General features: G+C 42.0%; 1 protein-coding gene across 1 annotated transcript; it reads right to left on the bottom strand.

The window, feature by feature from the left end:
- Positions 1-27,410: 27,410 nt before the first annotated feature.
- On the bottom strand, positions 27,411-69,377 carry ANAPC4 (anaphase promoting complex subunit 4). Its single transcript, XM_045550467.1, has 29 exons — positions 69,292-69,377; positions 69,073-69,211; positions 66,076-66,181; positions 63,477-63,609; positions 58,561-58,635; positions 58,384-58,410; positions 58,246-58,290; positions 57,529-57,613; positions 56,729-56,833; positions 55,223-55,306; positions 53,828-53,914; positions 53,361-53,425; positions 52,588-52,630; positions 52,397-52,473; positions 50,802-50,902; positions 50,671-50,722; positions 44,585-44,640; positions 41,980-42,026; positions 40,709-40,765; positions 40,261-40,317; positions 37,923-38,016; positions 33,864-33,961; positions 33,245-33,306; positions 33,124-33,162; positions 32,926-33,027; positions 32,055-32,129; positions 30,973-31,146; positions 30,159-30,282; positions 27,411-29,735 (listed from the first exon to the last, which is right to left on the bottom strand). Exons 2-29 carry the CDS (start codon positions 69,199-69,201, stop codon positions 29,508-29,510), a joined length of 2,427 nt encoding a protein of 808 aa, XP_045406423.1. The 5' UTR covers positions 69,202-69,211; positions 69,292-69,377; the 3' UTR covers positions 27,411-29,507.
- Positions 69,378-72,089: the final 2,712 nt, after the last annotated feature.

Raw genomic sequence — 72,089 nt, 5'->3', positions numbered from 1 at the left:
TATTTCTCAATAACATGAGCTGGGAGTGTCTCAACAACTCCTGACTCTGCCTTGCAAATGTTGGAAAGACTAACTCTTGAGTTAAAACCCCTTTGGGTAAGTACAGAGAGCTTGGACCCAGGCTAACCACTGGGCATAACTTGCAGCCCTAGCAAACGAATACATCCTCCCTTGGTCACTGCCTGTCACACAGCCACTTAGGCCAGGGCTGGAGGCCACAATCCATCAGGACTGCAAGCCCCACCTCAGGCCATCTCCTGCCACAGCTGAAAGTTCCGCTGCAACTATGCAGGGCTCAGCTCAGCATTGTTTCTCAAACTGCAGTCCCCTGAATCAGTCACCTCAGGCAATCAGGTAAAATGCACATTCCTGGACCTTGGACCCATCAAGTCAACAGCTGGGGCCCAGGAATCTGGTTTTGGGTTTTGTTTTGTTTTTTATTTATTTATTTTTTTGAGACAGAGTCTCACTTTGTCACCCTGGGTAGAGTACAGTGGGGTCACCCTAGCTCACAGCAACCTCAAACTCCTGAGGCTCAAACGATCTCCCTGCCTCAGCCTCCCCGGTAGCTGGGACTACAGGCGTGAGCCACCACACCACTCTACTTTTGGTAGAGACGGGGTCTCGCTCTTGCTCAGGCTGGTCTCGAACTCCTGAGCTCAAGCGATCCTCCCGCCTCGGCCTCCCAGAGTGCTAGGATTATAGGTGCGAGCCACCGCGCCTGGCCAGGAATCTGGATTTTTAACAGACACCCTGTGGGCCTCTTCTGTGCAGAAAAGTTTGAGAAAGGATGAGCTGAGATACATTTTCTGATGGCACCCGTGTCCCTCCCCAGAACATTCTGAGGCCCCAAGAACACTTCTGTCAGCCAGGCAGGGAGAGGTAGATGTTGTGAAGGAGGAAACGGCCCAGGAACAGACATTTTGGGAGGGGAGGGAGCCAAAGGACAGGGGCAATGTCTGAATGGAAGCTATTTCAGAGGGCGGAAAGAGCTCTCCGGGCACGAGCGCTGTGACGATTATGAAGACAGGGCAGAGAACACTGCTCAGAGACAGGGCATAGGAAGAGCCTGGGTGGGGCAGAGGACCGGCACTGGGGAGGAACAGCCGCTGGGGTTGTGACGAGGGCAGCCCCGGGGAGAGCGGCCGAGTGGAGCAGGGGAGACCTGCCTTCCACTCCAACCAGCCCAACAGCGGGCGGACCAGCTGTGCAGCACTGGGTAAGTCACCGGCCTTCTCTGAGCCTGTGTCTCCCCATTTTATAAAGGAGTTGATAACGCCTGTGCTTCCTACTTCACAGAGCACCAAGTGAGAAGAAGGGTATGAAATCGCACAGGGCTTTGGCTGCTATAATTCTAGCGACAATAGGGGAGATGGTGGCAGTGCTATTGTCTGTGCCCGCACACAACAGGAGGGCTGGAGAAACCAGAGCCCACGAGGCCACCCAGCATGTGCTCAGGAACACAGACTGCAGCCGGACAACCTCACATCGGGGCTTCTTTACTTACTGGCTGTGTGTTCTTGGGCAAGTTTCTTAACCTCTCTGTGCCTTTGTTTCTTTTTGTGTAAAATGCAGCTAATGGTAGTTCCTATTTGCAGGATTGTGAAAATTACATGGATTAATGTTGATGAAGGACTTGGAGTCTGATGCGTGGTGAGTGGTTGTTAAAATACAGTGTGAAGCAGAGGGGCCTGTTTGTCAGGGAAGCCATGGTGGGAGGAGGTGGGGCTCCCCTAGACACAAGCAAGCCAGCACACAGCTCCTGCTGTACCTGTCTTCTCCACCCAGGACGGAGGGACTTTCCCCACCTCCTAATCCCATTCTCAACAACTGCCCCAGTTCCACGCTGCACCAGGGCTGCCACTAGAGGGGGCCACTTCCTCCTCCCTCCCTCGCCCCAGGCTGCTTAGGAAAGCGTTCATCTTTCTCCTTAGCAAACCCACATGGCTTTGACCTTTCTGAACCAGTGTCTGCCAAGAAACCGAATCATCTATTTGCTCACACACGTTCACACCGAAGCTTACAAGGCTGCGGCCAAAGCTCCACCAGCCACGGCAGGGCTGACAGGTGAGGCCAGCAGGTGCCGCATCCCCCGGGCACCCCACCTCTCTGGGGACCTTGGCCTGGCCCCCACCCTGGGAGGAGAAGATTGATGGGGGAGGGAAGGGACCCTCTCACTCCTCGCCACCTCCTCCTCCACCAAACCTTCTCCAGGGACAGGCTGGATCCAGGGGCCAAGAGGTCACTTCCTCCCAAGAGGGCAAAGATTCCAGGAAGACCTAACAGCCCTGAAGGGTGTTTTTCCCCTAGACTTGGGCCTCCTTGTCCTGACCCTCTGCTCGGCCCCACCGGCAGCTCCTTCTGTGACCGGGAGCCAAACCCTGCAGGGCCTTGGGCTGCTGGGGACTGAGCTCTTGTGGGGGCAGCAAGGTTCACCTTCAACCCCCACCTAGCCCGGGTCCTGCGGCTCAGAGGCTGTTTAGGAGGGAAGAGGAGGGAAGATAGGAGGTAGGAAGGAGGAAGGTGGGGAGGAAGGGGGAAGAGAGGGGTGGGAGCGAGGATGGAGGGAAGGAGAGAGGAGAAGGAAGGAAGGAGGGGAGCGGAAGGGAGAGGGGGAACTGGAGAGCAATATGGAGGAAGGAGCTCGACATAAAAAAGCCAAAGTGATGGTGCTGAGGTCCTGATCTTTGCAATGAAGACCTGTCCCGTGAGTGGCTACAGCACGGGGACCTCAGAGGAGGAAAATCATCTCAGAGCACAGACTCCAAAGGACAGCACCCCGCCCAGAATGGGCCCCCACAGTGAGAACTCTGGATCCTGCTGGCAAGGAGAGGAGGGGACTAACATCGCGAATGAGGACAACAGCTGACATTTACGGCAACTAAGTCAGAACAATAGCTTTCATCGTGTGCCCAAGGCTGGTTCACACGTTGCCGTCATTTTCTCCATTGAATTTTCACAGCAACTCTCTGAGGCAGAGGCTGCTTTCACCCTCCTTGAACATGGCAAGTTCAAGTGACTCGCTGGACCTGCCACAGGGAGTACAGGAAAGCCCAGACCTGAATTCAGGATCCACTGGAGATTCAGCGCTAATGGGTAAGGACATTGAGCGGAGACGTCTGCAGCACCATGGCGTACTGTTTTATACGTTGTGCACTGCACAAGGGTGCCCTCCAGGAAGGGCTGTGCCTGCTGGTCCTGGAGCGGGCCACGAGCACCCGAAGAGAGGGGCATCTTTTCCTAATTCATCCACGGGGCCTGGACCGGCCGGTCCCTGCCACCGACCTACACTATTTCCTCTTAGTCTACAGTAGCCCCCTTAGTGCAGTAGCTTCTTAGAATCCACAGAAGATTTCCCCTCGGCAGGTGTGGTTCCCCGCAGGAACCCCCAAAGCAGGTCTGTGATGTGACACATCGGCCATTTGGCTGAGGCTCAAATCTGAATCCTTGTGGGAAGGTCACTTGGCTGTTGAGTGAAGCTGGTGGCTCACAGGCCTGACTCAGATCTCAGGGTCACCGTGTTGTCCCCCATCATTTCCCTTCTTATGGGGGGAGTACTCACAAATATTGGAAGTATAAAAAATCATGAGAAAGCACATCATCCAGGGAAGGAGCGCAGCGGCACACTCAAAGGGTGTCACTGACCAGCTAAACAAAGGGGTCGTAGCTACTATTTAGAACACGTGGGCGGAGTGGGGGCTGGCATAGCCCTGAGCTGTGACCACTCTCGGCCCGAGGGGCAAGGGGAGAGGAGCTGGAGCCCCCCCCCCCCCCCGACAGGACCTGAGGCTGGAGGAGAAATCCTCTGCCAGGAGGGGGTGTGTAGGAAAAACCACCTTGACCTCGCTCCCTGCCCTCCCACTTATCTCCTGTCTGCCTCTCTGAGGCCAAGCCCAGTGGCAAGGCAAAGAGCAAGGGGCCCCGGGTGATGCAACCCGGGGACAGCAGCTGCCAGGGCACGAAGGTCGGTGGCGAGAGTTGGCGAGGGTACAGGGGCAGGGCGGAGTGTGGCCTCTATCTGCCTTTGAGAACTGACGGCCTCCCCCCCATCTCCTGGGAGTGCTGCTAGGAGACTGTCCCCAGCCATCAGCCCCGGTGGGGATATCGAGGTGCCGGCCACCCTTTCTTCATCCATTTCATGCTGCTATAACGAAATACTCTAGATTGGGCAGCTTATCAACAACAGAAATTTATTTTTCACAGTTCTGGGGGCTGGAAAGTCCCAGATCAGGGCGCTGGCAGAGGCAGTGTCTGGTGAGGGCCCGTTCTTCACAGACGGCACCTCGGGCTGCATCTTCGCCTGGTGGAAGGAGCGGGGCAGCTCCTGGGGCCTCTTTCATAGGGGCGCTAGTCCCATTCAGGAGAGCAGGGCCCTAACGACCTGATCACCGCCCACAACCCATCACTTTGGGGGTTTGGATTCAATGTACACATTTTGGGAGGACCCAAACTTCCAGACCATAGCCACGCTCACCTCCATGGGGATCTCGGCTCCAGCGCTCTCCACGGGGAAGCGGAGACCCTTGTTCAGACAGCAACAGCCTGGTGGTGACTCTCTTCCCTTCCACGGTGCGGACCCAAGTGCACTCTCTGAGAGACCTTTCCCACGCCAGTCTCCACCTGCGAGTCTTTCCCAAGCAGCTGTGTCCGCAGCGGGTGCAGGACGGGGTGGGGAGAAGCCAGGATGCAGGTGCAGAAAGACTGGCACGGGAGGGCCCCTCAGCGTTGCCAAGGGTCTGCTGGATCCTTCTCCCCCTCACAGGATTGTCTGGTTCCGTGAACTGATGTAAAGCGCTGGCATAACCACAGTGCCTGGTCCTGAGAAAGCCCTCAGTAAACCCCGCTTCCCTCTCCGCAGCGAGTTAGAGACTCGGGAGCTGGAAGGAGTTAAACGCAAATCAGATTTGGTAGACACTTGGTGGAATCCCAGAAAGGCTTCCATCTGCAGGTTCACCAGCCCAGGACCTTGGATGGGAGTGGAAACAGGCAGACAGCGCCTCACTCCAGGCCTCATCAGTCTGAGGTAGAGCAGGAAGGAACCCAAAAAGTTCGTGCGTCCAACTCTGGGGGAGCGAGGATTCTTGAGGCAGCAGGCGCCTGGCTCATTGACGGCCCTGGTTTTCGTGGCTCTGAATGGCTGTACTGACCTCTGGCTTCTTTCCCTAGGGTCACTCATTGCTCTCTGTTCTATTTATCAAGGTCTAGAGAGATGGATCTCCTCATCCCAGACGTTTTGCCACACTTGCTTAAAGGATGCTTCAATGAACGTTTCACACCAGTCTTCTGGCATTCTTGCTCGAGTTCCTCCAGGAGTGGAATTGCTGGGCCAGGGATCTGCAAGTATCCGGCCTTACTGAATGTTTCCAGATTGTTCTCCACAGTGATCAATACCAATTTAAACCCCCACTAGCAGCGCGTGATAGTTCCTGTCGCCCTATATCCTCATCAAGGCTTTAGTGTTGCCAGAATGTTTAATTTTTTGCCAATCTGATATGTAGGAAATAGAGACTCATTGTTCAGTACTCTAGGATGCTGAGAACTAGGAAGTGTTTAGGAGGGAAGGTTGCTGACGGTTTGCAAGGACCTACTGTGGGCAAGGCACTTTAGTATCACCTGCTTAAATCGTGTTTGTAAGTATGTAAAACACTGTGTATCCTGTAGCAAAATCATAAACACAAACTTGCAATAGCCTAAGTGCCCTTCAGCAGAAGAATGGATAAATAACTTGTGGTGCATTAACCCAGTGGAGTATTCCATTTGGACCGACTGATCTACAGCTGTCTGTCTCCATGCTGGCAAATCCCCAGCGCATAACATTGAACAACATAAAGAGCAGCTCGCAGAGACGACATTCATAGTGACATAACTTCTAATTTATATATACATTATTATATATTATTATGTACTAAAAATTTTATATTATACATGATACATAAACTTTAAAAACATATAAAATAATATAATGAAATATTATTATTTGTAGTGATAATATAAAAACATGCCTGGGAATAACAACCAGGTTCGGAGGGAGGGAAGAAAGAAGGAATTAGGGAAGGTGCATTGGGGACTTCAATTGTGTCTATAATACTTGTTTCTTTTTAAAAAAAAGATCTGAAGAAAATATGGCAAAACGTTAAAATTTCATAAACCTGGGTAGCAGGTACATGGTACTCAATACATTACTTGCTATGCTTTTCTGCTTGCTGAAATAATACCTAAATTTTCAAGGTCTCTAATATTTTATGAATTTCATTCTGGGACCCTTGGGCTCAACATTTTAAATCACCCTTTAATTAACTAACTTGATTAGCTTGTTTCTAATCACTTCCAACCTACTCCCCCAACCTGCCCTGCCAGTCTGTAAGAACACTCTTGGGGTTCTCACCTCACTTCCCTGAAACCTTGGTGCGTCCACGTGGTCCTCACCCCATGTCCCCGGAATCTGGGAGAGCCCACTCTGGCTGGGGTGAGTGTTTGCTTCGCTTCCGTTTGTTTTAAGCACCGTCTGCCACACGGCCGGTCTCGAGGACATTTGGCATGCTTCTCCTTCTGCTCTGGAGAGGCTTCAAGTACTGTAAACAGACCAGGGAAAACAGTGTTTTCCTCACAAGGTGACTCTTCTCAGTCGCAGGTACCAGGAAGCCTGAGGACACTTGCCCAGAATCAAGGGCTTTCCAGGTAATTTTGCCACCGAGCCACGCTCAGAAGGCCTGAGACACTTTGTCCAGCAGCCTGGGCTCCTCTCAGGGGCCTGCCTGACACCCCAGGAGATTTCTGGGGGTGGCTGCCTGCCTTTGCCAAAAACGAAAAGCAAAAACCAACTCCAAGGGGTTGTGAATTGCACAGTAGGGGCGGAGAGCTGCTGCCCCTCTGAGCTATTGCCCAAAATCCACACTAAAAGGGAATTTAAGGAAATAGCTAATCAGCTCAGGACTCGATGAGGAAAAACGAAATCATCTTTCACGTTTCTATATGAGAACTCCCCACGCCCGTGCACACGCAGTTCCCCTCCGTGTCCTCAGTCCCTTCTGAACATGAAACGAGAACTCGGTAGCTCCAAAGTCTGTCCCGGTCTGGCCACCCCTCAGCACTGGTCTCCACTCACTGTTCCATGAGGGGACCTCTGCAAGGCTGGACCCCCTGCTGTGTCCCCACACTGAGCACCCACAGGGGTGCCCTAAGTGCTGGCCAGACGGCAGCGAGTCAGGCAAAGACCCCCTCCCCACCCCCAACTGCACCGAGCTCACACTCTGGCCGGGGAGACAGACGATTCACAAGTAAACTAATAATCACACCGTATCATTGCAGGGGGCACGTGTGCTAGGCAGAAACGCAAGGCGAGAGAACTGGGGCGGGGAGGCCAATGCCTCATCTGTAGGATCAGGAGTCCTCTCCGGGAAGGCGGTTCTGAGCAGGGAGGCATCCGAGCACACGGTGAGAAACAGGCATGGAGATGTCTGGAAGAGAAGTGGTCCAAGAAGAGGGACCTGAAAGGAGGTGATAGGAGACGCAGGTGGTGAGACAGCCAGGGGTGGCCCTAGTTACAGAGCTGTGAAAGCAATGTCATGGCTGTCATTTTACAGAAGAAGAAACAGAGGGTCTGGGAGGTTATGGAGCTCCACACCACCAGCATATGCTAGCTGAGCCAGGTGATCCAACTCTGAGGGCGGTACCTCAAGTACTCCCCTCTGTGTCCCTGGCCTAGGACACACACAGGTCCACGTCCCTCATGCCCAGCTCTGGACCAGCTGTGGGCTGGGATCCAGAAGGCTCACATTTCAGAAAGCTCGTGCGGTGCAGGCACGGCACGGTCTGCCACCGCCCGGGGACCTGGGCTAGCACACCACCGTCAAACACAGTAATCCACACGCAGCGGAACAGCACGCTTTGCACTCAGTGGGCAAAACAAATAACAGTCTCAGTCCATGGGAGGTTTTGTCACTAAATTCAGGCTACATGTTGCTGCCAAATGAATTACCAAAACAAATAAAAAACAACTTTCGGTTTTCACAGCCTTCTGGATTTCCACTAAAAGCACTTTATATCAGCGTTAGAAATGCTGAAAAGATGGCTCTGTGAAAACAAAGGCAGCAAAGCCGGTGGGAAACAAGGTCACGCACACTTAACATCCTGGCGGGCCTGGCTGCAGGAAGAGCGGCCAGGGGCCGCACGCTCAGGTGCAAACTTCCTCCTTGGCAACAGACGCAACAGCGGCCCGAGCTGCCGGCAACAGGCCTGCAGAGGCGACGCGAAGTCCAAGTCTCCTGCCTGGGCTAGAAGGGCGGGCGCAGCCCAGCTACACAGAAGAAGCCACTCAAACAGAAGTCTCCGCTTCAGCTCTTCTTCTTGCACCCTTGCTAGACCTGGGTTGGGCTTGAAAACGTGGCCAGAGGCCGAGAGGTTATAGGTGGGAAAGACAGAAAAACGTCTTCCTTTTAAATTAAAAAGAAAATCACGTCAGTGCTGAGTCTTGCATCCCTCCTGAGAAATGCAAACTCACTTAGAGGCCCCTTCCTGGGCTCCCTTCCTGGCTCTGCCTCGGCCCCCACCCCGCCCTCCTCTGCCCAGCCCTTGGAAGGGCCAGACCTAAGTCTGTGGGGACAGACGGTGCCGGGCAGATGAGCTGGGCTTGGGGCGACGCAGGTTGCTGGGGCCCACGTCCTGGATCCAATCCAACATGTGTGGGGCGAGCCCCACACTCTGCGTTTCCAGCACGTTCCCGGGTGGTGCCGCTGCTGCTGGTCCAGGGACCCACTGTGAGAGCCACGGACATGGAGGACGAGGCCACAGAATCTACCGCCCTGCCCCAGCCAGTGGCTTGTGGGGATCAGTGCAGTAGGCTCCTCTGGGAGGATCCCCTCCTCCGGCCCCTTCTCCCTGACAGTCGGTCGTTAGCACAGCAGCGAGCGAGTCCTTTACTACAGAAATCAGAGCATGCCCGTCCTCTGCTTAAATTCCTCCAGCGGGGCCCGTCTCCTTCAGGAGAGACCTGCAGGTCTCACCATGTCCTCCAAGGTCCCCTGCTGCCCCCGCCTGCCTAGCCCCTCCTCCCCTCTGCCCTGCACACACCCTAGGGCCTCCGCAGTTGTTTTCACTTCTCAGGAATAAATCAATCCCAGATATTCTCCTGGCCTCCTCTCAGCTCATTCAGATCTCCTCCCGAATGCCCTGCCTAACCTCAAACAGCAACTTCTTCCCTCGCTCCTTCCTCTCTAGCTCCCTAACCTGCTGCACTTTTCTGTAGAAGCTGCACCGTTACTGAGATCAGCTTGCCCATGTGTTTGTTTCCTTGATCTGTCTATCCTCCCCTGGCCATCGGAGTGTGGAACCGTACGGGCGAGGACTGGGTGTCGGTCAGTGCCCACAATGATGACAGCACATAGGAGGCCCCCACTCTGTCTGTTGAAAATAAATGACACTGTAACCTCTTAGTATGGCACATAGTCTCTCTATGACCTCTGCCCACTTCTCCAGCCAGATTTCTTGTCCCTCTCCCCAAGAACTCTCCCACCATACTCAGCCCAACTTGCAAGTCGGGGCAGGTGATCCAATCATTGGCACCTCCAAGCCTTCGCACACAGGGCTGTTTGTCCGAAATGTCCTTCCTGGCCTTGTCTGTCTGGGGATGACTCGCCCATGTTTCCAGACTGAGGTCGAGTGCCATCTCCTGATGGAGAATTCCCAGGCCCCAGAGGCAGAGCTGCCCTCTGGCTCCTCTGTCTGGCCCCTACACCTCTGCCGCCATCTAGGGACCTGTCCATCTGTGTCCCCCTCAAGTTACTCCAGCCCAGGGCCCCTTCATCTTGCATCTGTGGGAGCCAGCGTAGAGCCTGGTACATAGCACATGCCCAGGGATCGTTGTCCGAAAGAGGAAAGATCAGCAAAAACCAGCCAAATCTCCTGAGCTTTGTTTCTTCTTAATATCACCCTTAAAATTATAGAAGTAATCCTTGCGAATTATTTTTAATGCCGATGCCTGAGTATAGATAATGAAAAGTGAAATCTCCTAGATTTTCTAGGACTCTCTTGAGCTGGTCCTGACCTTCAAGCACTTGCTCACAGGCAGCGTGGCGGAGCCCAGGCAGTGAGCCAGGAGGCCCAGGGCGTGCAGCAGGCACTGGGACCCCCGCAGCTTCCCAGCAGGGCCCACGTGGGTGCAGCGAAATGCCTGCATGGAGAGGAGGCTTGAGGCTGACTCAGCTGACTGCAGGGTTGGCCCCTTCCCTCTACGAGAAACCTGTGACACCCTCGGCCTTCCCTCCTCCAGGAACTGAGAAAACATGTGAGGATACTGCTTTCTTATCACTGCAGAGTTTGCTGAAGTCGGATTTTTCCAGAGACGGTAACATTCATATCGGTAACATGAGTTTGTTGAATGTTCAGTCTTGGGTTTTTTTCTTTCTGTTTTTGGCCTTATCAGAAACTCTGCAAAATAAACAGATTCTTTCTCAAGCTGGACCTTCACCGTGGCCTGGCGAAACCAAATGCAGCAACCGAAGCTCTTTTACAGCTGAGCCCACATAGCTCAGCTCCAGGGCAGGTGTGTCCCCGGGAGGATGTGGGTGAAACAGCCAGCTTAGGGTTTGCAAGTTGGCATCTCATGTAACTTCACTACAGAGAAAAGATGTCTTGGTTGGTAGACACTGGCTCTGGATGGTTAGAAAATTATATTTCCAATTGTAAATTGTGATTTTTAAAGGCAATTTTTTCACCCTTAAAAGAGGGCAAAGAGATAACAAGACTAACAGACAGATGGGCAAAAACTAGGATTAAGGTGATGTTGAAGAAGATGATTTTTTTAAAAGCAAAATAAGTAATGTCAGGTTTAGTTGCTTTTTTCAGGCCTACGAATGGGAATTAAAGCTGCAGGCACTATGAGATTAGCTAAATATAATAGGGACCAGTCCGCTACGCAACCAAATATATGCCTCCCTCTAGCGGCCAGAAGAATTTCTGCATTGGCCACTTCACTAACAGACAGGCAGTCTCCTGCTTTTGCTGCAAGTCAGCCAGGAATTGAGACTTGGTTACTGGCTTTCCAGAGTCTACTTTTCTTCACTCTCACCTCCTTCTCTCTTTTCCCCGACCTCTGGCTACGAGCCCAAAACTTTACCAAGATCCCCAGTATAGGTTCCAAACTTCAATATAAATAATAATTTGCATTTGTCTAGTAACCTAAAGTTTACAGTTTGCTTTTGCATCAATTATCTGAACCCTATCCTTGCGTGGCAGACATACCCATTTTATAGGCAAGAAGACTGAGTCTCAAAAAAGGTAAAGTGACTTACTCAAAATTGCACAGCTAGTTAAATATAGCACCGGGAGCTAAACCTGGATAGTCTGAGCCCACATCATGAGCTTTTCCATTTATACCGCAGCAGACTTCCCGCCTTCCTCAGGCTTTTTCTAAGACAATAAGCATACCCTGAAAAGGGGAAATTATCTAGTAGATTTGAAATACAGAGAAGTAGAAGAGAGGTATTACATTTCATTACTTTCATAAACACCACACAGGGGGCTAACGGGGCTTGAATGTGACTCAGCATAAGCAGAGAGGATTACTCTGCCTCTAACCAAATGTGTGACTTAGGCCCTGAGGGGCCGATTCACATAGGTTCAATATAGTGCTATAGTCTACAGCCAATACGGTATTATACAGCCAAGGTGTGCTAAAACTGGTGGTGGGAGCTAGGAATTCAAGTGGCCCAGGGCAAACAACAGCCTTCTGTGAGCCAGGTTAGGACACAGTCCCCAATGCATTCCTTATGTTTTCCAGCATACCCGAGAGACAGCGAGCTCCTGGCAGGCACCAGGTCACACGAAGGAACTTTTCAGCTATTCACATCTCAGAATAACATCCTAGTGATCCCAGAGTCAGTCCTTGCAGGTACCAAAAGTCTTCAGTAAAATGGTGGCCCCCAAAGTTCTCTCTGCTTTACTTTGGTCCATCTCTGGCCTTCATCCCCTTCCTACTTCCTCAGGCAAAACCCTGGATTTACAAATGGTCAATGAACATATGAAAATACGCTCAACTTCATGTGTCCTATGGAAATGCAAGTGAAACCATACTGTGACACCACTGCACACCAAACAGAATGGCTAAAATGAGAGACAGGCCATACTGAGTCTTGGCAAATAAATGGTGCAACTGGAACACTTACACACTGCTGGTAGGAGTGTACTTGGTGCAACCATTTTGAAAACCGGTTGGCATACACCTCATGACCCACTCCTAGGTATATACCTAACAGAAATACTTCTATATATTAACCAAAATAAAGATACAAGAATGTCATAGCAGTTTATTCCTAATAGCCCCCAACTGGAAATACCCCAATGCCTATCGAAAGAATAGATACATAAATTGTGATATATTCAGATAATAGAATATGATAAGGCAATGAGAATAAACACATTGTTGCCACATATAGCCAGATGAACCTCACAAAGACATTGTTAAAAAAGAAACTAAACACACAGACACAAAAATACATGTGTAGTGTATATAGATCTACTTACATGAAGTTCAAAGGCAGGCAAAAGTAAAGTATGGTCAGCATAGCGGTTTTCCTCTGGGAAGGGGCTTCTAGGATACCTAAATTTCTCAACCTGACGGCTGATTACCTGGGTGTTTTCACTTCATGCATAATTTATCAAATTATATGATAATAATTTGCTTACTTTTCTTAATGTATATGATACTTTGATGAAAAGATTTTAAAACTCTATTATTTTAGCCTGTAATCCTAGCACTCTGGGAGCCTGAGGCAGGAGGATCGCTTGAGCCCAGGAGTTTGAGGTTGCTGTGAGCTATGATGATGCCACCGCACTCTAGCCGGGGTGACAGAGTAAGACTCTGTCTCAAAATAAACAAACAAAAAAACCTATTATTTTAATAGGAATACAGGATAAATTTTTTTAAATGGCACTGTGTTGGCATAGTATGGACAATCCGGCATATTTTCAAGTTGACTAAGTAACCTGGTTGATGACCGGAGCTACTGGTAGCTGGAAACAGCTACAGACCGATGAGCCAGGGTACTATACATAGCAACAAATAGGAGTTCAAGTAAGAGCCGACAATAGTGAGGATGGCAAATGGCAGGACCCGTGTGTGGTTGGCTGTTGGTCTGGACCAAGCCTGCACTTGTGGATAGGGATCACGGTCATGAGCCTCCTCATCTGTCATAAAGGAAGACTTTTTAATGGACCCCATGGAAGTGTCTGCCAAGGCAGGTGTCTGCTGCCATATCATATTCACTTATTCATCTTGTATTCATCGATCAACCATCTGATGCACTGTTTCTCAAACTGGGGCCCAAGGATACCCCAAAAGTTCACTCATGGAATATTCTTGGAGGGGGTCTATGAAATTTTTCCTAAAAAGGGGGCCATGAACAACTTCAGTTTGAGAAATCTTGAACAAGAAGCCCAAAACTTCGCTCTAAAAATCAGCAAGAGTTACAAAGGTATCTAATATAGAGTATCTCGAAAATCGTGTCACAACATACTGTTAAGTAAAAGAGCAAGGTACAAAATAATATGTATTGCATAATCTCAATGCTCCTAAAATATTTATATGTGCATGACAAAAACTAGATGGAAACATATCCAAATGTGTTCCCTTTGGATAACAGGATGGGGGGAGGCAGTGTGATTTTATTATTTATTATTGTTTTTCTGTGTACCACATATGTATTACTTTGGTAATTAGGAGAAAATTAAATGTTAATTATTAAAGGAAGAAGACCATTTCTAGCTAGAAGGTATATAAAAATCGCTTAGCTCCTGGCTAGATATACTTATGCCCTCATGTAAATAATAAAAAAGTCTTAGACATGTGCCTTTTTCTATCACAGCTTTTTAATCTTCCATCTGATCTTCAGTCACTGGAATAGAGGGAGGATGAGGCCGCTGATCCCACACTGCACCCGGCAGAGTGCCACCTGAAGGAAGACCCCTTGTGCAAAATAACCACCGTCATGGTCACAGAACCAGCAGCCAACCTAGGTGTGTCTGGCACATGCCAGGCTCTGTTACAAGCACTTTTCATGTTTTAACTCATTTAATATTCACAACAGCCTTTGCAATAGGTAGCATTATAACCCTCAATGCACAGACGAGGAAACTGAGGCATGGAGAAACTAACTCGCTCAAGGTCCCGGGCACTGTGCGGTGGAGGAGAGGGTGAACCCTGGCAGTCCGGGGCTGCAGTTCTCAGCCTGCCCAGGGGTAGAAGCAGTGTCGGTTCACACCTCTGAACACTCCTTCTGTGAGTGCAAGGAGCCCTGCTAAAAGCTTTATTAATATATCCATTATTTTATCTAATTCTCTGAAAACCCTGTGCAATTCTGTTTATTGGTCTTCCCATTTCACAGTTGAAGCAGCAGAGGCTTCACGATTTACCCCAGACCTCACGGGAAGTGGGAAGGGGCCAGGGCTCACCTGGGGGCAGTCTGGGTCTGAAATCACCCTCACACCACAGCCTGGCCTGCCCTTTGCATGCTTTTGAGTGACACTTGTCCAGGTGGTGGGATTCCCAAAGCAAGCCTAAGGCCTACTCTTTTCACCCAACGTTTTTTGGAGGGGAGGGGAAGGGACAATGAAAATCTTGTGACTCTAGCTGGGGGAGGGAGTGGAAGGGAACGGACAGTCTAAGGTCCCTCTTTAACTCAGTCTATAATTATCTCGAAACCAAAGATCCGTGACTTCCCAGCTCTGTGACAAACCCCTGAGGAATTAAAGTGGGTCTGAGAATGCAAAGCATCTGACATTTCCTCTTAGAGCTGGACAGAAAATATTAAGCCTTGTGATTCAAAGCAGTGATGCTGAGCTACTCTGTTGGAGGGAGACCCCGTTTCCATTATGAATGACAATGCGCTGTTAGAGAGGAAAGCCCACCCACACTGGAGGCTGTTCAGGTGACGTCGGGGTCCCGGGGGTCCCTCGGAGCCTCTCACCAGTAATGACTTTGGGCAAGTCAGTTTACCACTTTGAGCCGTGCCCCAGGGCGTTCCCTTCCGGGTTTCCTGTACAGGTCCCTCCCTCGTCCAGAGTCCCCTTCCCGCTCTCTGCCCTCTGTAAGCTGACCTCATCACACTCAGCAGGTTTCCAAATGTATATTCCAGTTTAGATCAGTGTTCTCGGTGCCCCCAGTAATCACCACCACACTTGGGTATAGGAAAGACACCTCCAATTCCATGTGTCCAAATTCAAGCTAAATATTTTTCTGTCCCCATCCTCACTGCTAAACAAAATAAATCTCAGTCCACTACCCTGCCCCACCCACCCCTCCCAACCTGGGAGTCATAGAAATCTCTCTCCCCAATCGCCAGCTCAGTTCCGCCCCTGGAGACCCCTCGAATCCACCCCCTTCTCTCCTTCACCGGAATCCAAGCCACCATCTCGGCTACCCTCCTGCGGCAGCCTTCCAACTGGAGTCTCCAGCCACGCTTGACACCCCACTTCCGTCCCCACAGCAGATCCCGAGCTCTCTAGAGAGTGCGGATCTGATCCTCCCTCTGCTCCTCAAACATTCCTCATTAACACTCTCAGAAGAAAATGCCAAATCCTCAGCACGGCCTGCAGAGTGCCCTGCAGACCTCATCACACGCCCTCTCCCTCCTCCCGCCCCAGCCACAGAGCTCCCCTTCCAATTTCTCAAACCAGCCAGCTCCCCCCTGCTTATTGTGACGAGAAAAAAAAGAGTAATTGCGAGACTTCTGGTTGATAACAGTGGCAGATTAGGCATACATATTTTCCTCTACCCTGTCTAAAATCCCACTAAAATATAGTATGAGGATTTTTTAAAAAATATATAACTCCACAAGGCCAAATGGGACGGAGCCAAGTTGTCCTAGCCAAGGGCCATCCTAGCCCAGCCAGGCCCCAACCAACCCACAGCTCCTGGCAGACACCTGAGTGAGCCCAGCTGAGATCGGCCACACTTGGGCCTGATCCCAAGAGCCACCCAACCAACCCAGAGACTCATGAGAAATAGTAAGTGGTTGTTGTTTTAACCCCTTAAGTTCTGGAGTGGTCTGTTACACAGCAATAGCTAACTGATGAAGGGCTTCCCCAGTAAAATCGGGAAGATCATACCAGTGAGGTCCAGCTCAACAAGCCTCCATGCATGCAAAGAATGTTCCAGTCAGATTTCTTGTACTTCCTTCTTAGAAATGAGCAAATATCAGCAGATATCTGAAGGAAATTTCTTACATGAAAAGCAAAACAAACAAACAATAAAAGCAACTTGGTGGAACCTGACAACGCACAGAAATAAAAACTAAGCACACACGCAAACACAATTCCATGTATTTTTAGGAACATTAGACAAGATATTGTACCCACGAAACAAGAACAAGATCTGTAAGGAGAAGGAGGAGAAAAACAATAATAGTAATCAAGAACATTGAAACTTGAAAATTAATATACTAGAAAAAGTAAAAATCAAAAGGTTAGAAGACAAAGTCAAGGAAATCTTTCAGGAAATAGGACAAAAAGACTAATAGAGTAAAAATAGGAGAGAAAAGGTAAAAAATAAGACAATCAGTTTGCACAAATTTCAGAAAAAAAGAACAGAGAAAATGAAGAGAAGGAAAAAAAAATCAAGAAATATCTTTTTTAAAAATCCGAAACTGAAGGACATAATTCCAGTGAAGAGCTGGAGTTGTCTAGTTCTGGCTCACAAGAGTCACTTTTCCAATTTTCCAGATTTTTTCAAGCTGGTTGTTAAACACGGCCACTATCAAAAATTATATCAACTTATAATTAAATAAATTATATTAAAAACAAATGTAACGAATAGGCAAAATCATAATTTCTGAATTATTTTACAACATTTTACTACATTTAATAGGATGTTAATATTATCCATGTGTATCTCTGAGGGCTGAGATAGGTCACTGTTGTCTCACCTTACTCCTTAACATAAACAAAAATATCAAGTAATATTCATGTCAGAAATCCACTCGTTCATCAATGACATGAACAACTTCTTTGCTGAATCAGATAGTAAACGGTATTTCAAATAAATAGCATAGTCTGTGTCAAATCGTGCTTGAATTGCAAACATAGGTTAGTTACAGTACAGGGCTTCAATGGGAAAAAAAAAGGAAAAGGAATGAAAGCAGTTTGTGAGACTCCATGGGCCAGAGAAAATTGACAGCAAATATACAGGATTGAATATCATTATTATTCGTAAATTGTGGGCGTGACTTTTTAGACTGAGGTTCACTAAGGGCCCAGTAAGTAAATGAAAATAGGCCTGCAGGAAGACACACTATTTTGAAATCTCAGAATACTGGGGAAAAATTATGGTCCTAAGTACATCCAGAGGAGAAAACAAAAACAAAAACAAAGACAAAATGAGGAAGACGAAGGACAGTACGGGGCCACGCTAGGAGCTAGGGTGTAAGGAGCAATGCCTTCAACATTCTGAGGGAAAACCCTTTATAACCGCAAAATGAGGTTAGAAAGTAACCAAACTACCAGTGAACGTAAGAACAGAATAAAGACATTTTCGATGACAAGTTATCTCAGAAAGTTTACGTACCGTGGACCATTTCTCAAGAAGCTTCTGGAACTGTGCTTTCCCAAACAGGGAAGTTGGCTTACAAGGAGGAAGGCCCGGGCCCAGGCATAGGCGGAGGGAACCGGGCGAGGGGGAGGGTGCGGGTGCCAGGCCCGCAGCTCCGGGCACACAGAGGAGTGAGGCCACCCGGAGCAGGCCAGAAGGCTTGTCCTGTTGGGTAATAAATTTTCTATGGTTTTCTCCCCCAGGGATTTTAACAAGACAGTTATGTTTGAAAAACACTTGGGTCAAAAATAGGGTTTGGTTCAATCAAAAAAAGTGTGTTTCCATCTGGTTTTCTGGCTCCTGATGCAGGCATTGCTCCCGGGTCCTGGAGGCTTTGGCGAAGGGTGCCAAGAATTGAAGATAGCGCGGTTGGGATGAGGTCACCAGGAAAGCAGGGCAGTGGGGCACGCGGCCAGGCAAAGGCCTTTAGTGGGCGCTGACTGTGTTTCTCTGGCCACTGTGAACCAAGATGAGCACCGATTGTTTGCAAAAGTAGCACAACTGCATTGTCCTGTGAGTCACCCACGTGGGTTGCTGCCAGGCCCAAGAGTCTTTAAACCCCCGGGCGGAGCAGGGAGGATGGCGGGGGAGTGAGGCACAGCCCACGGCTGCTGGCTGTTGCTCAAGGCCATCTACTGTGCCTGTGGCCATTCCCCAAACACTCTGCTTTGGCCCTGCAACTAGATAGCAGAGGGACTTCATCCCAAAACCCCTTCAGACCTGTGCAAGTAAGCCCTGCGCCTTGCAAACAGCCACCTTGGGAGGCCACGCACACGCTCCAGCCCATACTCCTGGTTTCCCCAAAGTTTGGGAAGGATCCTTGGCAGCTGCCCAGGGCCCCTGTGGCATATGCTCCTGAATACCCTCAGTGGAGAAAGTTCTCGTCCTTTGAGGGTTTGGAAGGGATTCAAAGCCAGAGCAGATGTCTTTGGTGATAATTAAATAGGGAAATTCGCTTTAGTCAGAAAGAGAAATGTAACCAGAGCAATGAGGTGTGGGGAAGCAGACACAGGGCCAACCACGTGAGCGTGTGAGGGCAACACTGGCTGAGTTTCCCGAGTGCGGTCTGGGCCAGCGCGTGTTAATCCCTTTACGTGGATGTTATCTCGTGTTCCCATCTCACAGATGAGGAAAGTGAGGCTCTGAGAGGTTAAGTAGCCCGGTTAAGGTCTCGCAGCTACTAAATGTCAGTGTGGCCTCGGAGCCCTGTCCCCAGGGCTTTTGGTTGAGACTGGGAGGATGGGGGGATGAGGGACAGCTCCAAGGGGGCTGCCACGAGCAGGGAGGTGACATGCATTGGCAGAGGGACTGGTCTGGAGGAGGGAGGGAGGGAGCAAGTGCTGGGGGGGAGACTGAGCACCTATGGTGCAAGGTTTACTCCGGAAGCCTGTGAGCGACAGGGAAAAGAGAAGGATAGGACAGTCTTGTCTTCGCACTGCAGTTCCAGGGCTGAAAAAGCCATGCTGCTTTTTGTAGTGAGCCCAAATTAGCAAATGGTGGTAACAAGATTTGGTTTGCTTGCTTTTGAGCATCTCAGGGTACCTTGACAAAGCAAAGTCTCCAAGTAGACAGCTGGAAGACCACTTTCATGAGCAGCAAAGTGTTAGATTTGTTCCAGGTGGGAACCCAAAAATTATCATAAAGCCTGTGAAACAAGAGCCACAGGAGTCTGGAGAGTCCAAGGTTGTAAATCTAACTGCGACCACAGACAGCTGCAGCCAGCCGGCATTCCTATGCCCCCTGATAAGGAAAAAGCTATCCCTCCCCCTGTCTCTGCAGGTGTTGCTCACTACCCCGCCTCCAAAATCTCTATAAAACCCAAGGCTTTCTCCTCCCTTGGAGTGGACACTTTTTCACCTCCACCCATCTGCACCCAGATGCTCAAAATAAACAGCATTTTGCTACACACGAGGCTTTGTGTCACTTTCTTGGCTCCGGACCTAACACAAAGAATGCACTGAAATTAGATTTTATACTTAAAAGGTGATTGGTTTATATAACATAGTCCCCTTTAGATCCTTGGAAACATTGCTCTTGACAGATTAAATATTGCCCACGTCTCTGCAAACTTTTTGCACAGTACATTTATTTACTTAGCAAGTCTTTTAAAATTTTTTATTTTTCAAAAATAGATCAAAACTTCCCTATTTAAAATTAACAGGATCTGAATGTGTGAGATTTAACTCAAGGTAGACATTCGTTTCAGCCTGCATTCGCTGACTCCCCACACTGCCCAGAGGCCCTGCCACGCTGAGATGGAAAAAACGCAGCTCCCACCTGCCCTGGAGGAGCGGCAGCTGGGAAGGAAACAGGCAGGTTGGCAATGCCCTTAGGTAGGTTCTCCAGGATGTTTGACCCTGGGTGCCACTCAGAGGCCCTGGGTATCTGGTACAAACCATCTCCCATTCTAAGTAAAAGTCTGAAAACTGCAGCCACATCCGGCTGCGGCCCAAAGCTACCCAGCATCAGGGAAGTTTCTTTATTCATCAACCTCAAGGCGAACCCAGGAATGCTATGTCATTTGCAAGGCCAGAGGTAAAAGGAAAATGCGGGGCCCCTTGCTAAGGATCTCCACACAGTGACAGCAGAGTGAGAGACTGAGGATGCAAATGCGCAGTAATCAGACCTTACATAAGAACAGAACTCCTACCAGTAACTTGCCCAGGAAAGCCACCCTTATCTCCTGTAATCAGCCCGGGAAGCCAGCCTGGGTCAGTCATTCTTTAGGAAATCAGGCTGTTATCTCCAGTAACAACCCAGGAAGCTAAACAATAACTTCTATAACAATCGGCCCCAAATGCCCAGGACTCGATTAATAACTGACAGTTTCCCTAATTTTTGCCCCCATTTCCAACTTAAGACCAACCAGAGAAAGCCACATACACACCCCTAACCGATCACATACGTGCCCTGCTCCTGGCTAGCCGCCTCTAGCTTGCCCCCGCCAACAGCCTCCCACCAGGGCACGCCTGAAGCCTTCCCTTCCCCCTTTTCCACTGTGAGACTTTCCCACTCCTCTGCTTGCCTTTGTGTCTCTGCCAAAATACAAGTGATCTTGACTGGCTCCCTTGCTATCACAAGCTCTGAATAAAGAGCATTTGCCTGTCCTCATTCTTGTTGGTCTTTGCTTATTTCCAAAGAGCATCAAACCCAGCATGGGCCCTGGGAGCCGGGCCCTGGGTGACTGCACAGGCCTGCTGCCCAGGAAGCCGGCCCTGCACGAACAGCACAAACAAGCAAGCTGCTGCCCTCTGCAGGGGGTTCCAACTATCCTCCAACCTCGCAAGCCAAGACCTCAGGAATCCCTGACTGTCTTGCTGGGGAGCCTCCCAGATGGCCTCCCTTTTGGGGATGTGCTCCACCCTGCCTCCATGTCCAGACTGGACTGCTGGGCCTGGCAGAGTACCCCAGCATGAGCCAGAAAGCCTGTGTCATGCCTGGGTTCCTGGATTGAGGCATTCTCCACTGCCCCCACTTCTAAAACTGCCACCAGCCTCTCTCACAGGTCACCCTCAGAAATCCACGTGGCTGCAGCTGTGGGGAGCAGCTCCCTCCTACGTTGGGGAGCTCAGCTCTGCTGACCCGGCCCAGGGGCTGGGGAGGCTGTGGCATCGGCCTGCTCAGGGCTAAAGGCAGACCGCTGAGGCACCAGGGGGCAATACAGCTCCCAGAAGGGACTCAGGGGGCACAGACCTGATCAATTTCAGGAGCAGGGTGCCCACAGGGTACAGATATTAGTGAGGATCCCCAACTAGGCACCCAGGGTTACCTGTCCTCAATTCAAGGAGTTCACATGCCAGAAAATAAATGTGCCTTATCCATAAGACAAGGGAGCAGGTGATAGATGTCACCAATGTACAGTGTATGATTGAGAACTTGGGCCCCACCTCTCACTAGCTGTGTGACCCTGGGCAAGTTACCTAACCTCTCTGTGCCCCTGTCCTCTGCACAAAATGATCAGTAATGCTTCCTTCCTCATGGGAGGTGGGGTGGGGGCAGCTGAACAATACCTGTCCTCATTTAGCCTAGGACCTCGCCCGTGGTCGGGGCTCAGTGAACATGGTTACGTGAGAATCTGTTTAGGCACAGATGCCAGCCAGCCTGGGGCGGAGGAGGAGTGCTTGCAGGAGTGAAGGCAGGCTTCAAGAAAGCATTTGAATTGGACTCTAGGGCAGACGGATGGAAGGCAAGGGACAAAAAAATCTTTATTCTGGACACATGTCATACACTTCTTCTCCCAGAGCAGCACCACTCCTGTTTCACTTCCATCCAGAAAACATGACCTTCTTCCTTTTCTAATGATTTGCATAATGTCATCTACTCAACCACCTCATGGCAGCAAACCATCATCCATCCCCTTTGGAAATGGGCTGGAGCAGGTATTATGTGTCATCTTCCTATTGCCCAGCCCGGAGCAAGACTAGTTGTAAATTAGCACTACATTTAATTAAACATAAATGGGCCCTTGCAATAACTTTGAAACTCTGCAGGGATTGAAAAGTACTGGACTAGAAATTTGAAAGATCCAAGCTCATCATTTAGCTGCATTGCTGAGTTGACTTGCAAATGTGCTCCTTCAATTTCCATTTCTCAAATGGAAACTAAATTATTACATTTCCTGCTCCATCCCAAGACTGTCTCACCCCATCAAGTCCCTTTTACATGTTGGATGGATAAATACGGTAGCTGGCTTCTGATGTTCTATTTGGTTAAAAACACAAGATGTAAAACTATTACTTATTTTCCCACTGTGTTATCAGAGTTCCTAGCTCCCAATTAACGGAGCAAACGTGTACTTTGCTGGTCTGTATGTCGGAGTCACACAGTCTCCTTACGGTGTTCAGGGCTTAGCGTTCTCTGATTTTTAATAGTTTCCCTGTCGCAAACTGCAAATTTGTCATCTTCTTGGCCCATGTATTCATTTTGAAGGGAGATTATTGCTTTTCCTCTCTCCAAGCTCAGCATTCTTTCTTGGGAGCTATTTTACCCAATGGAAGTCTGTAGACCAACGAGATGCAAAATAATCCGAAATGCAAAACTGTAGTGGGAAGCCTCCTCTTCGTTTTGCCTGATGAGCTGGTAGTCTCTCTGGCGGGGGAGCACAGCTCTGTCCCTGATCCCTTAAAACACACAAAAGACATCCCAAAGAGACAGAGGGCACACGAGCAACCCTGGCCTTGCGCAGTGCTGTCCTGGAGGAAACCACACTTAACTATGGGCTCAGAAGCCTGGGTCTGGGCCCAGCTCCACCAAATACCATTTCCATGTCTGCAGGGAGAAAAAGCATCACTCTCTCTCACGGCCTGTTTCCTTACGGAGCTGAGGGTGACCAAGAAGAATGAAGCCTTGCCGTCACCGTTGGCCTGTGCCACGCAGACACTCGGGCAGCCGTGCAGCCGCGGGAGGAGGGCACTCGGCGGACGGCCCAGAGCGAGGCAGCTGGGGCGGGCGGAAGAGCGATGGAGCCGGAGGAGCACAGACCCGCAGCGTGGGTCCTGCAACCAGACCGCCCAGCTTCCCAACCCAATCCCACCCTACTGCCCTCGTAATTACCGTGGACAAGTTAGCAAACATCTCTGTGCCCCAGTCGCTTCATCTGTCTAATGATGTTAATAATAATGGCACTTGCCTTATAGGACTGTGGTGAAGTTTCAGTAAGTTATCCATGGGATGTGCTTGGAATGGCGCCTGGCTCTTGCTAAATAGCCAGGGTCAGCGATTACTGACCATCTGTTCTGCATCCTGGCCCCACCACCTACTCGCTGTGTGATGTGGGACCCATCAAAACCAACCTCTCTGAACATTTTTTTTCTTTTCTGCAAAACAAGGTTAGTAATTCCTTCATTGCAGAGTTGTCCAGAGAATTATATGAGATAATGTACATAAAGCATCTTGCCGTCTCTCCCATGCTATTTCTCTTCTGCGACAGAATTCTGCATAGGACAACCTTAAAAAGCCAAATGTAGGCAAAGAGAGAAGGGGAAAGTATTGGGGGGTGGAGCAGAGGCAGGTGAGGGTGGGGGGCAGAGGCAGGTGCAGGCAGAGACTGTTTCGTCACCAAGAGCCATGGTCTGGCCTGGCCCCTCCCTCGCACACAGGATTTTGAAGTGCAGTTTGGCAGATCCAGAGGTTCCCAGGTCCAGCTGGGTCTAGGCCGTCCTGGGCCTACTAAGGAGCAAGCTGAAACCCAGTGCCGTCTCCAAGGGGCCTGGGAACCAAGGCCAAGTGGAGGCCTGTCCTGCCTCATTCCCCAGATGGCCAGAACCACCCGGACTGAGCAGTTCCCCTTGACCAATGCTGCAGACAACCTAAGAGAGGCTCAGCGATTTAGACCACACTGACCTAGAGCTGGGGAGGCCCTGAAATGCACGTTCACACGGGGGTGGGGGAGAACTGTTCAGTTCATCCTGCCCTGGCCAGTGTCCTGACCTAGGCCTTGAGCAAGGGCTCTCCTGTCATCTCGGGCTGTCTCCACCCTGTGCCACACACAATTGTTTCTGTGATCAGCAGCGCACTAAAGACAAGACTAGGCAGGACAGCAACCATAACCACCCCCTGCCCAGAGCCCTCGGGGATCGCCGCTGATTCCAGATTTAAAATCAAGTCAGAATGGATCTCCACCTCCATTCCGGCCTTTAAGCCTATCTCCCAGATCTGTGTGCCAACCTGTGGTGACCCGCGTTAAAAGGCACTGCCCACGCCTGCATATTCTGCTGTCCTTTATAACCACGGGTGTCTGGTAGGAGCTCCTCTCGGGCAGTCGGCAGGGGGCTGGGGAGCAGGGCTCTGCCTCAGCCCACCGGGGCTTAGATCCCGGCCTCGCTACCTACTAAGGGACCTAAGCAAGCGCCCGACCCTCCTCTTGGCTTTTCCAAGTCCCAGGAGTCTTGGAAGCACAAGCAGCTTTCCTTCTCCTCCCACCCTCCTCTCTGCTGGTCACTGTGACCTCAGCCCCCAACTCCCTGTTATCCTCTCGCTACCTTTACTGCTATCACCTTTTTCAGAGACCGTAACAGCCACACAGATGAGCCACCCAAACCCTGGCCACGCAGTTCTTCATCCACCAGCCCCGGTGCCTCTTTCTCCTGCACCCGGCAGCTGCCATAGCTAGTCACACTCGCCATCACCAACTCGGCACCTCTGGAATAACCCCTGCCAGTGTCCTGTTCTCTGGCCATAGCCTCTCCTTGTCTTTCCGTCCCTCTGAGTCTATAACTCCACAGTTCTCCCACCTTCCAATCTGACTGATGTCTATTCACAAGCCTCCCCCACTCCCATGCGAACACCTCTTGCCAGTCTCGCCTTGTGGTAATGGTTTGACAAAACTCTAGCCCAAATTAAACCCAATGTGCCAAACTGGTCCCCCACACCCGAGCAGCTGGAGAGAATGACAGTCATTCTCACTTAATTGGACTCACTTTAAATGTAAACTACAAATCTCCAAGGGGCCCTCAACACCAGCACTTTCTCTGTAAATCCACTTTCCCATTCTGGGGCAACTATTCCACGCTCAAGACCCTGTCACCTCTTTTGCTAGGGGAAAATGTACCCACCACCAGGTGCGGCACCGCCAGCTCCCATGGGGATGGAAGGCAGGCCAGGCGCCACCAAGCCCCTCCAGGGGCCGCTGGGTCTTAGCCTTCTGCCTTCTCAAGGATTTTTCACTCACATATTTTCCCCTTTTCTCTACAATGGCCAATTTCTCCCCCTGCAGTGGGTCACTGTATTGATGAATAAATATGCCTAGTATCATCTTTTTTATAAAATCTCCCTGGCACCAAGTCCCCCCACACCACCTCTGTGCCCCTCTCACAGCAGAATTCTCTGGAAGTTGCCTCCACTACCTCACCTCACGTCTGCCCCACGGCCCCTTCCAAGAGGGCTCCTGCCCCCAAATCTCCTCCAAAAGTGTCTGTTAGGGTCACCACTGACCTGCAGCTTTTTCAAAGAAAACAGCCAGTTCTCCATCACCCCCTTTCTCTGCTTCTATTTGACGCACCTGACAGGCTTCCACTGAACCAGTCACTTGGGTGACCTCCTGCCACCTGGCCATTCACTCTCCTCTGATGGCCCCTCCTCTAGTGGAGAAAATGGGCCCCACACCTTGCAGGGCCTCAGAAGGACGGTCTCAGCTCCTTTGCTATCCATACCCTATTGTTCGATGGGGACTTTACATCCCAAGAAAACAAGGACCACACCATATGTATTTTTTATCCTTCACACCTCTCCCTGCAAACCATTTGGCAGGACAGAGGAAGTGGTGGAAAGGAAGAAGAGAAGTGACATACTTACTAATGTTACAAGGTGTTGCAGTACCATGAAAATGTTGACAATCACCACTATGGTTTATAACAGCTGGCCACTCTTCCAGTTTGGGCTCCTAAATGCTCAGTTTTACTATCTGAACAGTGGACAGAAATATCATTTAAAATAATAATGTTCACTCTGTAACAGGAGTCAGAATGCAGAAATAAGAAAAACAGTCCCTAAAGTTTTCAGTCATAAATTTGATGGCAGGAGGCACGGACAACAAACTTGTCTCATTTTAATGTTTAAAACACAACAAGCTGGTAAACGTAAGTTTCATTTGTAGTCATGCCATGGGACAGATTTATCATCCATACAGCTGTAACTACACATTACACCTTGTGGTTTGGGGCAGCCAGTTCAGTCTGACTGCACACACCAGAGGAAAGGTGACATTTATGAACTGTAATGGCTTATTACCAGCACGGTCCATACGTACCCAACCTGGCATCTACCACTTGGCTGAACATAATCTTGTTAGGGCTGAAATGCAGCCCTAAGGGACTCATTTCTACGTGCTGCGGTGCATAGAGAGAGCGGGGATACAATTATGCTCACCATCGTTTAAACATATTTATGGAAGTGTGGGCATTTTGCATGTACAACTAACTACCCATTAGGGTCATTTTTTAAAGGAAAAAATACATCAATTGTCAATGCATCTCAGAGAACATCTTATGAGCGTACAATTAAAAAATTATAACCATCCAATTTCTAAAAAACAGCTTTCACAGAAGACAGTTCTAAACCTTTATGGGCATAAGAATAATCAGGTGAATTGGTTAAAAACGCAGTCCTGGGCCCCACTCTCAGATTCTGATTGAGTGGACTTAGGGTGGCATCCATGAATTTGCATTTTTAATTACTGGCCCTGGCAATTCTGATGTAGTGATGCATGCTTCATAGGAAATCCTGTTATAGAAGTTCTCATTTGCTCAGAATAAGGCAAAAGTGCAAAGTAAACATGGACTACCTTCCATACTAACAATTCATTTCCTAGAACTATTTATAACAATTGAGAGTTTTTAAACTGAAAATTACTCATAAGAGATCATTTCTGTGCTAATATATTCCTTGCTCTCATAAGGTTTTTGTGACCTTGACTTAATATAATCCTAAGTACTATCTCCCTGTGCTCAGTGAGAACTAAAAATATGTTGGACAGTCAAATGTAAATTCTAGTAAACAGTCTATAGACAATTGTCACAACTTCAGGAGGTGTCAAAAACACTGATTTTCTCCTGGTGAAATCATTTTTTGCAACCCATGATTTCACTGATACATATCTGCATGCTGGACGTCTCTCAAGAATGCAAAAATATTTAAATTAACTCAGATACATATATATAAATTCCCCTAGTTATGGCATCATAAACTCAAGGCTATACCGTAATAGTTTTCTTCACATTCATATTCAAAGTGCTCTGAATTAAAAAAAATAGAATGTTTTAGCATTTTGCTGAGTGTAAATTTTTATTTTGAGAAAAAAAAATCAAGAACACAACAACAAAAAACTACAAAGCCAGAGAATCAGAAAGACTATTTATTGTCACAGTTCTATTAAGTCTGGCAAAAGAAGAGAAACTATTTAAATTCCTAGAACACAATTTACCTTGAAAAACAGAATACTGTAAATAAGAAGTGCTTGTCTTTATCAGGTATCTCATATGTGCCAACCACAACGCTCTACAAGTACCCCTCTCATTTAGTCCTCCAACCCCGAGAGAGGCACTCAATTACCCCACCGTCTCAGGGCCAGGCGCTGTGGGGTCCCCAGGGTCTTCCATATCCCCACATTTCACTAAATTCAAAACTCAAATTCAGCATGTGCAGCTAAACATACTAAAAATAAAGTAACAGTCTGTAATGATCAGACTGACTCTAAATATTAAAAGCAAAGTGTCTAATGATATAAAAATTATAGCATATTTCTAAACATACAATAAACAGAAAATTATTTGCTCTATACACCTTAAAACTTGAGATATTCAGATATCAATTTAAACTGTTTTCAGTTTGATACAATTCTAGTTCCTAAATATTTGCTATATACATTAGAAGCATTAATGAAAAACAGTTCTCCCATAATTAGGAATGAGTCACATTACTTAATTTAACTCGATGTTAAGGGATAGCTAGTATATCCATAGAAGTATTACTGATCCCTGGTTCAAGACAAGGGAAGAGTTTGAGAGTCTCAGTTTCAACTTATGTCTGGGCTGGAACCACAGAAAGCAAACATGTACATATCGAAAAATCTTTACAAATCCAATGCTGAAGTCACGTGGGACAGATTACTAATAAAAACCTGGCTGCTTATTGTAAAACTGTAAATCATTCTAGGAATAAGCTGTAATTATTTGCCCTAAGATCCATTTAAGCTCTTTAAATGTTACATGGTAAATCTGTACAATACATTCATTCAAAAAATGCCATACACACCTATAACCTACAATTTCTCCGTAATGTCATCTGACAGTTTACCTTTCTTGCTCACAAAAGCTAATGCAAGACATCCTGCACTATCCCATGAACAGTGACCAACCATTAGTAAACATTTAAATAACTATTAACTGGGTTTAAGGCCCATCACAGGCAAGGCTGCAGACCAGCACAGCCTCCTGCCGATCAGCACCGAATGCTACGCACACACGGCTGTGGCTTCCATTTAGTCTTCCCTTCAGTAGGCTGGACTACCTAGAGAGACAGGTACCTAAAATCCAAGTGTAACAGCTACCTACCCACTCACCTGGTTATAGTCTATCTTCCTGCCTACAGATACTTAAAGCTTTAAAAAGTGATCTTTTCATTTATCAGTGAACTGATATTGGGATTCATATATAAAATGGAAATTCTTTGCACTATTCTGTTTTAGGAATGAGCACTAGGAAATCAATAGCAGCTTATCTACACTAACGCTAGATTATGTTTAGTTGATCCATATTTCTCATGTTCCCAAGTAGTCAATCAAATAGATAATGACTGTATGTCCTTGACGAAGTCAAAACAAGGAAAAAGACACATCTCAACACTGCTGATTCAAAGAATTCAGAGTTCAAATACAGCAACAAAATAAGAAAAGATAATCATGTAAATATCAAGCAGTGTTTTTGCTATTTAAGACATAAAAGACAGATCCATCTTCGGCTTTGCATTACAGTAAATCAATATAATTTATTTTGAAACATAATTTTGAAAGCATCCTGGAGACCTAATATGAACCTGAAGGGGAAGATGGACAAATAGGAATAAATGTCTACGGTTTAAAAATACTAAATGCATCAAAACATCCAGTGATGAATGACTATTTAAATGTAATTTCTTTCTGATACAGGAATAATTCCTGATACCTACCTTTTGACCGGAAAGACTGAACTTTGTCTTCACATTCAATTTATGTTTTCCTTAAAGACTAGCTCTGCACACAGTATTAAAAAGATATCTCAGCAAAAAGAAAGTCTATTATAGTGACTATATCACTGAGAAGATGAAACAGAATATGAAAAAGTAAAATTTACTGTTTCTTTGTTACACAAAGAAAATTAAAAGTGGTCCAAGACGTCTTAGTCCATCTCCTATGTCCTTTATGCTTTAATAACAGACACAAAAATGGCAAACTAAATTATGAGTCTAGCTCAGGGTCAAGTTTTTCCACTTTAATGACTATCTCTGGAGCTAAAGCAGCAGTGCCGGCTGGTTGGTTCTCTGTCTCCGACTCGGACAACACTTCTTCCTTTATTTTTACAGGCTTATCACTGGCCTCCTCCTCTTCATCGGAAGACTCGTCGAGTTCCCACTCATCATCTATGTCCATTTCAAATACCCGCACATGACGGAGATTGGAGCTTAACTATAAAAAAAAGGCCACATAAAGCATTTAAAAATTAATGTCTTAACTAATAAATCATATACAAGGAATTAGAACTCAGAAGCTTGAATCAAAAAATGGTTTTACAGGAAAGTTACATTCCCATCAATTTGCAATAAAATCACTAAACTCAGTCTTCATTTTGTATAAAAAGGATCTTCACATACAACAGTAGCAATTTCCTGAGATTAAAATCTAGAATTATCATTAACTACTTAGTAAGCTTTGTCAGAACAAGAGAAAAAAACAGCTAAGGACACTCTATGATCATAATCAATAAAAGCTATAAATCATAAGTATTTGCACAAGAGGATCTTATATATCATGTATTTGATGAAGGAGCCACAGAAGCAATGTCACTTCCTGCTATATTTCTTAGTTATTGAACAATCTGTAAATACTCACCACACAGGACACTTTTCGAAAACCATTCCCAGCAACATACTGTGCTTTCATACTTTCCAGTAATCTCCAGTGCTTCTCGAAATGCATGGTACGTGTGGGAATAGCACTACATTGTTCATCTAGCCTAAAGAGGGGACAAAAGCCAAACCAGGAATGAAGAGGGGATGTTCTCCATAGAGGAGGTATCAGGGTCAGCTATGGGGCTGACTTCTACCCACAGTCCTATTTCCAATACAATTTTAGCAGCCACTGTATAAAAACACTGTGATATGATATTCCACAAAAATACTGTAATTCCAAATAGAATATCATCTTAGTAAGGTTTTTTATTCCCTTTCACGGAAAGTAAATAGGTACATTTTCAAATTAGAGATCTGGTTATTTGAATCTCAGTCAACTACAAGCCATCTCTTGGACTTGGGGGTGCACTTTCCACATGGGTACTGAGGTCCTAATTCTGAAAGGAAAATAGTAAGGCAAACCTAAAATAATTCTACTACAAACTAGGGTTAATGCTATCTTTGAAAATATAACTTTAAAAAGTCCCATTCTCCACTCCAAATAATTCCCCACCTTGTTCTAGCAAATACTTCTTGATTTACTAGTAAAGAGACAAAAGGGACAAAAGAGCTATTAAAGCCAGCATTTTTTTAAATTAAAAAAATAGAAGTATTTTGGCTAGCTAACTCTATGGTTATCCCTAGTAACTTAATAACTATTATCTAGCATACCTAAAAAATTGGAATCTATAGCATACATTAAAAAACATTTAACTGTAACATCAAAAAGACAACTTTACTAATGAGTCAGTTACCTTGTAGAGTAAGTTCCAGTGAATTGATACTCTGCAGAATCTTCACTGTTATACACTGAAGACAATGGCAACTGGACCAAGAGTCTATCCCTTCCTTCACGTCCTACAGTGTCTTTAAGAACTACCGTTACAGTTTCATCATCATAAAACTGTGCATCTAAACAACTGTAGATGCTAGAATTGAAATAAAATTTGTTATATCAAAGATGATCATGACTGTGGAGAAAATACTGTCTAGATAACATTATACTGGCACCAAACAGAAAGAAATAACTTAAAAATTAAGTGGCATTCTATGTAACATTTAAAATATACATTAATTTGTAGTAAAATCACAGTTACCTGTTGTACTGATTATTCACAAATATAACTAGGCCTTAAAAATAGGGAATCATTAAAAAAAAATCTGTGAAGTTGGTTCACAATTCTAGAAAACTCTTCACATCAATGGTTAGGCCTTAAGCTTGTGGAAATTCCATGAATGACACTTTATATATACCTTGAGGAAACAGAGTTAACTAGACTGAAGGTAAAAACAAAATTTTATACATAAAAAAAGACAACAACTCCAAAGACTTTATCATAAAAAAAAATTTATGTGAGGAAAAAAGAGTGAGAAAAAGATTAGCCTATGATTAGTGTCAGTTCTTTCCCCTGCAAAACCTCAGGGATGACTTGGGTACTGTTACCCTTTTGGATCCTAAGAAAATCCCAGATCAGTGAGAATGGTATCACCTTACTTTGTTTTTGGTTGTAACAAGAACGTCAGCCCTGTAGGCCACCTGTTCCCCCTGAAACCATATTACTTTCTCAGCACGCAGGGAGTTCAAAAGTATCAATTATAGGAAACCATGTTTTGTAAACTCCTGCAGGGCAGTAAGGTTCTATTCAATTGTAAGTCAAATCATTCTCTATGTATAAAATACAGAAAAAATCCTGCCCCCTTCATTGGAAGTGACAAAGCCCTTTTACCTATATCATCACTATAACTGAGTATGACCACATACCTATAATTCTACTTACTAAACATACACACATATCACATGTATCTACATTTCATCCAAACAGGAATTAAGACTTACCTTCTTCGGACTTTTTCAGTTGTGGCATATGTAAAACTTCCAAATTTAATAGCAATTAGTCCATTACTTACAGATCTTGAAGAAAGAAGGGGAAAAAAAGAGACTTTGTGGAACAACCTGGATAGCTAACAATCTAAATGCTTGAAAGGACATGATTGCCACTGTTAGTACACTGACCTAAATACCAACTCCCAGACCAAAGCACCATAACTCTTCTCTAGAATACTGATAACTTAACACCTAGATAAACCAATTTGGTTTAAAATCTTACAGTCACTAAAGTAACTAGATAGCTTAATTAAGGACATCTGGAATAAAATAACCAAATTATTTCTTTTGCTACATTTTGGTCTTAAAAATTTCCTTCAAATGCAAATTAAAAATCATTTTTAAAATACTAATGGCATTCTAAATATAATTTATCTTTCAGGACTTTTACTCTGATTTCTCAAAACGAGTCTGCTGGGCAAAGTCTCTTATTTAATGAAAGGCATACTTAACTCAAGGTAAAAACCCCTTCTATAAGGTACCCAACTAATATAGTTTTGAACTTCTAAAAGTTCATGAGATATAATATAGACCTGAGCTTTCTGCTGTCATATTTTTCCTAACCCTAAAATAAAATCCTATGTATAATAACCATATACCAATACAAATTAAATAATCTAGAACAAGAAGGCATCATACAGCTTCCTAAATCAGTGCTATCATCCTAATGACATAAAAACCAAGACAGAACAGTTAAATGACAAACCTAAAGACACAGGGTAGCTTAACTAACACCTGAAATATTGGAATGGAAGTTGTAGGTTTCACTATTAAAAATAATAAAATCTTATCTCTTCGATTCAAACTTCAGATTAATACTTACTGGGAAATATCAGTATGTCTCCTTAAAATGCACATTTTATAAAGTGAATCTTCTAAAATAGTAAAAAGGAGATAATGTAGATTTGAAGTTTTATTATTCCACCTAAGGAAAAAAAATTAATGTCATAGTGGTTTTTAACTATCAAAGTATAGAACAAAACTGTATTATTCACACAAGATAGGGAAGAAACACACTTACAGAAAAGGAAATTTGAATAATCTACGTGTAGAGTCCTCACTAAAACAAAAGGGAAAAAAAAGGTGAGAAAAATTTAAAAGGGCTGCTGAATTATACCACCCAATGGGTAAAAAAGAATTACCTTCTAGTATCTCTATATAATGGAATGCAGATTGCTTGATTCATCGATTTTCCAATTACATCCTAGATAAGATTTAAAAATATAATTAGAACATTTATATGCACACAGTCTACAGAAAGTGACCATCACTGTTTAAGCATAATAAAAAATCATCTATATCACCAAAGCTTGCACACAAGAAACTTTAATGACAGTTATAGCAGTAAGGAAGAGAGAAGAGAAAATTCTATGCCGAAAAGGACCTTGGACCTAAGCACATGGTAGACTAAAGACCACCTCCCTCTACTCCCATATCAACCATTCATTTACACTCTTTGGTAGTAAACATGAGACACATCAATTCTATAACTAAGACTGTTTCCAATGAATTTGTTTTGGGAGAAAATAAAATATTCCATATACCAATGCATTCAATAATCTAATATTTAAAAATGTACACAAGAAACTAACAAGATGGAATATTAGGTTGAATCATATGAAACTACTTTTATTAGTCAAAAGCAGGTGAATATCAGCATTTTCATATAGGTCATTCTAATAACTAAGATCATTTACATCAGTGAGCCACATATTGTATACACTGCTCCTACGCAAAGACATGCATTTCTTCCACACTTACTGCTGGCTTTTGCAAACACTGATCAATAATTTTCTCCATCCGCCTTTTCACAAAATGCAATGATTTTCGAGGATAATAAGGAAACAGCAAAGGACTTTCTGGTTTCAAACAAAACAGAAACAAAAACAAAAAAATTTATAGCAAACCAATGATGAGGAGAAAATAATCTCTTAGAGCTAGCCCACAGTTTACCTCACAAGTGGAATTCTCACTGGCCACTTCTTTATATAATACTTTCACACAACCTCATTAAAAATGACCATGGCCTCCTGCCTTTCATCATTCTCCACTGATGGCCCTCTAAAAACCTCTTAGTCCATACTTAGTCCCACCAAAATCCAACTGTATCTTTCTGTTGGCCGTAAGAAGAAAGGAATGATTTGAGAACCATAAGCTATATAATGAAATAAAGTTCATTCTTTTCTATTCTTTGCCACAATGAAATGAAAACAGCATGGACTGTTTTGTAAGAGTCTCAAAAACAAGACACTAGAAACTAGTTCCATGTAAATAAATAAGCTCTTTACTTTTTAAAAGGCTACTTTATCAGGAGAAAGTAATACATAATTTAGCATCTATTGACACCTACAATACTAGGTTATTTTTATGTCTGTTATTTCTATTGCTTACAACAGCCACACAAAGTGTCACATTCTCCAATTTACAGATTGAAAAGAAAAATGAAGCTTAGCAGGTTTAGGCAAATGCCCAGGGTGAAAACGACTAAGTACCTAGATCTATGAATTAGGCCCAAGTCCAGCTCTAAAGCCCATCTTCTTCCACTGTGCTTTGTAGGCCTCCCTTATGTAAAGCTATGCTGAATAAAATGAGTTTTAACCATGTTAACATTTTAAGCTCCCAGCAGGTGACAGATGCCACGGTATCACAAAAAGACACCTGGTCTTTGTCCCCAGTTCCTAGAACAGAGCTCCTAAAACTCTTGGAATTTCTGAGTGATAAGGGTGATAGGAGTGTCTTTTGTTTTAATGAGGAGACACCTGGCTGACTCCTAAATAGCTTCTGGACAGGGGCTGGTCACCAGAAAGAGCAAGCCTTGATTAAAAGCTTGGAACTTTCAGCTCTACCCCCAACCTCCAGGGAGGGGAGAAGAGCTGGAGGTTGAGCCCAACAATCAATGGCCAATGATTTAATCAACCACGTCTACTTAACAGGGCCTCCATAAATATCCCAGAACAGGGTGTGGACGGCTTCCCAGCTGGTGAACACACTGAGGTGCTGGGAGGGGGTGGGAGCTCTGCACCTCTCCTTCCATAGCTTGCCCGACACATTGCTTCTATTTGGCTGCTTCTGAGTTGTATTTTTTACAACAAACCAGTAAACATATGTGTTCCCCTGAGTTTTGGGAGCCATTCTAGCAAATCATCAAGTGGGGAGGGTTGTGGGAACGACTGACCTTGCAGCCAAGTCAGACAGAAAGAAGTGTGAGTGACTTGGGGACCTGACACTGGAGACTGAAGTGTGATGTGAGGGTGGTCTTTTATGCCTGAACCCCTACCCCTGTGTAGTCTGCCCCAACTCTGGGGATTTAGTGTCAGAACTGCATTATAGGATACCCAGTTGGTGTCAGAATTGGCTGGTGTGAGGAGGGGAAAAATATCTCTCATTTTAGTATCAGAAACACTGAGTAAAAACAGCTCAGATGCTAACATACTCACTGCTTATATGCTAAGTGCCAGGCACTATTCTAAGTGCTTCATCCAGATTAAATTAGTTATTCTTCACAACAGCTTTTTGAGGGAGTTGTGATTATTATCCTCATTTTACTGATGAGAAAACTGGGGCACAGAGAGGTTAGGCAACTTGCTCCCCGACATGCTACTAGGAAGTAGTAGAGCAAGATTCCAACCCAGGGAATCCAGCTTCCATAGCACTGACTGTCATCCCATTACAGAATACTAACTCTCTCATGTGCCCTAAGAAAGTACATGGATCAAGTATTTAGCACGTGATTTTTACATAGTAGAGACAAAAGTTTCACTGATGTTTCCTCAATAATTCTATGATGATAGCTGGCATTATTTCATATCAGACTAAGAAACTGGGAAATAAATTCACTGACTGCCACACTAGGAAAAAAAAAAAATTTCCTTGGGGCCATGGTGTTTTATTAGGAAAGCAGAATAAAAACTCCGAAAACAAAATGATCCTTTCTAAATTAATGAAAACTGAAATTTACTGAATTCTATTCATTTAATCCCCGTTTTTAGAATATGTCAATATTAATTGTAACAATAAGAACATTAACAAGTAAAATTTTCATGAACCAACTGCAGGGTTTTGCCCAGACTTTGCTTCATGAGGCCCTTGGCTCAAAACAGAGTTAAATACAACTCACATGGCAGTTAATGTGGTAATGGACTTGTCTAAACTCTCCACAAGCTTTTTACCTTGAACATTTAAAAAATGAACTTAATCTGAAGTACATGTGTTTTTAAACATGAGTTCTGTGGCTGGCTAAGATCAGGCCTTTCTTATTCAGACACAGAAGATGGGGGGTGGAAGGAAGAGGGTAGGACCCAAAAAGGTTCCCAGAATCAGTATTAGCCAATATGGCGACAGGGCCCAGGTACCACTACTCCTGACATATGCCATCACCCCTCCCCTGGCATCCTTCCTTATTCCTTTTGCATCTTAATTAAATACAGTAAATGAGTGGAGTGAACTAGACTTATTCTCCCTCCATTCAGTACTTAACTTACATCAATGAATCTCTCCACTGATCTTAAGACTCTCGAGCAATACAAAAATAGGTCCTGCTCTGAAAAAGAAGTTGGACTTCTACAGTTAAAACAAAAGCAAAGTTCTCGGCATCAAAGAATTTTCTCCCTCATGCATTGTCATTCATATAAGCAGTAACCAAATAGAAGTGGGTTGCGTATCCCTTATCCAAAATGCACAGGATCAGAAGTGTTTTGGAATTTTTTGGATTTTGGAATATTTATACATACATAATGAGATATCTTGGGGATGGATCCAAGTCTAAACAGAAAATTTATTGATATTTCATATACATCTTATAAACACAGCCTGAAGGTATTTTTATACAACATTTTTAATAAGAATAACAAAGTTCTTGACTGCATTTTGACTTGGGGAATGGTCATATGAGGTCAGGTGTGGAATCTTCCACTTGTGGCAACATGTTGGCACTCAAAAAGTTTTGGATCTTGGAGCATTTCAGATTTCAAATTTACAGATTAAGATGCTCAACCTGTACTGAGTCTAGTTAAAACCTCAGGCTTTGACATTAACAGAATCCTAGCCATGGCTTATCAGCTTGTGCAATCTTGGGCTTTCTCTAACCTTCTGCTTCCTCATTAGCAAATGGGGTAACAAGTACCCACCCCATAGGTTCTTGTAAGGATTACAGGAGGCACAACGTATATGTGGCAGAGTAAGCACGCCATAAAAGTTAATTAGCTATTACTCTAAGGCTCTAAGAAATTTCTAATCTGTGGTCAGATTATTTCTTGAAAATGCAAAGAAATTCTTGCTTTAAAAATATTTTCATCTAAAACGGTGAAAAGTTTTGACATATTTAATGGTTGCCCTTATGTGTTGCATCCCTAATAATGCTAGATAGTTTTATTATATTAATATTTTAAGGTCCTAGAAAATGAAAGGTGTAACAAGTATGCATACCAAAAAACTACAACCTCAGAATATGGTTAAGGATCATTATGCTTTCAGGAGTTAAACTAGAATTGACACAATAGATTTCTCTCACTAGTTAGCTCTATAGTTTTCCTTCAACATTCTATTTTTTATAGGGTACAAAATAGACAATGTAAGAATACTTAAGAATAAGCAATCTTATTACTGCACAGTTAATTTCAGAATGTTTTCTATCATAGTAATGTTTAACAATATTGGTTATTTTGCTGTTTCTCTAATCAAATACAACAGACATAAAAAATAAGTCTAATGAACTCAGATAAGTATTCAGCAAGTGTTCGGCAAAACTGTTAGCTGATCTACTCAAGACCAGGTCTCAAACAAATACAAATATGGCCAATGTCTACTTGGTTCACGAAATACCTTTAAGGTGGCTGCTTTTTTGAAGAAAATCATACCACTGGTTTCCCTCTTTGTTAGGGGGTGACACAAGATCATCATCTTCATCTTTCAAGTACTACAAATACAGAATTAAAAATTTAAATTTAGTAAACCAAAGAATTAGGCCCCCAAAACTGTTTATATTTAACATTTTTCTATTTAATAAGTTATTTCATTTCATTGCCAAGTCCTCTGACAGTGCACTACTATTATTCTAAGTGACCAAAATTTGCTAAATGTCAAGCATATCAACAAACTGAAAACTACTAGAAGATTACAATGTTGTAGATGTAGAAACCATAGAGTTTCAATTTTGTGTTTCATTTTCATGAACACATTTCAAGTTGTAAGTTAGTTTTACAAGTATCAACTATTGATATACTCTATGGAAACTATTCTCCAAGTGTGGTCTGCAGACCCCTGGGAGTCCCTAAGATGCTTTCAGGGATCCACAAGGTCAATACTAGTTTTATAATAACACCAAGATGTTACTTGTCCTTTCACTGTGTTGACATTTGCATTGATGGTGGAAAACTACTGGTGCCTTCGCCAAGAGTAAAGGTAGTGGTCCCAAATCATACTAGCAGTCATTGTATTCTTTTGGGTTTTTTTGCCACATACTCATAGTTCCATTTATCTTTAATGAAGCTATTAAATTACTAATTTTATTACACTTCAGCCCTTGAGTACAAATCTTTAATATTCTAGGTGACATAAATGAGAAGTATAAATAGGCACTTTTGCTGCATACTAAAGTATGATGGTTATCTCGAGGAAAAAGCACTTATGAAATTGTTTTAGTTGTGAGTGAAGTTAGGCACTTTTTAAAAAATGAAATTACATTTTTATTTAAAAGAAGGACTGGCACTTGGTTATTTGGCAGATATTGTCTTGAAAAATAAAGTGACCCTGTCACTTTGAGCAAACCAACTGTTTGCTGTTACCAAACAGTTATTTGTTGCTAATAATAAAATTCAAAAGCAAAAGTTAAAATTTTGGAAAACCTGCATCTGCCACTGTGTGCCTGACAGCATCAGAACACTTCAAGACTTTTCTGATGAGACTGGTGGTGCTATTAATGAAATCTGGATTTTGGTTAAAATATAATGAAAGGTGGCAGCATTCAGAAGCGCTGCATCACTCAGATAACCAGTATTTCCAAAATGACCAATGTATGAGGTTACAGAATCGTGCATGGACAAAAGATCCATACAAAGTGCAAGGCAGACGACTGGATTTTAACGGACAGAGTATGAAAAGTTCACAGGTGCAATTTTAGTTTCCACATTGAAAATAACCTTTAAGGTACTATTACTTGTCAAAATTTTGTGTAGTATAAAATATCTATACTCATCTGAAAAAGCTAGTATAATACTTTTCCCTTTCCAACTATACACTTTTGAGTACACTTGAGACCAGATTTTTTTACATACATTAACAAAAACATATCAAAACAGACTGAACGCAGAAGCAGTTATGAGAATCTACCTGTCTTCTATTAAATTGGACATCAAAGAGATTTGCAAGAATATAAAACAATGCCCCCTTCAATAAATTTTGTTTTGTAAAATACCATTATTTTTCACTAAAAATATTTATATTAACATGTAATGGTAGGTGGATTGTTAATTTTATTTTTTTTATTTTTATTTATTTATTTTTTTTGAGACAGAGTCTCACTTTGTTGCCCGGGCTAGAGTGAGTGCCATGGCGTCAGCCTAGCTCACAGCAACCTCAAACTCCTGGGCTTAAGTGATCCTACTGCCTCAGCCTCCTGAGTAGCTGGGACTACAGGCATGCGCCACCATGCCCGGCTAATTTTTTTCTATATATATATTTTTAGTTGGCCAGATAATTTATTTCTATTTTTAGTAGAGACGGGGTCTCACTCAGGCTGGTCTCGAACTCCTGACCTCGAGTGATCCACCCGCCTCGGCCTCCCAGAGGGCTAGGATTACAGGCGTGAGCCACCGTGCCCGACCGGATTGTTAATTTTAAATGAGTTAAGAAATAAATAATGTTTTATTCTGTTTAATGTTTAATACCTAATAATATCTATCAGTGATAAATAATCTACAACAAAAACTCTTTCTGGTTTCTCAATAATTTAAGAATGTAAAATGGTTCTGAAATCAAAAGTTTAAAAACTGCTGCTTTTTGGATATTTTACCAAAAGGCTAGGGCTGTTATGCAATTTGGTATTGTATTACTTTCCATAAACTTTGGATAATAAAGACTAACACTGCTAAGGTTTTAAAATTAGTTCTTAAAAATCAAAAAACATTAGTGAAACTAAATCCAATCCAAAGCCCATACATACCTGACCAACTCTTTCAACATTAAAGTATTTTCCTTTTCGATTATAAAGGTCTGGAGCCTACAAAGAATAAATATAGTTTAATTCTTAAGTCAACTCACAAAAGAAAAAATCTTAAATTTAAACCATAAACTTTACTTTTTAAGAGAATTGTTAGTGGCAGTCACTCTTTTCTTTCATGTATTGTAATTATAACACACACACACACACACACAAAGTTCAATTTACAGATTTTTTTTTTCTTTAGAAGCAGCTTCTTCTGAAAATTTATAGACTTTATGCCTAATAAATAAGTGCTACCATTAATTAGTTCAATTACTTCAGTAGTTAAAAAAAAGTAATGGCTAAGGACTTCAATTAAATTGGGTTAAATTTAATTCTTTCTTATCATTACCTAGGTTTACTGCAACCATTTCCAAAAACCTCCATTATAGAAATACCAATTTCTTACCTCATTGAAATGTTCAGTAAGAAATTCAGCAACAAATGTGATATCTTTTTGAGTCATCTATCAACAACAAAAAGAAAACAAATCAAAATAAAAGGAAGCTTCCCAATAAAAGAAATACTATGTAATAATAAATGTGACCTTTTTACTATCTACTAAAAGTCATGGGAAAATAGGCACAGTTCCTTCATGGAAATATAGATCAGGCAACTGTAAAATATGAACTCTTAGGGTTCTGAGAAGAATATAATTAAACATTTAAACTCATTTTCCAATCAGCTAATCCAATAGCTACATAACTCCTTATGGCCCACAGTTGGTTTATTATTACCGTTTTTAGGACTTGTGCCAAGACTGTGTGCAAGGGTCCATCCTTTGGGAAGGGGAACTGTAAGCCTAGAAAAGTAGCCTCAACTTCAATTAAAGGATGCGCGTAAACAGCGCTGTTCGCTTTAGTGTTGGCCCCTGCCTCTTACAATGACCTTGCCTTCACCCCACTCCAGTTCTTCAGCCCTCAAAAAATTACACATTGAAGTTTCTCCCAACAATTAACATATTTTATCTCCCCAAATAATGCTAACAGTGATGTCAGAAAAACAACTACTGTGAAACTTTCCTGGTTTCCACATCCAGTCACCCATATTGCAAAAGATCTACTTAGCATTAAAGTTATAGAAAATGGAGGATCTCTTTCTTAGCCAGTACACACAGGCTAATTAATTAATTTTAATGCTCTCTACTCTTTCAGGCTCAAAATGACCTAATCTTTCTGAACAGACAATTTGGGCAGAGGTGAGGAGGAGTGAGCCACAGGAATCAAATGTGAATTTTGCCCTCTTCCATAAGATCTCCCTGGAAGAAGATTCCGTCACCACTTGTCACAATCCTCAGAGTTAGAAAGAAATGTGCTTACCAGACATCAATATAGGTACTAATATCTAAGTACTTGACTTCCAAAGAAAATAAGATTTAAGGAAGTCCAAGTAAACAATACAAGGATGTTACCTTATATAGATTATAAAACCTTATCCAAACATGAAAATTACAAATTTAGACAGTCATAATAAAGGTATCTATGTAATGAAAAACTACACAACTGCAAATTTCTTAAAAAAAAAAAAAAAAAAAAGGCTTAAGAGATCTAGGGATCTAATGTCTACAGCCTGATATCCTGTTAACTAGTAACTGAATAAGAGTTCCAAGATAACCAGCAAAGCTGAACTCAACCAGGACAATACCAACACATTATGAAAATATACTACTATATATATTACCTTATTCAGCTCAGGAAGCACATGGTCTTCTGTCATTCTCAACATTGCTGGAAATATAAAGTTAAAAAATTATCTTTAAAGTAAAATTAAAAATATAATTTTAATTATAAATACATTTCAAAGACTAAATGTGTTTCACTGGACTAAATCTTCAATTTTCAACAGCTTTTCACCTAACAAAACTTATTTTTCTTCCAAAAGCTAAACAGTGAAGAATTTAAATTTGATTTATATTTTCAGGTTGAAAACTGTTGGTCTAACCATTCTAAACTATTATTTTTCTTTTTCTCCCTCAATTCATATCCATTGCTACTCAGGACAAATAAATCCAACTGTTGTCATTCTTTCCTCCAAAGTCTTACAATACCAAAGAAGTGTTTATTTCCCTTGATCTTTTTTGCTACATGAAGATATGTGCACTAAGATTTATAGGCACATATGCACACTTACATTTATGCATATTTATACACTTATCTTTGATCTAGTATCTGTGGTTGATCCTTTCTGTCCTTTCATAGGATTGTCCTCATGGGTTTTTTGTATTACGACCACCTCAGACAAAACTAAGTACATCACATGTACTTCTGTATAGTGTTTGAATATGCATCTTAATTGTGTATATTCAGCACGAAACAGGTTAGAAGTACTTTGGCAAATATAGATTACTTTAGAAACTGTTTTTAATTCACACTTTTAAATTATCTGAAAAACGAGCTAAAATTTAGTTCCAGTCCTATCAATCCAAAAAGAAACTTACTGAGCATACTGTAGGTGCTAGAAATACATCAGCATAAAAGAAGTCCCTGCCTTTATGGAGATTACATTTTACAAAAAAGAAAACCAAGGTTAATAGAGATACTGGTGGCAAAGCCAGGATGATATTAGGTCTCCAGTCTCCAGGTCTCTAATTCTGTATGCTTTCTGCAATGTCCTGCACAAATGACAAAGGTTCAGCAATAATTCATTTTTCTTCTAATCCTGATTCTTATTACAGTTAGGACATACAATAAGAATAGAAACTTTAGCTGGGCACAGTGACGTGCGCCTGTAGTCCCAGCTACTCTGGAGGCTGGGGCAGAAGGATCGCCTAAGCCCAGGAGTTTGAGGCTGCAGTGAGCTACGATGATGCCACTGCACTCCAGCCCAAGAGACAGAGCAAGACCCTGTCTCAAAAAAAAAAGAATAGAAACTGCCTCAATTACCCTCCAATAAGTAAAACCCAACTACTACTTCTGTTAAAGAAAATGATTTCTAAGGTCTCATTCAATTTTAATATTGTAATTTATTCTAATTAACAACTTAGATCTTAAACAGGCTGGCTAATAAACACTCTGGTTACTCACTATGGCTAGCACTGATACAGTTTTCAGAAAAATCTAAAAATTTTAAGTATTAACATCTGCAGATCACACTGTTTTAAAATAAAAGCAATTATTTTAGGCTGATAAATATGAAGTCTACTTTTATAATACTATTAATAAAATTGAATATTTAGAGATTTGTTTCAAGGATGTTAGCACATTACAGGTAATTTACCTTCTATTTCCTCTTTAGGAATTTTAACAAATATGAGATACACTAAATTTTGCACATGTTGGACAGAAGTGTATGCTGGATTATTTTAAGGAGACTGAGAGGTTATAAAAATAGCAGTAAAAATGGACCTAAATAAAATATGCATATACTGCAGAGTGAATATGAAAACATTTAATATCAAGTCAATAAATATTTGTTAACTACCTACCCAAACGCAAAGACACTGTGCAGATACAAAGAAACACCTCAAGTGGTCAGCATTCTTTTTAGCTGGGGCATTACTGCCCAACAGAAGTGATAACAGAAATGTTCTATTTCTATGTTGCCACTAACCACGTGTGGCTAATGAGAACCTCAAACGTGACCAGTATGATCGAGGAACCAAATATATAATTTTATATAATTTAAATATATTTAAATAACCACATGTGGCTAGTGGCTACTGTACTAGACAGCAGAGATCTAAAGACAGAACACCAAAGTACCAAACAGGACATCAGCTACCCAAGGGCAAAGGTGGTCTCTTACTTTTCACTTTTTTAAATCTAGTACCTAACAGTGCCTAATATATAGCAGGGGTTCAAAAATGTTATTTTAACGTAAGGAAATATTACAAGGTAAAAAAGGGTGAAATATCAATGAGCGATAGGGACAACAGGTGCTACAAATTAGCTTTAATATTTCTGTGGGGAATGTTTCTAGCATGAAGACAAATGTTTAAGGTGATGGATATCCCAATTATACTGATTTGGTCTTTACAAATTATATGAATGTATTAAATTATCACGTTCACCCCCAAATATGTACATTATCAATAAAAAATGAATAAAAATTAAAAAAACATATTTCTGAGGGGAAGCGGGGCTGGGTGGGCACACAGATGAAACAAGACTGGCCATGTGCTGACAGCTGCTGAAGCTGCATGAAAGGTGCAAGGCGTTCCTGACACTCTTCTCTCTACTTTTATCAGTATTTGAAATTTTACTAGAGTAATTTTAACAGTCTAAGATGATATTCCCACAGTTTTTTAAAAGTGTTAAAATAAGAATGCTTCACTCAATTAACTTACCCACATAGAGCCACCGAAAAAATGCTTTGAAGTTTTTCATACTACTATCTATAACTCTAAAAAGATAAAAATAAATCAGAAATCAGATTATTATGTGTGGCTGATGTATCATTGTTTAACTGTCATGGAATACAATAATCCCTGCCATTCTATTTTATCCTATCTGGATGACATTTAAGTCCTCAGGACAGCAGATTTTACAAATCCAACACACGCCTAAAAATAAAACTTGAAAAAAAGCAAATCCTGATTCTTCTCAAAAATAAAGCAAATAACTCAGATTCTAGCTGGTGACAACAGCTTTGCTACAAAGTGTGTAATAGTCTTTCTAGCCTTCAGTAAAGTATGAAATCCTTTTCTAACTTTGCAAATAAAAGAAATCAGGAAAAAACAGTTATCAGCATTACTGTCAGCTTCAAAGAAAATACTCACTGGTCAGTAAGAAGAAAAAACATCAACTCCAACAGAAAATCGTTATTATAAATTTGTACTATGTCACAACCTCTAATAAGTGGACATTACTTTTGGAAGCTGATTTTTGGTTCTGATAATAACTGAGATCACAAAAATTCAATTTCCCTGGGCTTTAATACAAATGTACCCCAAAAATTAAATGTTACAAATGGAAGTCATCTTCATTTTAATAAAACTGTTTCTGAATACAGAGATGGGTGCCATTTTTTAAAAATCTTTTTACACTCACATCTATAAGATAATTACTCTAAGCAAGTAATACCTGCTCTTTCATTCCTAAATCTCAAAGCCCTTCCCAAGTATTAAGTTTCATAATACTGCTGGAGAGGTAGGTCAGTATCATTAACCTTTCTGTACAAAGTAAAACACGAGATAAAAGACGGCAACATCCCTTAGTCAAGCAATATAATCAAAACTCTCCTGCAGCAATAATTAAAAAAAAAGTTCCTTTGTGTCTTTCCCAATCCTTAACCTCACTCTACCCCAGGCAACCAGGCTAACATCAAAATTCTCACTGCCTCAGTTTCTTCATCTGTATCCTATAATAATTCTACTTACCTGAAAAGAACAAGAAGTTAAACTACCTTTCATACTGAAAGGCGATCACAGAAAGCTTAATATTTTGTATTTGCTCTCAGCAAATATGTTGAACTATAAAACACTTCAGAATCCAGGAAAAGCAATGCCATTTCTCCTTTTATTTTGTCTTCTGAACACAAGCGTCTATCACTTCTAAAACTCTACCTTCTAAAACTCTATTAAAATGGCAGTGGATGGGGAGGGGCACAAGTTAGAAACTCACAAAAATGAAGAGAACAATAGAAAAGAAATTAAATTTCAGAAATGTGAAAAGCTGATGGGGGACTGATGACCAAGGAAGCTCAACAGTGCAGGCCACGAGCCAGGCAGGAGGGAGCCGCCCAGCCTGGAGAATGCAGGGACACTCAGACACCAGCAACACCAGGTTCAATAGTAGACACCAGGGCCATGTGCAGGGCTAGACACAGGCGACACAATGAAAATGTAACACAGTGTGTGGTCAGTATGTTCTTTCCCCAAAACATGAAGAATGCCTAGGGGTTTACCTTCTAGTCAAAAACAAAGAAACAGAGGGTTCTTCAGAGAAACTGAACAAACTGGGAAGAGCTAGGGCACGTCCACGTGGGCACCCGCAGCCTGAAGCACAGCCCACATGCTCTGGCATTCAGGTTCTGGCTCCTTGCCATCCCTGCACGCAGAGATTCAAGCAACTTTAAATGCCTCATGAATAAACATGAGTAAACAACCAAGCATCAGGTATTTGAAGAAAGCTTGCAATAAGAGACCAAAATAAACAAAAAAGTAACCCATCAAGTGGGGATAATTCAAGGAACAACAGAGACTTTTTAAAAATCTAATATCCTCAGAGAGATGTGAGAAGATGCCAGCCACATCCACAGAATGAGAGGATTAAAGAAACAAGCAAACACTTTAGGAAATTAAAAGACAGAATGGCCATAATAAGAAATTCAACAGAATGGTTCAGTTCAATGATCTTGTCCTGCAACCTTCTCTTAGCTACTTATTCCAAAGATCACACCCTAGCCTTTTTTTTTTTCCCTAGACTTTCATTATCCACTGCAACCCCTCAGAATCTCCATCTCACGCATCCCACTGACCAACCAGCCTCTATCTGTTCAGGGTCCCCTCTCCAGGGTCCCAAACTTCATCCCACTAGGATGCACTATCTACTGGTTCTACCCCCTTTCACCATCTCTCACCCCTGCATGTCCTCACTTCCCTCCTAAACTAGTTCAGATTTGAGGGTCATCATTTTAATCCGATCCTTGCGTCAATTCCCTTGCCACTCTTGCTTTGCTTTTACTCACCAAGCCTGGTACAACTGTTCACCTGCTCTGTGTCTACTCTCACAGTGGGCCCTGCAGCCATGCCACTGGCCTCATGTTCCCGCTCTCGTGAATGCTCATGAGTCCTCCTCTGTCCCGTTAGTGCACTCATACTGGATGTCTTGGACAACTGCTTCACAGCTTTTCCTGTACTCTTATTCCCATCCTTACTCTGAGCTGACTGATGACAGAGGATTTCCTAAGATAACAAAAGCACCTAGAAGGGAACATCCCCAAGCTCCCCGGCATACACCAGCCTCTGTCACCCTTTCCTCAGCCTTCCCTCCTATAACTGGGGATGAACTTCTGCCCCTGCTCTTCCAACCCCTCCCTATACCGCACTAGCGCATATACTCTAGTACATATACTATAGCATACTCTTGCTCTAGCAACCCTCCCCTCTCTCATCATCAGTTTTTTCCCTTCTAGAAGATCTCTTATATGCTCTAGTTTCTCCCAATATAAAAATAATAATCAAAACCCAACAGTTCTGTTTCTAACTACTGGCCGTTCCCTTTACAGCAAAACTCTTCAAGAGGCTGTACTCGCTGGCTTCTCTGCATCTGCTCTTAGTCTGTATTGTTCCAGCTCCCACCACTCCACTGAAGTGACTGTTCCAGTAACATTTTTCTAATCTTGGTGTTCCCTTTACTTGACTCAGCAGCATATGACAACCGATCCCTCCTTCCTCCTTGCAATGCTGTCTTCACCCAGCCTGCAGGACGCCCGCTGCCCTGGCTGTTCTCCCCAACTTCCTGTGCTGGCTCCTCATCGCCCCATCCGTAAACCAGGTTGCTTCTCTTCTCTAAGCACACCCCTCACCTCACCCAATCTCACAGCTTTAAGAACACCAATGAGCTGATGCCTCCCAAATTTACATTTCTGGCCTGGACCCCTCCCTTGAGGTTATAGTCTCATATAACCAACAATGTGCTGGACAGTTCCACCTGTGGATCCAACAGACATTTCAAATTCAGTGTGCCTAACACGCGGACCAAGTGACCAAAATTAACATCACTAAGAAGCGGGCAGACAAACATTGTGAGCCAATGGATGTGATGCCTTGTCGAGGACACACCAATCTGCAGTATTTCTGGCCAGGGATATAACCTAAATCATGAAGAAACAGCCAATAAACTCAAAATGAGGAACATAAAGTAAGTACATATATACACACATTATATATGACCTGCTTCCCTTTAAAATGTCTATTATCATAAAAGACCAAGAAAGTTTGAGAAACTGCTCAAGATTACAGAGACACAGCAACTAAAACAAATATGTGATCCTGAACTACATCTTATCATACTGGACATTTTTGGAATAACTGCAAAATTTGAATTGAGTTTTAGAATAAGTACTGTATCAATGTGAAAATTCCTACATTTGGTAATGTACTATGGTTATGTAAAGAAATAACCTCATTCTTAGAAAATATGCATTAAAGTATTACAGGGTAAAGGAACGTGATACATACAACACACTCTCAAATGTTTCCAGAAAGACTATGATAAAATAAATATACCAAAATATTTTAAAATGGTGAATCAGGGGAAAAGTATTAACAGAGTTATCTTTATTATTCTTATAATTTTTCCGTGTGAAATTATTTCAAAATATAGTTTAAAGAAGAATCTATTAATAGCATGTCCAAACCAAACTCTTGATCATACTCAACTCCCCTCCCCAAACCTGCCCCCCTCAACCCTTTCCTAGTTCAGTAAATTATCAATTCTACTCTTCCCAGTACTAAGGCCCTAAACTCCTAATTATCTGTGACTCCTTCATCTATTTCACCATCTACACACAATCGTTGAAAAAATCTTATTGATTATATTTTCAAAATATAACCAGATTTGAACCACCATTTCTCTCTGGGCTTCTGTCCTTGCCTGCCTATAATCTATTCTCGACACTAACTAGAAAGAAAGATCTTAAAAGCTAACTCATACCCTCTCACTCCACTACTCCTAACTCCCCAAGGGCCTCTCACCCAAAGTAGAAGGCAAAGTCCTAGCAACTGCCTACAGGCTCTATGCAACCTGGCCATCCTCCATCACCTGTCACTTCATCCCCACACCTTCTCCCTTTTTCATTCAGGCCACTGCAGCTACAGTGACCCTTCGGGTCCCTCAAACAGGCCAGGCATGCCCCAAACTCTTGGCCTTCACACTTACTGTCCCTTCTGCCCCCAAACATCAACAGGGCTCATTCTCTTCCTGTCTCCTTCCAACCCACCTTCTCAGTGAGGCCTCCCGGATCACCTACATAAAACTGTGTCCCCTAGGCCAGCATGCCGTAGGCCTTCCTTCCTGCGTGGTTTTTCTCAGCACTACTTGTCACTCTCTGACTTACTATACATCAATATTTTAATTATCTATTTTTTTTTTTTACTGTTTGTCTCATATACATTAGAACATAACACCCACGAAGGCAGAGATTTATAACAGTTCTACCCACTCTTATATCCTCAGCATCTGGAACTCATTTAAAACACAGTTAAGTGCTCAATAAATGTCTACTGATGAGTGACACCATTGAACAATAAAGTAAAAAAATTTCTCAGAAAACAAAAAGATATGAAAAATAGAGAGAAAATATCAGAGACATTTTTGATCTATTCATGGATTAATCCATAATTCTAATATCTGACCAAATAGATTTCTAGAACAAAAATCTAGTTTAAAAGGGAGACCCAGAGAGAGAAGAAGAAATTTTCAAAATATGACACAAGATAATTCAGATTAAAATAGCTCTTCCTTATTCAGTACAATGAATGAAAAGACCCATATCTAAAAATGCTGTTACGAAATTTCAACATATCAAGGACAAAGACCAAAGCTTTCAAAGATAAGGAGGAAGAAAAAAAAAAAATCCTACAAAGGAATGAATCAGAAGCACCAGGCCTTCTATCAGCAATAAAAAGTCCAGAATACAATGGAACAATGCTTTTAAAGTTCTGTAAGAAAATGATTTCCCCCTCAGAATCCTAAATCCAGCCAAAACCATCAATTAAGTGTAAGGATAGGAGAAAAGATACAAAAGGACATGAAAAGTTTATCTTCCACATCTGCTGAGTTACTGGAGGATGTTTTCCAGCAATACGATTCAACATGCCAAGAAACAGAAGCGACCCTGGAAGTCCTGGCTCTGATGCACGAACGCGATGGAGGAGGTGCCCATGTGGTGGCCGTGCAGGGGAGCTGGAGCACAGCTGCAGACTAAAGCAGAGGGAGGGCTGAAGGAGGCAGCTGGGACACGGGGAACTGCAGACATAAGACACTACCCTTCAGACAGGAAAGGACAGAACGATGTGGAAAAGATAGAATGCAAGAAAACAAGAAAGCCGAACAGTCTAAGAAAAACAAAACAAACAGAATAATTTCTAAAAACTGACAAACAAAAAAATGCAGCAGAGTCACAGCATTTAGAAATATGGAGGTAACCCACAGAAGAACTAAAAACAGAAATATTTACCAGAGTTAAAATGATTCCCCCTTTGGAGAGAGGATGTGGGGTAAGGATGGCTGGGGCAGGAAAATATAAAACCTTCAGCTTCACTTTACAAAATCTCTGTGCTACTGGCTTGTTTTAATCATGTACAGGCATAATTTTTATAAAATTTTAGAACTTGCTTTAAGAGAATTATACAAGTTACTAAGTTCTTATTTAAGTAAAAAGTAAGATATTCTCAGGTCAGTGATTCCAGGTACCCCCAATACTTACTGAAGAAGTTCATTTGCCTTGAGTATAAAAGAACCCACAGCAGTAATAGCATCTAAAGGAAAAAAATAAATATCACTTATCAAACAAGTAAACTGTGCTTAATGTATTCTACTGAGAAATTAAACCACTACCTTCAATTCCTGCAGCATCTAGTCCAAGAGGTTCATATTTTTGCTTCCATGAAGCCATTCCTTTCAATTCACTCAAATGATATAATAAAGACTCTGAGCCACTATCAAAACAGAGCAGAAATAAATTAGTATCATTACTATCATCAAGGTACTACTTTGCCTGAACATTCTAAATTTTCAGAAATAAAAACTAAAAGCAACTTTAATTTTCTATGAGAAATAATTATTTCTCAAAATGATTTCTAAAATCTGAAGCAGAACCATTTGTTCATCATGACTACTGAAATAAATACATGACAGTATTAAATTTTGTAAGGTGATCAAATTATGTTCCATAGTTAGTCCTGGCACTTTTAAGATAGTCATATGGCCATTGTGTTCACCAAAGAACTACACATTCAATAATCAACAAATGTTTAATAAGCTCCAACTTCAGGTTAGGCACTATGCTAGATACTCAGGACATAATGGTGAACAAAACCACAGGGCCCTCATGGCATTAACAGTATAATGGAGGGCGGAGACAGAACCACACAATCATACAGTATATTGTTCTAACTACCATAACTGCCTGGAAGGAAATGCATAAGGTGCATGTGTAACAGAAGAACCTGATTTAATCTGGGGGATTAGGGAAGGCTTCTCTGAAGAAGTGAATTTGAGCTGAGAGCTGAAGAATGCATGTGAAGAGCAAGGTAGGAGTCTTCCAGAGAGCAAGAGGGATATACAAAAGCTCTAGCGGGGGAGACAAAATGTCAAGTTTGAGAAACTAAAGGACCATCAGTGTGGCTGAGGCAGAGAGGCAGGTACACTAAAGGTCATGCAAAAGTCTCTGTTCTAAGGGCAATAGGAAGGTATTATAAGTTTTTAAGTAAGAGAGTTAACACAATTAGATCCACTGGAGAAAATACATTTGAGGGACAGTGTGTACTGGAAGAGAACAACCAGGCCAGGGGGTGCTGCAGTGGTCCAAGGGAGAGGTGATGGTAGCTAACGCCAGGGACTCAGCATAAAGGGATTTATAAAATTTAAATCAAACACTCAGCATCCACTTGCAAACTGCTTCACTGAAATAGCTGTGGATATAAACACCATGAGACTTGAAGATCTAGTCTTGCTCTGACACTTAGTAACTCTGGGCCAGCCACATAAATAACTCTGAACAAGTTTCCTCTTGTGTAAAATGAGAATAATCATAATCCCCACCTTGCCAAGGTGTTAAATGAAAAAACATACAGTATGCTTTATAAACTGTAAAATGTTCATTTAAATTCTCAAAAAAGGGGTATATGCCCTATTTCAAAATATACCTCATTTCAAAATATATGAATATACCTCATGGTTAAGTGAAAAATGCCCAGACAGGGTCCAGCCTGGTGTAAAGATGTTGGAAAATTATTTCATAATGCAGAATTATCGTTATTGACTCTTTAAATCTTGGGTACACCAAGATTCTCTCAAATGCCTATGCTACAATTTTAGCTAGAAAAGGCTCAAAAAGAGAGTGTCAGATGATGAAAAGAAGGCTGCAGAAAGAAGACCAATGCCATGTACATGTGGATGCAACACCAAAAAATTCTACATCACCTTCATACCTCTGTAAGTGACTTATAACCAATTTTTGTATACTGGAATATGATGACTCTATAGACTGGCCAAGCTTTTTTAAGCCCTAATTAAGAGAAGAAAATATATTTAGCATACAATCAGGACACTAAATGCCACTCTAAAAAAAAGTTAAGAATGTGTTCATAGCCGTTTAAACATATAGACACTTTAAATGCACCTTTACTGTTAACTGGTTCATCAAGAGAGTCTGAAGTTCAGCACTATAATGAAAAAGAAAGTATTTTTAGTCATTTCTCTATTCAAAAATCTGTATGCATTACTTAAAACTTCTAAATATCAAAGCACAGATTTTGAAACAAAATAAACATTAATGGCCCAACAAAAATTAAGACTTTTTCTACATACAAAGAAAAAGACAGAAAATAGAAAACAGTAAAGTCTAAAAACAGACTGAAGTGTATATGTGGCTAAAGTAGCATTTCATATCCATGAGGAGAAGGTATAATGCCCAATAACCATACTGGGCAATTATCTAAATGTTTAAGGAAAAAAGACGTTAGCCTTCTACAGCATATAGCCAAATAAAACACATCTAGAACATGTAAACGGAATAAAACATAAACCATAAAAGAGCCCTAAAAAAATACAGATCAATCTTTGAATATTCTTAAGATAGGAAAGGTCTTTTTAAGAATAAAAGCAAAAGCAGGTACTATAAAGGAACAGTTTGGCTACATAAAAATCTTAAATTTTTCAAAAATTTAAAAATATATACACAGACACATACACATACAAAATGATCACATTTATGATAAAAAACAAAACAAAACACGTGCACAGGGAAAGCCTTGAAAGATACATCCTCTTTTTCTTTTTGGCTCTATGTACCAACATTTTCTTTTTTCACAATGAATGTGAATTACTTTTGAAATAAATAATTTCTGTAAAAAACAGAAGGAAAAGCAGGAGCATCTAATCTGAGCATATTACCTTGCTTTTCCCCACAACAGGAGATGCATGAATTCGTCTTGCACTGAAGTGGTTGTGTTCTTTTCCTAGACAAAATGAAAAAAAATTATGATATATATATTTTTTAATTATAAGCCTATTTATTAAAAATTACAGGAACATGACTCCCTTTTTGAGCCTCAACCTTCCTTCAAATCTGTATTTGGAGTGATCATCTGAACATGAGATTGTACGACAGCCAGCTAGCTATGCCAACGGCTGCCCTTACTCCCCAGCCCCGCCTCACAATCCTGTCCCCACCTCCGTTGCACCAACGGGAAGAGAGTCCTTTTTGCAAATCTGAGAAAACAGTATGAGGTCAGACCAAGCCATTTAAAAGAAATCATCATCATAGCCTTTTACAAAGACTGATTTTTCTCATGTACCTCATGAAGTAAATACATTTTACATTCTTTAACGCTCTCCATGGAAAACTTCAGTTATATTACCTGTACAAACTTGGTGAGACGAGAATCCATCTGCATCAGTATTTCTTCCCATGCTTCACACATACATGTTAGTGACAAATTAATATACTATTAGCAAAAAGAAAAAAAATTAAAATAGTGAAAAATATTTAAACGTACTTGCTGACTAAATAATATGTGCTTCTTATGGTCAATTATCTCAAAGAAATCTAGAATGTACTTTCCAATCACTCTTTTAACTCAGTTAGAAGTTGAGAAAAAGACTATAGCTAATATTCGGTGATCACTTAAACATTCCATAATTCTTAGAACTCTACAAAGATATGTCCTATGTATACTAACTGTCAAATTGTTGTTTTCGTCAGCTCTTCAATATTCAAACAGGATCCTTAAAAAGATACTTATCTCTAGAAACCTCTGACATCAGGTAAATTAATGACTGTGGTCGAATAACAAACATGGCCACAATTTTTTGTAGCTCCTCTATGCAGACGTAGAGTCTCGCTTTGACTAACGGAACACAGCACAAATAACGCTGTTGAGTCCAGGACCTCAAAAGTCTTTGCATGCTTCCACTTGCACTTTTGTTGAGACAGGGTCTTGCTCTGTTGCTAGGGCTAGAGTGCAGTGTTGTCATTATAGCTCACCGCAATCTCAAACTTCTGGGCTCAAGCAATACTGCCTCAGCCTCCCGAGCAGCTGGGCCTGCAGGTGCACACTACTATGCCTGGCTTACTTTTCTATTTTTTGTAGTGACAGGGTCTCACTATGTCACTCCGGCTGGTCTCGAAATCCTGGCCTCAGGCAATCCTTCTCCACTTGGTCTCTCAAAGTGCTGGGATTACAGGTGTGAGCCATTGCACCTGGCCTACTTGCACTCTTGATGCCCCTACCCCACCAGCATGGGGACAAGCCTGGGCTGACTTGTTGGAGGATGAGGGATGCAGAGCAGAGACAAAGCCATTACAGCCAAGGGACACACATCAGCTGGCATGACCAAGTCTAGTCAAGACCAGCTAAACCTGCCCCAGATCACCAGAACCTCCTGGCTGAGCTCAGCCCAAATCACCAAATTGGGAGCTGATTTGGGATGGGTTTATTATGAAGTTATGTGAAGACTTTTTCCCACAATACTTTATTTTCAATAAAATATAAATGGTATTTTACTTATGAGAATATTAAAAGTTTTAAACTATTTTTTTCTTTTCTTTTGGCAGTGGTAAATAGGATGAGGTGGGAGTAGATTCTCAATTAAATTTTCTTTTCTTGCTTTAATGGACATCGTAAGATTATCTATAAGTAGACTAGACACCTCTACTGCAGATGGTTTTACAAAATAAAATCTTGAAGTTTTTTATGTATGGAACTTTAGAAGCTGATACTAAATATTCACCAAAACAAGCTATAAATAAATACCTGTAAAAGAGCTGAAATGTGAGTAAATTTTCTGGCCATCCGAGTTACTTCAGGTAAGAAAGAATACAATAGATTGGTTTCAAGCTATAAAATTAAATGAATATAGTGAGTCATAATCAGATGCACTTGCTTCTTTTAAAGATAAATCAGTCCTGCCCAGCTCAAAAAAAAAAAAAAATATCCTCTAATTTAAAAGAGTCTGGGTCTAACTATGTATCAGAAAGACTATGTCAAACTTCTGCTCCCTTTGAGTGTTAACAGTTTGGGGACTAACAGCACACAACCTTAGGGTTTCCTAACCTGTGCGTAACTATGCACAGATCACTCTCTCTGAGTCATCAATCTCTTCTACATAGCTAGAATAAACGTAATAACCTATTTTGTAACACCATTATGAGGAAATTAAAAAATGATCACAAACATATGTAAAAAATTGAAGTAAAGAAATTAAAGGCTATTAATAAACATAAAGAAAATAGCTACTGATGGCATGTGAGTTGTATAATATCTCAATAAAGTTGTCATCTAAAAATATCTATTACAAACTTCACAGTGGTAGTGAATCGTATTATTATAGCCCAAATACAATCCTGGTGATCACAGTTTCAGAGAACCTTAAGATGAAGAGCAAATATGAACAACCACTATTACAGTGAATCATAAGTTGAGAGTTCTCTAATACTCTGAGTACAAGAGAAAGTTCTCTGATGCTCTGAATACAACAGAAAACGTTGGAAGGCAACACATGTCACATCCTGCATCTTTTTTGCTCTACTTTTGTTTGAGAGTTCACACGTACTTAGGTTAATTGGCTGAGATATTTAAGAAGAAAATTTTGGGAAGATTTCTTGGCAAGCCAAAGCTACAATCTGAATATTCTACGGGAGCCCAACAGTTTCCTCAGTTTATAATGCAAACAGCACACAAATTTTTGAGAAAGGTTTTTCCTCATATTAAGTGATCATTTTACACATGATGCAATGTGGCAGTTAAGAGCACAGACTCTGGAGCCAGACTGCCTAGCATCACTTTCCAATTCTCAGACATCAAGAAAGTTCCAGAGTATCTCTGTGTGCCCAAGTACCTATCTACAAAAAGGGGATAATAACAATATCTACCTCTTAGGATGCTGTGAGGATTCAAATGAATCATTTTGAAGCACTCAGTACTTGCCATAAATTAAATGATCAATAAATATTAGCCTTTATTATCATCAGGGACAGAGTCCTAAGAAAACAGTACAAAGTTGAACTAGTATAGCAACTAATTAATATGGTCATTAATAGGCCATCAAAACAGTATTTTTGTAAAAACTATACTGGAGCATGGGAAAAATATGGTATTCACTACAATATCATTCAATATATATAGGATTTAGAAACTCTAAGTAGATTTTCTGTTTTGTTTAAATGACCATTAGAATACAGTGAGATATGGATAATAAAAACCTATAAAACCTATTAAATATATATTTACTTTCTGCTGCTACCAAGTTCTAATACTCACCTGAAAGTATGAAACTTCTGAAGCACCACTGCTAGAAACCTCTGTGACCACTGATAATGATTTCAAATCACTTGATAAACATAAGGCCAGACAAGTACCAGCAATCTGTAAAATAGTCAAATCCCCCAGCATATTTAGTATTATTGTTGGGTTGTATCTGCTGATAATACAGAAAGCAAAACCTCACACACAGCTTTAAAAAGTAGAAACACATACTTGTGGTTCCATCTGCACACATATAGCAGATGAAGGTAGGTGTCTGCCTGCAGGGGCCTTTCTTGTCACAAAGACACAAAAGCACCTTGGTTTCCTACTTCCTTCCCATCAAAAGTCTCAAATCAAGTGTTGGAAAACCAACATATTCCAAAGAGCCTACAATATTGTCTACCCCTTTTGGAAAAGGTAAGAGTCAGATGAAAAAGCTATGGAGAAGACCATGACTTAGCAACTGTGGTAGATTCAGTACTGAGCTTAACATTGCTTCTGATGACTTCTGGTACATTCCAATAAAGAATTATAACTCTTTTCCATCACAGGCTAGAAAAATATTAACTCATAATCGAGTGTAACATCCTAATCTTTTTGTTAAAGAAAAAATGAATAATTCCACCAATAGCCCCCAGTTTTATAGCTATATCACTACTATTTTATCTTAGAAAGTTATCCTCTGAACATTTAAGAATAATTCCAAAAACTGAAACTGAAAAAAAAAGAAAGTACTGTTTTATTATTTTTCCATAAATGAATTAGCTACCATATTCTAAGAGGAATGATAGAGAAAATTTTAAAGAAAAACTTACTCCTGTGACTCGAGCAATTTTGAACATTCCATAAGCATAAAGCTCAATAAATCCAGAGCTTCCTCCAAGGACAAGAATATTAAGCCTAATTAAAAATAATGCAACAAGCTGAGGACCAATCAACAACAGAGATGATTGCATTCTTAAACCAAGACATAAATTATTACTGTTTTCATATAATCTACATGCTAAAGCTCCCCTACAGACGGAATTGAAACATCAAACAAATCCACTAATGCTCAATTGCTCAATATTCAATCATTTTGGATTTATTCCTTCCCCCCGCCCAAATGAACAACATAATTTTCCTGTAGCTTAAAAAAAAATCGGTTTACAAGATTATTTTAATAAAAATTATATTTATACTCAGTAAGAAAATAATCTTTGTACCAGCTAATACAAAGTGCCATCAGTTTTATGACTATGGTGCTAAATATATTAAAATGGGCTTAAAGAACTTGTCTACTTAAATTTCACAAACTCTAGCACCTATATCCTTCTCCTTATTAAAATAAACACAGGTACATTATATTATTAAAACCTGACAAAATGAAAGACCATACAACAATAGATTTTAACATCTACATATTGTGGGAGGTTTTAATATCAGCTCTGAAATGACATGACAAAGGACTTGCTCTTGAAACTTCCGAAAACTGCCTCAAATGTGAAATAACCACTTTAAGAAATTAAGCTTAAGAAATCTGTACGATTTACCTGACATCTCCCAAGAGCTTAATAATTTCATCAGAATTTTCTTCACTAAAATATCAAAATAAACTGGGTCATCTTTCAAGTATATCTTTCAAATAATAACAGATTATTTTACTTGAAAACAAAAAAGGCACATCTTACCTAAATATTTTTGAGGTGTTGCTGTAACTAGAGGAAAACAGAGATTATGGTAAAAAATAATTTTAACAAAAATACATTTTAAAAAATGTATCAGAAAACTGTCACAGTGTTAAAAGTCTCTAGAAGAAAGAAAAATCTGCAAGATTAACTCCAAAGAAATAAAACTGTGACACTTACTTTTTTGGCAATGTAGGTAATTTAGGTAAGAGAAGATTTGATTCATCTTCAGCATTATAAAAGGATGTTAGAACACTAAAAAGGAAAAAAGTATTATAAAAACACCCAAGATTTTACTTCTATATTAAAAACTGCTATTTTTTTAAAAAAGATATGCAGTTTTACATTATCAAGTAAACAGATGCCACAAATATTTTATCATTATAAAACAGTCACTATAACAATCACAAATGAGAAATTGAAAAATAGGAAGTTCTTTGTTATTTCTGCAAGAAAAATTTGGCCTACCCATTTTACATTTAGAAGAATGAATATTAATAAACAATTTTCTCAGCATATGAAATATGTTCACATGTATGCAGTATTCAGATACTCACTGGAAATTTATGATTTCTTAACTCTCATTTAAGAACCCATACTAAGCATAGGAGCGCTAAGTAATTTTAAAGAACAGCACAATTACTGTATCATTTAATGTTTTTTTTTATTTTTTATTTCAGCATATTATGAGTGTACCAATGTTTAGGTTACATATATTGCCTTTGTCCCACCCAAGTCAGAGGTGCACACCGCACCCATTAGGTGTGTATATACCCATCCCCTCCTAACCCCTCCCATCTGCCTGACACCCGATGAATGTTACTAATTATTGGTTCTATGGCTTATATTACACTTGGGGATTTGATATCCCAACAGACATATGAGATTATCCCATATACTCTGAAATAGTCTTATTTATCTATCCCCTTTTCTTTTTCAATTCTACCTCCAAATAAGGCTGGAAATAAATAAGTAAAAAAGTGCTGATTTGGCAAGAATTTTTTCCTCCTTTACAACAAAATAGCCGATTTGAGAGACCCTGGAATCTCCACATTTCTAAACCGTTACTAGAAAGTGTGTTGAGAATACACTTAGCAGGTAACTGGGCTGGGACAGGAATTACATGGTATGCTCTGCTCCTCCAACCTTCTGTAAATTCATGTTAACAATTCGCAATCTGTCACTATTTGATAATGGATTAATCGCTCCGGTTTATCTATAGAGAATTTCAAACCCCAGCCTAAATCCCTGTCATCCAATTCTTTCAGGCCTCCCTTAGGAAAGTTGCCAATTAATATTCATGATTTTCAAATTCATTTGATAGTAACTTAGTGAAATTTAATTAAAAAGGAAAAGCCAGTGGAAAGAAAATTATCATATTTCCCCAAAAAAGAAAAACAACTATTTTTCCCCCAGTATTAGCCAAACCCACTAATTTCTTAGGCCACTTTTACTGCAAGCCTGGTGTATCGCTTGACTTTATAAACTAAGGCAAAATTGTTTTCATGAAACAAGAAAACTATCAGGATGAAGAAAGAACCTGTGCAGCATCAGAACAGAATGTTCAATTAAGCACTTTCAGAGTTTTAAGTTTTAATTTTAAAGTTTAAAGTTTCAAGTAATATTAAGTTACTGATTAGCAAATTGAGGTTCTTTTCAATTTCACCATATATTTCATCTGGAGCTGTGTTTTTTGCGTCTTAGGGAATACTCTTCTAGAGTACGAAAATATGGGCTGGGTACAGCGGCTCATGCCTGTAACCCTAGGACTCTGGGAGGCCAAGGCGAGAGGATTGCTTGAGATCAGGAGTTCGAGACCAACCTCAGCAAGAGCGAGACCCAGTCTCTACTAAAAATAGAAAGAAATTAGCTGGACAACTAAAAATAGAAAAAATTAGCCAGGCATGGTGGCGCATGCCTGTAGTCCCAGCTACTCAGGAGGCTCAGGCAGGAGGATCCTTTGAGCCCAGGAGTTTGAGGTTGCTGTGAGCTAGGCTGACGCTACAGCACTCTAGCCCAGGCAACAGAGTGAGATTCTGTCTCAAAAAAAAAAAAAAAAATTGGCTCTAAGTGCTTCAGGAGCAGTTAAAAAAAGAAGAAAAAAATGACTAAAAAGAGGAGAGAAATCTTGGCCATTCAGGCATTATTGCTCCAGTAAGAAAATACAGGCATACCTCATTTTATTGTGCCTCCCTGATACTGTGTATTCCCTGAGGTTGGCGGCAACTCTGCATCAAGCAAGTCTACCAGTGCCACTTGTTCCAACAGCATGTGCTCACTTCCTGTCTCTGTGTCACATTTTGGTGATTCTCGCAATACTTCAAATGTTTTCATTATTATTACATCTGTTCTGGTGATCTGTGATCAGTAATCTTTGATGTTACTATGGTAATTGCTCTGAGGCACCACAAACTATGCTCATAGAAATGAACTTAAACTTGCGTGTTCTGACTAATCCACTGACTGGCCATTCCCATCTCCCTCCTTCTCCTCGAGCCCTTCTATTCCCCAACATACAAAAATATTGAAATTAGGCCAATTAATAACCCTCTATGGCCTCTAAGTGTTCAAGTGAAAAGAATAGTCTATTTGCTTTAAATTAAAAGCTAGGAATGATTAAGTTTAGTTAGACAGGAATGTCAAAAGCTGGGACAGGCCAAAAGCTAGGCTTCTTGCATCAAACGGTTAGCCAAGATGTGAATGAAGAGAAAAAGTTCTTGAAAGAAATTCAAAGTGCTCCTCCAGTGAACACACAAATAATAACAATGTGAAATGGCCTTATTGCTAATATAGAGAAAGTTTTAGTGGTCTGGATAGACTAAACCAGTCATATTTCCTTAAGACAAAACCTAATCCGGAGCAAGGTCCAAATCTCTTCAATTCTATGAAGGCTAAGAGAGATGAAAAAGCTGCAGAAGAAAAGCTGGAAGCTAGCAGAGGTTGGTTCATGAGGTGTAACATAAAAGCACAAGGTGGGCCAGGAGCAGTGGCTCACGCCTATAATCCTAGCACTCTGGGAGGCTGAGGCAGTAGGATTGCTTGAGCTCAGGAGTTCGAGACCAGCCTGAGCAAGAGTGAGACCCCCATCTCTACTAAAAAAAACAGAAAAATAGGCTGGGCACAGTGGCGCACACCTGTAATCCCAGCTACTCGGGAGGCTGAGGCAAGAGGATTGCTTGAGCCCAGGAGTTTGAGGTTGCAGTGAGCTACAATGACACCACTGCACTCTACCCAGGGCAAAAGAGCAAGACTCTGTCAATCATCAATCAATCAATAAAAAGTGCAAGGTGAAGCAGCAAGTGCTAATGCAGAAGCTGCAGCAAGTTATTCAGAAGACTAGCTAAGATCATTGATGAAAGCAACTACACTAAACAAATGATTTTCAATGTAGATAAAACAGCCATATATTAGAAGATGACATCTAGGACTTCCACGGTTAGAGACGAGAAGTCAGTGTCTGGCTTCAGAGCTTCAGAGGACAGGCTGATTCATTTTTAAGGGGCTAATGCAGCTGGTGACTTTAAGTTGAAGCCAATGTTCATATATCATTCCAAAAATCCTAGAGTCCTTAAGAATTACGCTAAATCTACTTTGCCTGTGTTCTATAAATGGAACAAAACATGGTTCACTGAATATTGAAAGCCACTGTTGAGACATACTGCTGAGAAAAAAAGACTCCTTTCAAAAGACTACTGCTCATTGACAATGCACCCGGTCACCCAAAAATTCTGATGAAGATGGACAAGGATGTTCATACCTGCTAACACAACATCCACTCTGCAGCCCATGGATCAAGGAGTAATTTTGACTTTCAAGTCTTATTATTTTAAAAATACATTTCATAAGGCTAGAGTTGCTATAGATAGTGATTCCTCTGATGGAAGTGAGCAAAGTAAACTGAAAACCTTCTGGAAAGGATTCATCATCCCGGATGCCATTAAGAACATTTGCAATTCATAGAAGGAAGTCAAAATATCAATGTTAACAGGAGTTTGGAGGAAGTTGATTCCAACCCTCATGGATGACTCTCAGGGGGGTTCAAGACTTCAGTAGAGGAATTAACTGCAGATGTGGTAAAAATAGCAAGAGAACTTGAAGTACAGCCTGAAGACGTGACTGAATTGCTGTAACCATAACAAAACTTGAATGGATCAGGAGCTGCTTTTTATGGTTGAGCAACCAAAGTGGTTTGAGATGGAATTTACTCCCTGTGAAGATACTGGGAACACTGCTGAAATGATAACAAAGGATTTAGAATATTACATCATCTTAATTGATAAAGCAGCAGCAGGGTTGGAGAGGATTAACTCAAATTTTGACAGAAGTTCTACTGTGGGTAAAGTGCTATCAAGCAGCGTCATGTGCTACAGAGAAATCTTTCAAGAAAGGAAGAGTCAATCAATGTGGCAAACTTCATGGCTGTCTTATTTTAAGAAACTGCCACAGCCACCCCAACCTTTTAGCAACCACCACCCTGATCATTCAGCAGCCATCAACATTAAGGCAAGAAAGCAAAAAAATTATGACTCATGACTCGCTGAAGGTTCAGATGATTGTCAGCATTTTTTAACAATAAAGTATATTTTAATTACGGTATAATACACTGGTTTTTAGACATAATGCTAATACATACTTAGTAGACTACAGTATAGTATATAAACATAACTAACTTGTATATGTACTGGGAAACCAAAAAATTGATGAGACTTGCTTTATTGCAATATTTCCTGTACTGCAGTGGTCTAGAATCAAACCTGCAATATTGCTGAGGTATGCTTTTATATTTTTTCCAGAGGGGGAAAAAAGAATCTGGCCAGGTATGGTGGCTCACACCTGTAATCCCAGCACTTTAGGAGGCCAAGGTTGGAGGACTGCTGGAGGCCAGGAGTTAAAGACTGGTCTGGGCAACATAGCAAGACCCTGCCTCTACCTGCCCCCCCCCCGCCTAAAATCTAACAAAGTGTTAAAAAATTTCATCTTGATAAACTTAAAACAAAAACTTAAATGCAACATACATATGCTCAACACTCAGATACTTCTAAGTTTCCATTTTAAAAAATAAAAATTGACTACTGAAGTTTTTCTTTTCTGATTACCTGCTTTCTACAGTCACTTCCATCCAATGCATACAAGAAACTGGAGCCTCCACAGAAAAAGAGTGCAAGCTTTCAGGTTTTTCCACATCACACAAAACAATTTTCTTGGTGTCAGCAAGAGCAAAGGCCAAAACTAAAAGAAAAAACAATCAGAATTAGTGTAACATTTGTGAAAAACAAATGAGTATTTCGTTTATTGCCCAGTTTTACTCTTTTAAATATATCTTAATCATAGAAAGTATTCAACCCAAAAAGCTTTCAATATTTTAGAAATTAAAAAAGAGATCTTTGTATATACTGTAGTTATGTTACTATCTAAGCTTACTTTCAAGTGCTCAAACTTTATAAGCAATCTACTACTTTCTCACATAAGGTACTTAACATCTTATATATCAAAGTCCCTAGTCTGAAACCGTGTTGTCAAGCTGAAAATACAGAAGGGTCACCAAGACATACTGGTTCTGTAAACATGTCTAAAAGGTAAGAAGTGATTCCATCTGCTTTGTTCTTGGAAGACTTTTTATTGCCCTTTATGTTTCTAACCCATAATGAGACACAAGATCATCAAATACTGATTAATCCTCTTCCTTTAGGTGTGGCTGAATAATCCAGTGCAGTTTCTCTCCATAAGTCATTAATTTCTTCCTTCCACATCCAATTTAAGAATTTCCAAATACAGTGAAGTGAATTTCACTGCATACCACTCACATGCAACTTTGTTAGATGTGAGGGAATCCTGGCTTCCTTTCTGAAAAAGAATTTTTTTTTTTTTTGTTTCGAGACAGAGTCTCACTCTGTTGCCTGGGCTAGAGTGAGTGCCATGGCGTCAGCCTAGCTCACAGCAACCTCAAACTCCTGGGCTTAAGCGATCCTCCTGCCTCAGCCTCCCAAGTAGCTGGGACTACAGGCATGCACCACCATGCCCAGCTAATTTTTTTTTATATATATATTTTTAGTTGGCCAGATAATTTCTTTCTATTTTTAGTAGAGACGGGGTCTTGCTCTTGCTCAGGCTGGTCTCGAACTCCTGACCTCAAACGATCCACCCACCTCGGCCTCCCAGAGTGCTAGGATTACAGGCGTGAGCCACCGCGCCTGGCCCCTGAAAAATAATTTTAAACAATCTTGAAATGATCATTACCTAACAAAAACCATATTTCACTGTCCAAAAACATAAAACTTTTTTTAATGATAAACACATCTACTTAAATACATTTTAACACACACTGACTTTCACGATTTATCTTTGAGATCCTGTGTTTTGGGACAAATAATGCAAGATCTCAAAATGTTATTTACAAAAGTCCTCCAATTTTCCACATACTCTACACATATTCTGAACAAAATGAGTACAGAATGAGTATAGAATTTTAAAAGCATTCCTGGAAATTCTACTTGTGGGAATTAATCTAAGGAGCTAATCACACAAAGTTCTTTCCAGTGTTCAGAATATTTATGACAGCATTGCTTATAAAAGCCAAAAACTGAAAACAATCTAATCTAAATGTCCACCAAGGGGGGATAGATTTAATAAATTACAATACATAAATACAGTGCATTAGATGCAGTCATTTAACATTAATGTGGTAAATCCAACCACCATGACACGAAAAAAGTGAGGAAAAAAATAAAAAGCTATCCAACAAAATAGCATGAATCTTTTGATAAAATGCAGATCTCCACGTGTATGTATTTTATCAGGAAATGTTGGAAAAGATGTTCACCAAAATAGAAATTGTTGTTATCTCTAAGTGATATGCTTTCAGGGAATTTTAAAGTACTTATTTATATTCACCTAGAGAGAACACTAAGCAATAAGGAGCATATATTTTACAAAAACAATCTTTTTCTTAAAGCACCAATAAAATTTTAAGTACTTATATTTATCTAGAGAAAAAATTAAGCAATGAGGAACCCATATTTTACAAAAACGATTTGCTTTATTCTTAAAGCACCAGTGACATAGATGAACTTTAAGCTGTATGATTTACAGCATTTTACTGTACTGTGTACAACAGCTCAAATAAGGACTGTTATTGTAAAAACATCACATGGAAGAGTTCAGTCATCAGAGCCACTAGAAACTACAACACAGAAGGGACCAGAAGAAAGATCATACAGAAATGGAAAGAATGGGGTCAGAGTGACTGTCCCTCAGGTGAGGCAAACATGCATGCACAGAGAGAATATTCACGTGCCACACATTTAATACTAAAATACAGTTTAGAAAGAAAAAGGCCAGGATGCCACTAAACTGACTGGTGAGTGGCAGGTGGTGCTTGGGACAAATGGTACAGGAGAAGACAGAGGAAAGAACAAAACCAAAATATTTTATATATTCCACCAGATTTCACTTCAAAGTTATCTTTGCCAAGAAGCCAGATTTCAATTAAGAGATATCTTTGCCAAGAAACAAGACAGCAGAATTAATCTGAGTTCTATAAAAAAATTTTTAAAACATTTTTTCAAAGAAGTTCCCAAATTGGTATTTATAATTCTAATATATAATAAGAACAATAAATTCTTTCTGAAAAGGGGCTTTCTTTAAGGAATACTCTTTGTGAAAATAAAAACCTATTTTTTATAATATCATCATTACGTTTGCCATCTGGTCTCCAAGCCAGACAGGTCACTTCCTTTCCTGTATTTTCATTTGGTGGAAAGCTCCAAACTCGATGAAAACTTGCAAGTCGATGAAGTAAAACCTAAGACAAACAGATACAATGGCAGAAAATAAAAAATCTATTTCCAAAAATAGAATAAACTTAGATCCCCACTACAAAATGTTTAAAAATTACCATCCCTTGAATATAGTAATTAGCCATCAGAAGAATAGAGAAAGACAAGTGTCTGAATGAACATAAGGTATTTTGAGTAAGAAATGGGCGAAACAAGGTCTAATTTAACCCTGTATTTTATACATTTTTCTCTTTTATGTTAATAGGAGACTTACCTTTTAGAAAGAATTGGGAAGGCTGTCCAAGAACACAACAAAAGAAATACAGAACACAGCACTAAAAAGGTAGCTGTAAAACAGTCAAATAACACTAAACTTGGAATCAGACAACTTGGCATCAAATCTCAGTTGTCACTTACTAGTCATGGATCTTAGACAAGTCCCTTAACCATCCTAAATTTCTATTTCCACGACAGTAAATTCCCACCTTCGAGGGGCAGGATGACGCCTGAGGGCTCCTTGTGCTTCAAAATAAGACTGCCCCTACTCCTGCCTCTATACCACCACTGAAGATAAGGAAGAAGAGGCCTCAGAATTGTACGTGCTCCTGAAAAGACCCCTCCCCACCTCCTCTGTCCCCGTATTCAACCTCACCACCACTCCTTGCCTTATCTCACAGCTCAGGGCACCCTTCCCTCCTGGTTACATTGGTCACGAGGAACCCAGGATTCCCAAGGAAATGCTCATGCGCTGGACTTGACGCTCTCCTCTGAAACCATCTCTGCCTTTCCTTACTCCCGAAACGTTTCCTCTGTGTCTTCTGAACTCATGGTCAGCTATCATTATGATCTTGTCTTCATTCTTTGCTCTAAAATGTGCCTCTCACCTGAGAACACCACTTCCCTGCAGCATTCTCAGGTGGTGGCTATTTCTAATCCATGGCCTCTATGCTACTACAACTATCGGGCTACTACTGAGATGAAGTAGGTATCTTCTTTGATGTTCAATGCTATTTCTAGACAATTTTTCTTCTCTTCTCTAAAATCTCCTAACTTTGAATTCCATGCAACCAGACCATACCACCTGCTATCCTTCTTAACTGCAGTCCTCTACAGACCCCTCTGCCATTCCCCTCATTCCTTGAAGATGTGAACTCCTGGCTCACTTATGCTTTCCAACAACACTACTCATTGTCATCCTTGGTAATTTCAAGTGCTATGATGTCCTGGCTTTTCAGTTCTCAATTACCTCTCCTCCAAAGATCACATCTTCTCCCTCACCTCAGCCACTCCCAGAGTCATGCCCTTGGCCTGGTCATTGCCAACAACTGTAATGCTATCATAATCTCAATTTCAAACTTCTCACTTTCCATCCACCACCTCCATCTTTCCAGTTCATCTATAAAAGACCTGACTCCAATTTTTCAACCTCACCAGCGCACATAGTCCATTGATTCTACTGCCCATTCACAGTCCCTTACCTCACACATGCCTTCACTTCCCTCCCTAATCAGGTTAGAATCCAAGGTTCATCATTACAATCACCCTCCTGCATTTAACTTCAACTCTTGCATCTCTCTTGCTTTGTCATACTTGCAAAACGACAATCCTAGTTAAACCCAACAGTGCCTGCAACCACACAGCCAAACAGAATGGAGAGACACAACCACACTCGCTGGTTTCTCTTAAACTAAAAGACTGCTAACCTTGCATGGCTCTTAACACTGACTGGCAATCCTATTAGGTTTCCCTAGTCTACCTGCCTTTTTATACTGCTTCTTTCTCTTCAAACTTCCAAGATTTTCTTCTCCATTTTCTCTCTTAGACAACACCCTTGCTTCTTCCTTCACTGCAAAAATGAAAGCAACAGTGCCCACTGTCACACCTGCCACTCTGACTCCAATGCTGACCCTATTCTCTACTTTCCCTCCTATTGCTATGGCTGTATCATCTACTGCTCTTTACAGCCATGACGGAGTTTCAAAGCCCCTGGCAGAGGAGATAGACTAGAAGATTTCATGGAGGGCTCTGAGAAACTAGACATCCAGACAGCATGAGAATGCAATTTTACAGACTGCTAAGCTTCCCTGGCTAAGATTCCTTCCCATCTACTTTCTAAACTTGGCTGTACACAACAACTCTAACCTGGCCAGATAGCTATCAGGAAAACTGTAAAGGCCAAAGGAGAAAAGATGTACAGGTGGAGGTTTCCTTACAAAATGGCTGGCAGGTAAAGGACTCTCAGCATAAGTTGGGTACAACTGGTTTGGTTATATCTAATGAGGTATAACATAATGTGCGCTAGAAATGCTAATTGACAACACTCAGGCACGTTCTGTCGAGAATCCAATGATGCATCACTCCCTTGTTCAATGTAAAGGTATTTTTAAAGGGAGGTTGCTCTCCAACCCACAATATAAAACATGGACAACAGAAACTAGATTCTTAAATATATACTCTGGGGCATCTACAGGCACGCACACTTGCAACTAAAGTTTGACAAAAACTCATCCTTCTGCTACTTAACTGTAAGCAAACCTAGAGCAGCGCCTCTGGACCTATGTCTAGCTCACAAGTAGCACATACTGGGCTTTTAAAAAGCCCATTTAACTAAGTCAATGAATGAAGAAGACTTGGGCGTGCAGGATAGTGTGACTGCGTCAATCTCTGTGAGAACTGTTGCTTTAGCCATAACATACATAAAATGGGCACATAAATCATCTTTTGTATATATGGTCCTTTATACTTTCGCCTGTGAAGTTTACAGCCGTCCTAGGAGGCAAGGGCGGGGTAGACAGGCGGTCCGCCAGGTCTGCAGAAGGGGAAACTGAGCCTCTGGCAGTCTGTGGCCCGAATGAACAGGTCGGGTTCGGTGTTCTCGGGCCCACCGCGAAGCGACCCGGCCCAGCAGCTCACTCACCTCGCCCGCTGTGTTGGCCAAAGCAATGAGATCCCGCTTGGGCGACCAAACCAGGAAAATAATCTCCTGCGGCAGCTGCTTCTCTCCCACCACCCGAAAGGACGGGAAACAGGTCGGAAAACGCAACATGGGGGCGGCCCTGCAACGACACCCCAGTCAGAGACCGGCAGGAGCCCCCGACCACCCGGCCCTCGGCTGGCAGCCCGACCGCGGCCGTACCTGCGGGAGTCCCCCCTCTGCAGCCAACATGGGCCCAGCAGCCCGTCCCTTCCCTCTGCAAGCCGTGCGCCGCAGCCTCCAGGAAGTCCCGCCCCGCCGCCGCCGCGCGCTCCGAGCACTTCCGGCGCCGGGGCACCTCGCGAGAGGGGGCGGGGCTAGGGGCGGGGCGCGCGGACCCGCGGCTGGACCCGGCTGGGGCCCGCGATGGACGCGGAGCTAGACCGGGAAGCGGCTTGGGCGCGCATCCCGCGCTAAATGTGTACACACGTGTGTGGACGCGCTCGCAGACCTCTTCCGGGAAATCCCGCTGCTGTGGATGAAGGGACAGTAGAGAGGTTTAGCGGGGGAGGCTACAGGGACGACAGGGAGACGAAAAATATGTAAACTTCAGGCCCTAATCAGCTGGAGCCACCTTTGACAGGCTCGAAACAAATAATTTTCATGTCAGTCCTGGTTGCACAGTAGAATTTTAAAAGTCTTACTGTCCAGGCAGCGCCCCACGCCAATTAAAAGTGAATTAATACTGGATGGGACCCGATATTTATTAAAACTCTTTAGGTGATTCTGTAACAGAGTTAATGGCCTGAAAAAAGGTAAAATGTTTTTCGAGCTGTCTCTTTAAAACCCCCTTCACCCTTTTTAGGAATTAAAACCTGCATTCCTGCCTGAGGCCAGTAATCAGAGGGGCAGGGGAGTGTTGGTTTTTTGTTTTTGTTTTGTTTTATTTTGTTTTGTTTGGTACCACAGGAGATGGCTTAACGGAATTGTCTGGGCAGAGGTCACAGATTGTCTTCGTGGGAGACGCTATAGTTAGACAGCAATAGCCGGAAGCTGAAAACTCCCTCTAAAAGCTTTCTATTTCTGCTTAAAGGGAGGACAATGGTACTTTAAGACCAGCGTCTGCCATCCTCCTCATTTCCTGGCAAATTAGTAAATGTCTCTTTCCCTTTCCTCAAACAGCTTGTCCGCTTGTCCTCAGTCTTCCTTTGGCTGCTGGGGACAAGTACCCAGAGAACTTTCAGTAACAATTCCAATTTGCAGCCATGAGGGGAGAGCAGGGGAGCTGCCCTAAAGCCTCTCTGACATAGGCAAATAATATTTTGATTCTTCATCCCATTTAAGCCTCAGAACTTCTTGGTCGTAGTGGCCCTGCCATAATAAATGAGGACTGTGGGCTCACCCACAATTTATTCTATAGCTATTTGAACATTTACCATATGAAAGAAAGTGGGGTCACACAAACACGTGGGACATGGAATCTGCCCCAAAGACTCCCAGGCCAGCCCAACAGACAACATTGTTAGGTCCGGAGCGGAGACAGACACACAAAGGCTCATGTGTAGCAAAATCCTGTTTATTTTGAGCATCTAGGTGCAGATGGGTGGAGGCCAAAGAGTGTCCACGAGAGAAAAGGGGAGAGCCCTGGGTTTTTCCAGGGGGAGTAAGTGGGCCAGAACAGCTGTTCGTAATAAATTCTTCTTCAAACAACCAGCTCCTAGGACCCTGCCCCAGTCACATCCATCCTTCAGCTCTGGCGTCCTCTTTATCAGGAGAGCTAGGGAGGGATAAACTTCATCTCTATCAGGCAGGGAGTGGGAAGGAATGCTGGCTGCAGCTGTCTGTTACATTTACAAAGTCCAGGGACTCTCCAGACTCCTGCAGCTATTGTTTTACAAGCCTAAGTTTTGCATTAACCAATTCTGTCCTATACATACTTTTCAGGTTCCCACCTGGAACAAACCTAACGAACATGTAAATCAGAACCCATCTGATACTCCTTTATATTAGGACACATGTAAATGTGTCAACATATTCACCAGTTCCACAGCTATAACCTGGCATAAGAGAATGTGACAGTAGCATCCACGGATTCTTGAACTTAAAATCTATGGTAGAAAGCAATCCATCTACCTTTCACTTCTTTTACATGTTCAAAGGAGAAAGAGGTGGCGGGACCTTCAATTTTCAACAACTCCCATCTTCTTGCCCTCTGTCTGGATCTAGTCCTTGAGAAGTAGGTGACAAAAAGAAATTAATTCATTCAGCAAAAAATATTCAAGTGGCTGGATATTCAGTGTGCCAGGCACTGTATTTAACCCTTGACTTGATACCTACCCGTTGCCTCTCAGAGAGGGGCTTTTGCAACCTTTACCTTTACTGCAAAAAACAGCGTGTCCCCCAACTTCTTCCAGAGTCAACATTTCTAAGGGTGAAAATGGACTTGCCTTTATTATTCATGAAATGCATTTTCAGGTGTAATTTAGTGTTTGGAGGTGGTAATGGATAATCTGGATGGTGGGGTCCAGTATTGTGAACTAAAATAAAATCCTAAGCCCCCCAGCTGATTGAATGGACCCCCTCTTGGCCAAGAGGACCCCAGCAATATCCTAAAGCTGAGTTGCTGGCCATGAGAAGGGAGGTCAGACATATGTGGTTATATCCCCCTCCCTTCTTGGAGATAGCCTTTGTAACTCATTAACAGGCCTTAGGCTATGCAAGGCAAAGCTTGAACCACACCTGCAGGTCCTCAATGTACTTAACAGATCACTTGAGTCTGGGTATATGTCCAGTATATATCTAGTGGCTTGTCTCTGATCAGCAAACTTCCTTACCTTAACTTAAAACATTCTAAGCCTTTAGACAAAGCTTAATTTCTTTAACAACTACAAATCAAAGAATCTTTAGACCCACCTATAACCTGTAGTCCCCAGCTTCGAGATGTCCTGCTTTTAGGGCCAAACCAATGTACACTTTGCAAGTATTGACTTACGACTTTACGTGTAATTCCTGTCTCCCTG

Source organism: Lemur catta, chromosome 4, assembly GCF_020740605.2.
Source record: "Lemur catta isolate mLemCat1 chromosome 4, mLemCat1.pri, whole genome shotgun sequence".
Lineage (NCBI taxonomy): Eukaryota > Metazoa > Chordata > Mammalia > Primates > Lemuridae > Lemur > Lemur catta.
The sequence above is the reverse complement of the archived record's forward strand: the minus strand, read 5'-3'. Positions and strand labels throughout refer to the sequence as shown.

Excerpts from the sequence above, each read along its gene's own strand:
- ANAPC4 (XM_045550467.1), bottom strand. The coding sequence starts at position 69,201 with ATGTTGCGTTTTCCGACCTGTTTCCCGTCCTTTCGGGTGGTGGGAGAG. Across the intron at positions 56,834-57,528 it reads AAATTGCTCGAGTCACAGGA|ATTGCTGGTACTTGTCTGGC; the intron begins GTAAGTTTTTCT and ends ACTATTTTACAG. Across the intron at positions 52,631-53,360 it reads CTGTTGTGGGGAAAAGCAAG|TGCTGAACTTCAGACTCTCT; the intron begins GTAATATGCTCA and ends TTTTCATTATAG.